Source organism: Cenococcum geophilum, assembly GCF_001692895.1.
Source record: "Cenococcum geophilum 1.58 unplaced genomic scaffold K441scaffold_59, whole genome shotgun sequence".
Taxonomy (NCBI): Eukaryota; Fungi; Ascomycota; class Dothideomycetes; order Gloniales; family Gloniaceae; genus Cenococcum; species Cenococcum geophilum.
In genome coordinates this window covers 587,912-660,000 of record NW_027137617.1, presented here as the reverse complement: position 1 = coordinate 660,000, position 72,089 = coordinate 587,912, and the positions used below count along the sequence as shown (strand labels likewise).

General features: G+C 34.6%; 6 protein-coding genes across 6 annotated transcripts; 3 read left to right on the top strand and 3 right to left on the bottom strand.

The window, feature by feature from the left end:
- Nucleotides 1–405: 405 nt before the first annotated feature.
- On the bottom strand, nt 406–1,663 carry K441DRAFT_668038 (uncharacterized protein). The gene is made up of 3 exons (XM_067649938.1): nt 1,084–1,663; nt 793–1,022; nt 406–575 (listed from the first exon to the last, which is right to left on the bottom strand). The coding sequence occupies exons 1-2, from the start codon at nt 1,348–1,350 to the stop codon at nt 879–881; spliced, it is 411 nt and encodes a 136-aa protein (XP_067498714.1). The 5' UTR covers nt 1,351–1,663; the 3' UTR covers nt 406–575; nt 793–878.
- A 27,567-nt stretch (nt 1,664–29,230) lies between these two features.
- On the top strand, nt 29,231–29,485 carry K441DRAFT_585325 (uncharacterized protein; the record flags this gene model as incomplete). The annotated part of the gene is made up of 2 exons (XM_067644571.1): nt 29,231–29,341; nt 29,375–29,485. Coding segments are annotated over 2 exons (222 nt in total), but the record flags the coding sequence as incomplete, so codon positions are not given.
- A 25,808-nt stretch (nt 29,486–55,293) lies between these two features.
- K441DRAFT_668034 (uncharacterized protein) lies at nt 55,294–55,672 on the top strand (the record flags this gene model as incomplete). Its single annotated transcript, XM_067649937.1, has 2 exons — nt 55,294–55,573; nt 55,646–55,672. A coding segment is annotated over one exon (189 nt), but the record flags the coding sequence as incomplete, so codon positions are not given.
- A 901-nt stretch (nt 55,673–56,573) lies between these two features.
- Nucleotides 56,574–58,091, bottom strand: K441DRAFT_668032 (multicopper oxidase). Its single transcript, XM_067649936.1, has one exon. The coding sequence runs from the start codon at nt 58,083–58,085 to the stop codon at nt 56,985–56,987; it is 1,101 nt and encodes a 366-aa protein (XP_067498711.1). The 5' UTR covers nt 58,086–58,091; the 3' UTR covers nt 56,574–56,984.
- Nucleotides 58,092–59,798: 1,707 nt separating this feature from the next.
- K441DRAFT_645449 (phosphoesterase-domain-containing protein) lies at nt 59,799–62,628 on the top strand. Its single transcript, XM_067646797.1, has 7 exons — nt 59,799–60,422; nt 60,498–60,702; nt 60,766–60,908; nt 60,955–61,068; nt 61,118–61,517; nt 61,569–61,879; nt 61,937–62,628. Exons 1-7 carry the CDS (start codon nt 60,210–60,212, stop codon nt 62,495–62,497), a joined length of 1,947 nt encoding a protein of 648 aa, XP_067498710.1. The 5' UTR covers nt 59,799–60,209; the 3' UTR covers nt 62,498–62,628.
- Nucleotides 62,629–63,293: 665 nt separating this feature from the next.
- On the bottom strand, nt 63,294–64,790 carry K441DRAFT_708443 (P-loop containing nucleoside triphosphate hydrolase protein; the record flags this gene model as incomplete). Its single annotated transcript, XM_067653776.1, has 7 exons — nt 63,294–63,852; nt 63,906–63,935; nt 63,988–64,065; nt 64,130–64,172; nt 64,220–64,298; nt 64,350–64,385; nt 64,702–64,790. 7 exons carry the CDS (start codon nt 64,788–64,790, stop codon nt 63,455–63,457), a joined length of 753 nt encoding a protein of 250 aa, XP_067498709.1. The 3' UTR covers nt 63,294–63,454.
- Between the last annotated feature and the right edge of the window lie 7,299 nt (nt 64,791–72,089).

The window sequence follows — 72,089 nt, the reverse complement described above, 5'->3', positions numbered from 1 at the left end:
AAAGTGATCCCGTTCAGCTTAATTGATTTCTTATCTACCTGTGGTAATGACTGGCTTTATATATCCGAGAGAATGATGTTGCCGTAGATGTTGTTGCCTGCAACTACGGAACTTTCCACGCGGTTGCCTGCATGGTTGTCCAATTCCAATAGGGCTTTTCCGCTAATTATACACTGCGTTACTATCAATGCGAGTAGCCTGAGGACAGCGAAGGAGACCAAGACTGCAACCGGTCCAGTAATTCGAAGAATTGAGCCACTCCTCACATGGAGACCAGCTCCAAGCACACCACTGATAGTTATCATCTGCTTGCCACGAATCAGACAGGTCTGAAGCTATTCAGGCATCGGAGAAGAAGGGCTTACGAAGATGTAAGATCCGCGGAGCTCGCGGCTACGAGAAACAACCGTCAGGTTGATAGCCTACCCAACACCCCCAAGGCTAACGAGTGCGGCCCGAGATGCCGGCTGAGAACATCTCCTGTGGATCTTGGCGAGGATGTCGCTATGGATAGTCCCCATCACGCCGAAATGGTACTGTGGAGGATGGGGTAGTTGTTTGTAGGGACGGTTGTGCTGGGAATAGAGCTCTGTTAGCTTTGCTGTCCGCGTGATACCGCTTGACATATAACTAAGGAGGTTTGAAGGTGCTGGTGATCCGGCTATAACTGTGGCCGACCCGAGAGTCATGATTGCCATCGCTTGAGAAGGATTGACTTGTATTTGTATCATAAACTCTCTGGGATCGCTCCTAATCGAAGTTGCTGGTGGATCTATGGCGAAAACTACGTACAAAAATGAGCAGACACTACTGGCGGTGCATCCCGCTCGAACTTCTTTAGCTTCTCTAGGGCGCTCCTGTATCCTGAAGCGTTCCGGTTACCAAACTTGACGATTTGGGAGTGGTCGGTGTGGAGGGGGGATTTTATCTTCAATATGGTCAGGAAGGTGTAGCAGAGCGGCGTTAGTATCCACAGCGGTGATAAAATGGCCTGTTCGTCTCCAGGATTGACTCTCCGCACTCTAGCATTTCAAGGTCAGATAATTTCCCATCGTCGTGCTCCATATCGCTGAGATTACTTACAAATTCCAGTCGTCTCGTTTGCTCAGTCTCGTAGAAACCCACAATCCTGCGATCCCGGATCAGGTTCTTGAAGTCGACCAGCTGAGAAGTCAGATCGGACTCGCGGTTGATTCGCTGGAGTAGCACATGCCGCGGATGATTATCTTGGCATGCAAGCATCATCCTGATGTCCTCTACTATCATGTCTTTGTGTGGCGTTGCGAAGAAAAGAATGCCGTACGTGGCCTTGTGGAGAGACGCTATTGTTGGGTGATCATCCTGATTCATCTGAACCGCCTTGATAAGGCACTATTCGTAACAGATCAGTTCGCAAGGCAATAGATGTGTGGACCAGTTTTGTGGAGCAACAGACTAAATTTGTGGGATCAATTAGGACAGGTAAGGCGCGGGCCCCGCGAGCCCCGCCGAGCGGAGACTTCCCCAGGCCATTGCTAGGCGTGGGCTGCCCCGCAGCCCCACTGGGCTCAAGCATCAAGATTAAGCCTCTGTAAGGATTTAAGTGCAATCTCAAGTCAGCAGGGAGGCCTGGATGGATGAAGACGTCGGTGATGATTGGTCTCAAGCAAAAGGTCAAGTCTAGATACAAGACGTAGCATGAGGAAAAGAGGAAAGAAAGGAAGACATGAGCGAGGGCCCGGAAAAGGGGCCTCGCGAGATTCACGAAATCACGTGAGCACCAAGAGTCACGTGCTTGGGTTATATCGTGACAGCCACCCTCAGGCAAAATAGTATGGACTCTCCCTTTTCCTTTTTTTTTTGTTGGGACTGTTCTGTATGTTTTGGAGATCCACACTAGTATACCCACTTTTTCTTTTAGAAAAAAAATTAAATTAAATTAAAAAAAAAGAAAGACCTTAAAGAAAGCGTCTTAGAAACGGCAGAGAGTATCATCCATATTTCGGTCACTTTCACCGACGCGCAAACTAGTTATTTTATTTTATCGAAGTTAAGATCCGTAACTCCATCTACCTTACCTTGAGCTTAAAATGCCACTTATACTAATTCTCAGCTCCCCCCAGTTCACAGAATTGAATGAACTTATCCGAGCCGAGCGGCTCTTTCTTCAACGTGTCCTCCTCCACAATCTTAAAAACATACCTTCTACCTAGATCCCGCTTATGTAGAATGTTGTCGATGGCTGTGGTAATTGATGCGCTGATAGCTTGAACCACCTCGCCACGCTTCTCGTCGAAAACATCTAAAAATGTGCTGAACACATCCGCCGGTAATCTTTCAATTCTTCACTTTATTAGTAACTTGTTTAGATGAATCCACCAGACCACTTACTCAAAATTGCTGATATTCTATGTGCCACTAGTAGGAACAAGACTGATGATTCCAAGTGAGAATCTTCGCTGTATTTTAAACCAGTTGCGCCCGTACAAAAGCCTGTTCTTGATAGCCTTGTGCCTTTGGCCGTACTCGGTGCTCGATGTCACGATGGGAAGTAGAAGAGGAGCAAGAGGGAAAGCTCTACTCAGAGAGTGGTTCTTAAAGTATGTCTGCTATGGGTAGTTTACGTTGCTGGAGCGTAGGAAGCAACTATATTTGTGGCGGAGTTTTTACTGAGCGGTCATACGTTATAATTTCTTGATGGTGTTGGACAAAACTTAACCCGTCAAATAAAAGTGATCGGGCCGTTTTGTGCGTATTGGGAAACGTTTTAGCGGTCATGTCACGGCAACTTAAATTGTGCCGTCGGGGCTCGCTCTTTCTCCCATTTCACTTTGGTTTTCACTTCGTTGTTACTACTTCTGATATATGCGCTTCCTGATAAGACCCCCGTATACTGATCGCAAACTTTTCCCAGATCCCCAAACCATTAGTCTAAAAGGGAAGCAGATCGTAACTTTTAGCTGAAAACAAGTCCTCCATATCCTGTTAAGATGAATGGCACCCATATAGCTGGGTGTTTGAAATCAATTTCGTGCTCTGGAAGTTTAAGCTGCTCGATCACCTTTAACAAGCCGCTGCGTGAATCCTGGAAACCCACCGCATCGTACCCTTTATCCTGGGCCGCACCCTGGGCTTTTAGCAGATGCTCTAGCAGCGTTATGGCTCTGGGAGTATCCAGCTCGTACAGCGCAACCTGCGCCTTCCGCCATATCTCCGCGACCGAGACATTCTCTTCGCGCTTGGACAACCCGCGGTAGAAGAAGATCGTCTAGAGCATCGAGGCAACATCATTCACTTTCCAGAGCCCATCGATGTACGCCAGAGCACCTGATTCCAAGACCGCGTGAGAAAAGCCCAGAACGTCGTTTCCTACAGTCGCGCTTCCCAGTCCACTCTAGCAGGCGCCGAAGAAGACTAAGGGGGCGCATTTTGTTAAGGCGGCGAGATCCAGGACGCGGAACTTGTCCTTGGCCTCGATGTAAGAATGCTAGGGCGATGAGAATATTGGCCTTCCGTGGGACCCGACGTACACAATGTCTGAATCCTCGAATACGGATTGGAGTTCCTGGACATCTAGTTCTTTAAAGTCTCTAGGGAGCATGTTAAAGAGTTGTAACACAACGACAGCTTCGATTCCAACCATTGGAATAGTTAACACCGCTTTGGAGTTAGCCAGGATAGCGGCCTTGGAAAGAGTGGCGTTCGTACCGCGCTGAGTTATTTGGCACAACACAGATAGGCTCGGAATCTGATATACGGCTTTCTGCAGGAACAGTGGCTGTCTATTTAGGACCAGTGCTGATCAAGGAAACATCTGCAGTGGGTGCGACGGAACGATGACTACATTGGCCTTGCTCCGAAGAACATCTTTAACTGGCTCCAAAATCTCCTTGGAAATGCTCTGGGTTATCTGCGCAAGCTTTTCCTTTGACCTGGGCACAAAGTCTTCGGGAAGATCGCCTGGGAGCATAGTGCGGTCCCTCATGGCTTTTATAAAGGTCAGGACCAGACTCCTGAGGTTAATATCCGTGAGGTTCCCTTGATGAGTGCTGACAATGCCGTCATGCACGACCGGCCGCTGAAGCGAAATGACGAAACAAGTCGCTGTGGATCTATGACAGAAGTTCCTCTGAGGCGCTGATGCTTCAGCGAGTCAGAGAGTGCAGAGAATATCGCCTTTAATAGAAGCTGGGTATTTCACTGCAAAACGCACAGCCCAGGAAATGTGGTATTTTCGGTGACATAAAGCGGGGCTGAGTTGCTGCCTAAATGTTCAGCACGTGTTCAGCCTGACGGGACAGCGCGACCATCTCTCAGCAATGTTATCTCAGTAAGCGACTCAGACGGCAAGGGCAAACTGAAGGCGCACTCACTAATACTAAAGTATTACTAGTCTCCGCCTAAATAAACGCCACTTTCTTTTAACCAATCAGCTATCTACCAACCTTAAGTTTACCCTGCCGTCTGAGGGCCTTTGGTGCGGAACTCTATAGTGCTTAACTTTAATTTTTGTAATTTTGTATAAGAGACACTTCCTCCTATATATTTGACTCCCTAATAATACCTTTTTAACCTAATAAGCTGATAAGTTAAGTTAGACCAGTCTCCTCCACAATTAATTACTTTTTTACAATAGGAATACCATTTTCTTACGAGTTACGCGCTTCTAGTATTTGGGTAGACACTGACGCGTCCCCAGCACTAATATACTAGGAAGTCTTATAATCGTCTCTACAAACGTCTGCACGAACATCTGCACGAACGTCTGCACAAACGCCTGTACAAAGCTCTATACAAAGCTCTGCGCGACGCTCTGCACAAAGCTCTACTTTAAGGCTCTACACAAGGCTCTGCTCGAAGCTCTATTAAAGCTCTGCTTAAAGCTTTATCGAAGCTCTGCTTAAAGCTCTATCAAAGCTCTACTCGGAGCTCTGCTCGAAGCTCTATCGAAGCTCTATGGAATCCGTCTGGTGCTTAACATTCTAGGGTTTGGGACCATCTAACGTGGCTCTGGAGCTGTGGGGTAGTTAGGGTTAGTATACGTTTTATTTAGGCAGTGTATAACTGGGTATTAGGGGAGGGGAGGGGGGGCAAGGGGGGGAGCATTAAGAGAGAATTTGCGCCGTAGTTGGACCATAAAGATACGTTAAAAATTTTCGACCTGTAATTTTAGAACTTTATATTAGCTAAAATACATAAATAAGTACATAGATAAATAAAGCGACCCTTAAAATATAATCAATTACCTTTTATAGTGGTTAACTAGTTAACTGGTAGAGATATATTACTCTTTAGTAGTATCACGTTCCCGTTAATAGTCGACCATTATACATTTTCGCACCAAAGGCCCTCAGACGGCAAACGAGATAGTAAGCCTAAATATAGGGGTTATATAACACTAGCAGGGGTTTTATAAAGCTAGTAGGGGTTATATACAAGCTATACTAGTTAAGTACTAGCGGGATTTACTGTCTCGTTTGCCGTCTGAGTCGCTTACTGAGATAACAGCAATGAGACTTCCACTCTTGAAAGCGAATCCAGCTCTTCACCAAAACAGTCAGCCGAAACTAGTGCCAAAAATGCCTAAGAAAGAAGAGTCAAATTTCTATCTCTATGCCCGCGGCTACTCCCCCGAAGAGCTCAATTTGGGACATGTAGTGTTTGGAAGCTACACTAGGCCTGACAAAGATCCACACTCTTCTATCGGCCAGTTAAGGTACGGTTTCTGGATCCCTCTTCGAGTGCACTGTGCAAGGTACTCGGTGTTCCGATGCGTAGCGATCTAGATCTTGGATAATGGGCGTATGTGCAAGAGTTGGTGGATTTCTGCATCACCACCACGGAGCTGTAGGGCCTCGAGATCGAAGCAAATGCTATCAAACTCGTCAATATTGGGAATGCCTTTGAAAGGTCAATGGGGAGGGCAGTTGCTGCTAAGCGATGCCGGCGTATCGCTCTTAAGGAGTTGAGTACCTTCTGATTGAAATCTCGTTAAAACCAGGCGATCAGTGCTAATCCTTTGGAAGTCCAGAGAAATTCCTTAACGAGAAAGTTCTAAGCATTGAGCCAACGCGAAGTAAAATCCAACGATGGCTTTCACTTAAGACAGGCAAATACCTCACCAAAACAATGCTACTCGGAGCGCCGAAGATCTGGATGTTGACTGGGTTATGAGTTCGTCGACGGCAAGAGCTTCGTGGGAGATGGGAACAGCGTCACCGCTGAGGCGGGCATCGCTGCAGAAATAATGGCTTTTTTTAACATCCCTATTGGCGGAGGAGGCAACATTATCCGCCAAAAGTCGACCATTGTCAGAGCGACCCTGCCGGGAAAGAGCGTGTGCGCCGCGCAATATCAGCTCCTGGATGCCAAGTACTTCCGAATAAGCTCGAAGAAAAGGGATCTACCCTTCCGCCTCTCTCTCTGCCGGTTCAGCTGAAGAATATTCGCAGCCCAGGCAATACGCGAGCCGAGGAGGAGGACAACCCTGATAATACTGTCAAACTCAACCTCTCCGGTGTTGGAGTTTCGGGGCACGAAGGTCCCGATGCGTACAATCAGCGTTTCTTGACAGAACTGGGAAAGCTTGGGAGGGATGGGGGGAGGACAAGCTTATAAATGATGTGTCAAGTGGAGAGGAGGCGGATGATGATGATGATGAAGAGTGGTGAGAAGGGTGGTGAGAAGAGTGGCGAGAATAGTCAGGATCAGAAGATAGCGATATTTTATATCAGGGGTTGTGTGAGACTGTTTGTTTATCCCTGCTAGGAGTATGCTGTTGAATGAGTATTAGTACTAGTTAATCTTACGCTTCCATAATGCGGCACACAACAACCGATTGCAGCCCTGACAAGACGAGGAACAATATTCTGTCGATAGGAGTGGTACCGCAGGCCCGTCACGTGCCTCCATCTACAAGTGGCAATATAGTTGTGAATGAGTTAATGGGTGGTAAAGGCCGCGTAATACTCTACTCCCCGACCTAAACAGCTATATATACCACCGCCGTTACAACTTAGATAGTTAAACAAGATAGAAGTAATCTATTATTCTAAGTCTAATTGTTCTAGCTTCTAATAGGTTATAAGCCTAAGTTTAGCGCTTCTACACTTAGAGTTATATTTAATAGGTTCTAAACTCTATTTAAGATTATCTATTATTACAAACCTAAGGCAGAAGAGTATAAATAATTAGATAAGGCGGTGACGGAAGCTAAAGGCGTAAGAGTTTAATTTGCTAGCTATAATATAAAGACATTCTACTAGGAGAAAAAGAGGTGGAATCTACACGGGATGTCACGGGACACCCCCGTGACACCTTATACACGTCCACCTGTTTCCACCGACTCAGCAACTAGAGACTGACCACGAGACGGCAATTTGCGGCAATCTGACGGCAATATGCCATATTCTGCCATATTCCGCCAAGTTCCAACAAATCCTGTCAAGTTCTGCCAGGACCACCACCTAAATCCTATTCTGCTCCGTGCACGTGTTGACTAAGCAACCAAGCTAACGATATATACCCTTTCTCCCCATTTTTCTACCTTCTCTCCTTACGCAACGTCTTAATCTTATTATATAGTTTATATACATAGCTTAATAATATCTACTTTGCTATATATTATTATTGCTTATCTTACTTCGTAATATAGGATAGATATTATTATTATTATATTAACTAAGTAGCAGTACTCTATATGCCAGAACTATAATAAATAGTAATAATAACTAATAAGATAATTCTAAGCAAATTAAAAAGTATATTGAATTTGTAAAAAGGGAAGCCCTAAAGCTTAAAAGTTAATTAAAAAGCTAAATAAAGACGTTCTACTATTAATATACCTATAGATTTAATTTATTAGTAACTTAGTCAATTAAGGCATAAGTATAGCAAGGAGGATATATACAGCCTATACGATTAAATTATCTATAAACGAGGATCTAAAGCTAGAGAAAAAAAAAGAAGAAGAAGAGCAGCGCCGGTTAAAGTGTTAGTGACTTAGTTAATTAAGGTATAATATAAACTTTACAGTATATATTTGTAACGGCTCGCATAAATACCTCTAAACTAAAGTTTATAGAATGCTATCTTACAAAGATACTAAGCTAAGGAGAAGGAAAGGGGGTCGCTAGGGCTAGTGTAAACAAATAAGTAGCGCGAGCCGCTAAGGCGCTAGTAGTAGGCGAGCTAACAGTAGAAAATAGTATAATAGGTAGCAGAATATAGTAGAACTTGGGTAGAATTTAGCAGGTAACGCGCTCTAGCGCCGTTATATCACCCCCCCCTTCTAAAAAAGCCTGCCCTTAGGCGTTATCTAAGCTCCCTATTATTGTTTAAATTATTATAGTTATCTAACCCTTCTTCCTAGCATTTAATCTAGTTATTTAATTTATATAGTAGTCTAGGGAGGTTAAAGTAGGCTATATAAAAGTCCTGTAGCTTATAGGGAGAGTACTTAAAATTAAATGCAGGGTACTATTTTAGGTCTTTATTATGGCCTACCTAGCTTATATAGTATTTTAAGACATTATAGTTCTTTTTAACTACTAGGATTTCTTTAACTTCTTATTCCTCGTCCTCTATAATCTAGATTAATAGTAGGGGGTTATTATACTGCCTAGGTAGTGGATTATCTATAACCTTTTATAGTCGGTCTAGGGAGAAAATAGGGTAGATCCTTATTAACTCTAGTAGCTTAACCTTAAAAGAGTATCCTACCCTCTAAAGAATCTTATATAGGCTAGCTATTTAGTAGTCTAGCTTATAGCTCGGCCTCTAGAATTTCTAGTTCTTTATTAATACCTATACTTTATCTCCTACTTAGAAGTCTATTTCGCAATAATATCGGTTTATATTGGACTTCTTCTTCTTTTACGCCTTTTTTTATAATTATTTAAGCAGTCTCCTAGGCTCTATATATTCTCTCAGCAAATACTTAAGCCTCTTTATAGCTAAGGCGTTCGCGGGCCGTAGTGGGTTTAGTAGGCCTATCCCAATTAAAGGACGTTTATAGTGCATACCCGTAGAGCAGTTTAAATAGTAATATCCCTATACTATTATAGGGGAGTATAAGCTACGCGTAGTCTATTATAGGCAGTAGTTCTAACCAGTTATTTTAATAGTAGTTTATAAAGGGATGTAGTTGCTAGTTAAGGTACTGGTTTATAATCTTGGTTTAACTATATTATAGAACGTGGGCAGTAGCTACAGAGTGTATGTATTCAAGGAGTCTATAAAACGTTACGCGATCAATCGTAAGGGTTAAGGGCGTAAGGAGGTAATATACCTACGCGTAGCTAACATAAGCTGTACGCGAGGTGTACGCGAGAGCACGGGGCTCTCCTATAGAGGCCCCTACGGTGGGGTTCTGTAATACTACCCCCCCTCTTATAGAGGCGGAGCTCCGGCGACGCTGTAGTTACTATATATATATAAAAGGGACACTTAAGGTATAGAAAAGAAGAAAGGGGGGTATTGCTAAAGGTTTAAAACAACGTTATATAATAAGGCTTGGCATCTAAGAATCTGACTAATTAGACAACTTTAACCGCTAGTTAAAGTTCCTAGATATCTTAACAATATTCCAGTTACGTGATCACACTTTACCACAATTTAATAGCAACTTGCCCTTATATAGTAATATATAACGGTTTAACTCTATAAGGGCTCCTATAAAGGATTAGGTATAAAATCTCTACTTAGGCCCAGTTTCTATAGGTTCGCGTAGTAAAAGTCGCTAATTAGATCCTTTGCATTTTCGAAGTCTTCCTATAGTTGCCATTCTGGCTAATTTATATCAAATCCTATATATATAGCTCTGTAGTAGAGCCATCGTCCTCTACCTTTGCCAAAGTATTTAGAGTTAGTAATTCGTTTAACGGTCCACTCTTTATAGTTCTTATCTTCGTTATTACGGACGCTTTAAGTACAATGTTACGACTACTTAGAGAAGAGTCGGAAGAAGCTAGTTGGTTAATATAGGCACGGACTAGGATAGAACCCGTAGAACTATACGACGAGGAATAGTAAGCGAATCACATAATGGTTAAACGTGTTGGCTGCATTAAACGTAAGGGACGTCACGTTTAATACAGATAAGACGTACATTACGTATAAGAAGGATTTCATAGGAGTACGGTTATGTATTTAAGGACCCTCAATCCCTACCTAGATAGTTCCTTCCTTATAGTAATTCTTAGAATATAATTAAAGTTAATCTATTAGGCAACCACTCTACCAGTTATTATTACGTTGTTAACTACTATCTTTACATTTTCTATACACCTAGCCCATTAACAGAACCTATTATAGTCCCTGCTATAAGGTTCCGTTATATAATTACTACCTAGTTACAGTATTAAATACAAAAAGTTAAACAATATACTACCAAAAGCAGCCACTATAACGCTATTGACGATGGCAACTACTTTAAGGTCAGGGGGTAACACTAGTATAGCGGATACTAACTTGCAATAACCTATAACGGTAAGACAATTATAGGAAATAGTGGATTAATTAATAGAAAATAATACGGTACTTAAAAACAGACTTAATGGAATTAGAGTAGTAAAGGTTAAGTTACTATTAATTAAATAATTCTTAGGAGAAAGATCGAAGCTTAAAGGATTTCTAACGCAAATACATTTTAAGGTTATATAAGAAGGGGCTAAGTTAGCCATAATAATAGACTAGATAGCCTATGCAGGACTATTCCTAATAGGTTAGGCACTTAAATGGTTTAAACCCTACTTAATAGAAATATAGACTAACGGAATAACTACTGCCAATTAAGAGGTACGATTTGTGTTTTCTAGCTAGGTAGGATTCGCGAAACGATTAATACAGATATTTGGGGACCTGGAAGCAACGACTATAGTAAAAAAAAAGCTTTAGAACCTAATATAGCGAACTTTAGTAATTAAGTATATAATATAGTTTTAAATACTTANNATATAGGTNAAATNGAANAATAANGCGCTTATNGNATAGTATAAANANGGACTTAAGGCTAAAGTCTAGGACGTAATTATTCTAATAGAAGATGCGGACACCCTAAGGGAATTAATAGATTAAGCGATTAAGATTAATAATAGGATCTTCCAAAGGGAACAGGCTAAGAAAGGCTAAGATAGAGTTCTATAGTTATATAAGACGTAAAGTACGCAATAACTAAAGCTAAGTTAGAAACTATGGTATAGCGCAGAGCTAATAGACCTAAGCGGTACTAAAGAAGCCTATAAGAGATAAAGCAAGAAACTATAGAAACCTAAAGGTTAAGGATCTAGTAATTATAGGACTAAGGAGTAGAGGCTAAACTAGGGATCTTAATAGTAGAAGATATTTAGGCGGACTCTATAATAAAGTCAATAGTTTAAAAACGGAGCTTACATAAATTGCGGAAAATAGGGTTACTTCGTAAAGGATTACAAAGATGTTTAGAGTTACTATATAATAAAGGGAACTAGACTAGTAGCACGTAATACACACGTATAGAGGGATAATAGTATACTGTGAGGAATAAAGGAATGTTCAATTAAAAGTTTTGCGTTTTATTATAATAATATATGCTAAATTTATAAAGATGCCAAGTATGGCGCAAGCTATTGGCCATAAGAGCTAGAGTTAAAAGGACTTAAAGGAACTAAAGAGTTAGATAAAGAATAAGATTGACTCTACGAGCTAGATTAAGATATTACAGTAATATACAGATAATGATTAGCAATAATAACAATAGAGTTAAAATACTTATTAATTAACAGCGATAAGGACAGTAAAGGAACTAACTAGGGGTATCTAAACCTTAATAATATAATAGAAGTAGAGACTAAGACCGCTATAAAGCAAGGTTTAGTAACGGGTATTATAACACCGTTAAATATAATATCCATCGCTTTATAAGACAGAAGAAGTAATATCTAAGGACGATTAAGCAAGCAGATAACTACTAGTGCTAGCTTACCACTTAATAAAGGCAAAAGGCCAAAGGCTTAAGATTCTTATAAGGAGATAAAAGATAACTAAGATTCTTAAGATAAGATAAGGTAAGCTTAAAGACCTATAATAGACAGAAACCAATAGAGTAGAGTAGTAGCTTAGTTTAAAGATATATAAATAAGCTCGGGATAAGAATTCCTAATAGCATAAGACTTTTAAGACGAGATAAGTAAGATTTAGGACTCTTAAGACGAGATAAGGACACTAGTAAAGCCTAGTTAGACTAAGGCTAAAGCTAAGCTTAAGTTAGAAGCAAACTCAGGATTAAAAAATCCAAAGGGTTAAGAATTTGGGGCATAAATTAGGACACCCATAAGCAAGAGGTAAGAAGCTTCTTTATAGATTAGAGAATCTGCAGTATAAATAGTAATTAGACTAGGAGATAGATATATAGACCTAGAAGACTTACTAGGGGAATATAGTGTTTAGCCTAAAGATTAAAAAGTTAATACTAAGATTAAGAAGCACGAAGACTTTAAGAATTTACTTATAAGACGTAATATAAAGGAAACTATAGAGGAATTCAGGGTAAAAATTACTTCATGGCAAGAACAGAAACTAGATAAGAGGTCTAGTACATTAGGACATATAAGGGACAGAGCGCTAGTATAAAGGATTACTAATAGGCCTAGAGCAGGCATACTAAGAGCTAAGTAGCTTACCAAACTGGAATAAGAAGAGAATTTAGGGATTCCTACTAGGTTCGAAGAACGATATACTAAAGGCTGTTATAACGTAGTAATAAAGAGATATTTCCTTACGGACGAGCCGTATATACTTAAGTAATTATACTAAAAGTGGTATAGACAACGACATAATAATAAGTAGGAGGATTTCTATATATAGTTAGACGAAAAAGTTATCTAAAACCACCCAATTACAGAAAAGGCTATAACTTATATTAAGGGGGCCTTAATTATAATATTAAAGGATCTAAAGGAGCAATTAGAGGACTAGAGAAGTAAAAGATAAATTTTAGTACCCGCGAACAAAGTCGCAACGCTTAGATTAATATAAGAGAGGTTTAAACTTAAGAACAAAGACAAGCCGAGAGTTAACTTAAGATATTAAGTATATTACATATTATCGTAGATAATATACGTAGATAATACGTGTAATATATATAGAGCACTAAAGGATAAAAATCAAAAGTATTTAATAAGGATGTATTAGATAATAGATAAGGTAAAGTATCGAAACGCTAAGTATATGCATAGTTAGCACCTAGTAGAAGTTTAAGAATAAGGGGACTTAATACTATAACTAGGAAAATTCCTTACGGAAGAATGCCTAGATGGATAACAATAGTGGGAATATCTAGAGAATACCTATTTATGGTATATTAAAGACAAAAAATAAACTAAGTATTAGCCTAAGTTAAACTAAGTATAAATAAGATCTAGCAGCTAATAGTTAGGAAAAGTAGAGGCCTACGGAAGGACGAGTAGTAAAGAGAGATAATAATAGTAATATAAAAGATAAATAAGAGTTTAAGAAAATCCTTAATGTAGATAATAAAGACCCCTAAGGCCTAATTTATAAGATTAAATAAAAATATTATAAGGATATAACCTAGCAGCTAAAAGAAGACCTAAAGGGTTGCAAATAAGCTATATAGCGCTTTTATAAGTAATACCCTAAGAAACTAAAACCCCTAGACTAGGTATAATATAAGGAAAAGCTATGCTAAGGTTATAGCCGACCACAGTGTTAAAATTTATAGTAGTTAAGATGTTATAGAACTTTAACCGGCGGTTAAATTTATTTAATTAGCTAGATTCTTGCCAAGAAACGCTACGCGGATTAATTTAGGTAGCAGTATAGAGTTTTACTAACCTTACTTACTAAACTAACTAATTAGGATTTCTATGCCCGGTACGGAAAATCGCTATTAATTTAGTTAAGGGCAGTAAGTGGAACTAATATCTTTATAGTAAAAAATAGGCAACCCTATACACTGCCTATTTTAGAGTTATTTATTTAATTTAGGGACTAAACTATTTAGGGGAGAGGAGTATTATTACGGCACTAACCTAATACATACTGTTTTATACTGTCTTATACTATTTCTTACTATTAGCTAGCCTATTACTAGTGCCTTAGCGGCCGGCACTACTATTTATATATAATACCCCCCTTCTACCTTCTTCTCCTCTTTATACTATAACGTAGTTATTTAGTCTACTTTATTATAGCGCTGTAATATTACTGCTACCTATATCTTAGGAGTCCATTTGAGGTAAGAATACGCCTATTTTAGCCTCGCCTTTTATTGCTTAGGTATAATAAGAGGCTTCTCTATTATAATGCGGCGAAAATATTACTTTTTTTAAAGGCTTTATATAGAGATCGCTTGTAGGTAGAGACGCCCTCTAGGAATACAATCTCTTTAAATAGCTTTTGTTGGTGGAAACGATTAAGCTTAATACGCGCAATAAGGCGCTCTTTTATTAGAGTATTAATATTTAGCTTTCTTCCTCTCTGCTTTTAAGGGGTCTAGGTATCCTTTTAAAGGGAGGTAGAGATTACACTGTAAATGATACTAAGAGAGCTGCCGATCTTCTTATAAGCTTAATTAGCATAGCAATTAAGAGAATATATAATATTACGCTCGCGTAAAAAGAGCCGAGTTTCTATATTTCAAAGAACTAAATAGCTAATTAGAGGTAAATAGTGGCCACGTTTATAACGTATAAGATTTAGCATTTTAAGATGTATATTAAGATGTATATTAAGATATATATTATATCTCGCATTTTAATTACTTTATATTACCTCTAGGTTATACTCTTATAGCTTCTTTAGCTGCTTATAAATTATTAGATTACTATAAGAGCTATACTTTATATAGCTAATACCGCACGAACGCTAGTAGGGAGGGCAGCTAGCCCGCTTATGTTACCCCCTTATAACAACCCCTGCTAGCCTTATTAAACCCCTACTAGCGTTATATAACCCCTATTAGGCTTATTATCTTATCTGCTATTTAAGGATCTCTAGTACGAAAATATAGGAGGGTTGACTTATTAATAGAACGCGACACTGCTAAAGAGTAATATATCTCTACTAATTAACTAGTTAACTACTATAAGAGGTAATTAATTATATTTTAAAGGCCACTTTATTTATCTTTATACTTATTTATATATTTTAGCTAATAACGTACTCTATAGGTAAGCGGCCTACCTTAAAACCTTACCAAAAATTGGAAAAACTGCACCTTAATATCTTAACAACCACTTAATAATAAATTCTAAAAATTTGGGTTTAGACTTTTATATATACTCTATAGCTTTTATTAAGGTTGCATCGTAAATAGATTAGTGGTTTTTAAAATATAGTAATTTAGCCTTATTTTGGCCCCTAAGTTATAATATCTTAAAAACTACTAACCTATTTACGATGCAACTTTAATAAAAGTTATAAAGTATATATAAAAGTCTAAATCTAAAGTATTAGAATTTATTATAAAGTGGTTGTTAAGATATTAAGGTGTAATTTTTCTAATTTTTAAGGTGGGCCGCTTACCTATATAGGCCGCTTACCTATAGAGTATGTTATAAAGTTCTAAGATTATATATTAAAATTTCTTAACGCATTAAGTATTAAAAACGGGGCTTTCCTTATCTATACCTACTACTTTTTCTATATCCGTATAACTGTAATAGGCTGCTAAACCTAGCTATTTTTAACTATTTTATATCCGTGGAGCTTTTATAGCTAGAGGACGATTTTACTAGTTATCTTACTAAGATTATAAAGTCAATGATAGTTTACGGCCCTTACGGCTCCTAGAATCTATAAGCCCGCTATATAATTACACTAGGGCTAAGCCTTTTATTAACTTACTTAAAGTAATTGTGTAATAAAGCCTTATAGGAAATATTACGGTAAACTTATTAATGGGCTAGGTATATAGGTATAGAATAGTTAATAACGTAAATATAACTAGTAGAGTAGTTACCTAATAGATTAACTCTAATTATATTTTAAGATTTACTATAAAGAAGAGAACTATCTAAGTAGGGACTATGGTCCTTTAAATATATAATACTATGCCTAAGAAATATACTAAGTACGTTGGGATATTAGTACATTAGTATATTATATTCCTATATTTCCACGTTCTTATATTCTAAACTTATAACGTAACTAGCTATATAACTTAGCTACCCTATTTCCTATAGCTTAACTAATTCTAGCACCTCCCGTACTATCTTAAATAACCTATTTATATCTTTTCTTAGTAGTCGTACTACTGCTAATATAAGGTCCGTAATACTATTCCCCTCCTCTTTATCTTTATTCTTAAAGATACCTTCTATTTCTAAGTTGTTTATTAGAGGTATAGTATTCTTATCTTTAATTTAATAACCTTTATTATTCTTAATGCCTCCTATTAGATCCTCTATGTTTAATTATTATAATTAACTAGTAATATTTATCCGTTTACTTAATAAAGCTATACTATCCTATTCTTATTATATAGAGAAAAAGTTAATATATATTATAATCGCGGCTCTATCTAGTTGCTAACTTTCTTTTTATACTAAGTATACGTAAGCGAATATATAATTATTCTATAACGTTTAATCTATCTCTAATGCTAAATATACGCGTTTTATTAATCTTTATAACCGTCTAGTTCCTTATCTAATTTATCTTAGGGTCTTATATATTAGTAGTGGCTAAAAGACTAAAGAGTAAGCTAGTTAAGGCCCTTATTAAGGGTTATTATTATTTTAATAAGGCGTTTTAAGCTCTAAAAGTTTAACTAAATACTTATACTCGCCTAAGCCGTCTAATAAAGGTCTATAAAAAGGTACGCTTAAAGGAGTTGCATTTAGTAGAGTAAGGTCTGTCTAGGCTTAAGGCTAAAAAGACTAAAAAGGATTTAAATTAAGAAGAGGCGGAAATAGTTTATATGCTAATAGTAGATCCCTTAGATAACCTGGCTAGTTTATTATCTTTAACTAATCCTTTTATCTTTAGCTCCTTTTTAATATTACCTAACCTATTTTCTTTTAATACTCTTATACCTTTTCTATAGTGTTCTTTAAATTCTATAGTATAAAGTATGCGGTACTAGCGCGTCCGTAGGCTTATTACGGCAGTAGTAGTTCCTAAGGAGGTTAAAAAGTAAGGTAGTAGGAGCACTACAGGTAACTTGTAGGCGCCTCGTAGGCGCCTTATAAGCGAGTCCTAAAAGGTAAGGAGATGGATTATAGGGTTTTCTCAAGTTGAGTCTTTCTAAAGTTGAGTTTTCTCCCTATATATAAATAAGGAGTAGTCCGTGTGGGCCCAATAGGGATCCGAATCGGACGTTAAGCAATGAATTATTATTAAATTCTATAGTAGTTTTTAGGTAGTCTCGTTATAGCTTATCCATTTTACCTTATACTATATTTTATTATTAATGTCCTTATAACTAATAATCTTTAAAACTTACTATTTATCTTCTTTTTACCCTCTATATATATCTGCTTTATAAATTAGTGGCTTAATATTCCTATATACTAGCTATAGCATTATAATATATTATATAGGGTAGATCTTTATCTTAGCTAGTAAGTTTAGTTTAAATATAACTAATAAAACCCTTTATATAATTTTAAAAGGTTCTAGTCTAATATAGTTTAAATTTTTACTTGGTTATTAACACTTAAAATTTTTATATAGTAGCTATACTTTATCCCCCTCCTTAAGATCTAGTCCCTTAGATCTTTTAGTATTATAGTACTTTTTTATCTTTTCTTATACTATCTTTAATAATTCTATAAGGTCTACGTAAAGATTTATTAGTATCTTAATTTTTTTCTTTACTTATTATAATAATAACGATATCCTTAGCTTATATCTATAATTTGCTTTAAATAGTAATATACCTATTCCCTTCTATAGTGTTATATATAAACTATATAACTAGTAATAGCAATACCTAATTGTTTTATGCGTAATTAATATAATGTCTTAATTACTGCTCTAGTGTCTAATTTAATCTTTCTATTTATTTATTTGTCTATAAATAATATACGGTAAAAGTTACTACCCTAACTCCTTATTCCGCTAAGAATACCTCTTAAAATACTACTATAAATCTTAAATCTCTATCTAATATAATTTTGCTTAGTACTTTATATCTTATAAATACTTCTTTAATATAGATTTTAGCAACGTCTTCTACTAAGATTTCTTCTATATATGCTATAAAGTAGCCCTATTTAGTTAACTTGTCTACTATTACTAAGATTATATTATACTCTTATCTAGTAATAGGATCTCTTAATTTTAGTAACTTAATAATAAAGTCCTATAATATAACCTTCTATAGTCTTTCTAGTATTTTAATAGGTTATAGCCCTCTATATAGCTTATACCTTATTAGTTTATTTCTTTAGCAATTTAAATACTCTTTTATTACTTTTCTAGCTATGCCCTAAATTCCGTTAATAATATATTTTTCTTAAAGTCTTAACACTAAGCATATTACTCTATTATGTCCCTAAGTTATTTCCTTATAAAAATCTTTTATAAAATACTCTGCTATACTCTTTAGGATATACTTTACTTCTTAATTTTTGTATATATCTATTTATAAATCCTCTAGTTATACTTTTAGAATTCTTTATACCTAAAAGCTCTTTAGTATCTTATAGACTCTTCCTAGTTTATTATCCTCTTAAGTTATTACTAGCTTAAGGTAATTATATCTAATTAATCCGTCCTTATTTTTACGTAGTATTACTTTTAATAGTTTCTTATTATTTTATAATTTAGCCTCTCTACTAAGTATATCTACTCTTATATTTTTAGTTCCCTTAATATACTAAATCTTAAAATAGTATTCTATAAGCATCTTTATCTATCTAACTTATCTCTAATTAAGTTCTTTTATTAATAGGAACCCCGTTAGGTTTTTATAATCCATCTTAACTATAAATTTTTTTTTTACGCCTTATAAGAATACTCTCTATTTTTTAGTGCTATAACTATGCCTAATAACTCCTTATTATAAATGTTATAGTTTAGTTCCAGTAGTGTTATCTTTTAATTATAGTATGCTACTAAATTCTATACATTTCTATACTTCTAGAGTATATATACTCCTAGTATAAAGTTTAACACGTCCGTTTTTATAACCGTGTCTAGTACTAGTTAATAGATCTTAAGGATTAGCTCCTAGGTAAATAGCTCTTTAAGTTTTTTAAACAGCTTCCTCTGCTCGTCCCCCTATACCTATAGTTTTTCTTTCTTTTTAAGTCTAGTAAATAGTTTAATATTCTTTAACTATTTTGCTATAAACCTTCTATAGTAATTACAACCCCTTAAAAATAACCTTAACTATATTACATTTTCTAATTCTTGCCAATTTACTATAGCTTTATTTTTCTTTAGGTCTATACTAATATAACCTAATTTAACAACAAATTTAATAAAATCGGTCTTTTTAGTAAAGAACTCGCATTTCTTAATTACTACTAGCGTCTATTTTTTTATAGTCTCTTTAAGACCTATTTAATATATTCCCTATATTCTTCCTTAGTTATTAAGTAAATAATAATAATAGTAAGATATACTATAATAAACTTATTAAGGTGTTCTCCTAATATACTATTAATTCTCTTTTAAAATATCGCTGGTGCATTTATTAACCTAAATTATATAACTAATAGTTTATATAGTCCTTTTTTTTAACCTAAAGGCTGCCTTTTATTTATTGCCTTCCTTAATTCTAATCTAATAGTACGCCTATCTTAGATCTATCTTTATAAAGATTTATATATTACTTATCCTATCTTATATTTTGCTAATTAAGGATAAAGAATACCTATCCTTTTAAGTAATGTTGTTTAACTATTTATAGTTAATATATAACCTAAATTTCCCATTTTTCTTTAGTACGAATAGTACTAGATATCCCGCTAATAACTATAATAGTTTAATATATCCCTTTCGTAAGTTCTCCTAGATAAACTCTTTAAGTGCTTTAACTCCTCTTAAGTAAGCTTATAGGTTAGGAAAAACCTTAGACTTATTTCTAGTTTTAATTCTATTTTATAGTTCTATACTATATAATCTACTAGCTTTTTACTTTTTAGGCTCTATAGTTTCTTACTATATTTATAATATCTCTTTAGTATATAACTTAAGCCTTGCTTAGTCTCTTTATATATTACTTCTACTTAGTACTATATTAACTTAATCTATTATTATATTTTATAGTATTAAGTATTTTTAATATTAACCTAACCTATAACCTAATTAATCTTTAGATTATATTTCTATAACTAAGGCATACCTAATACTACCTTATCCCGTCCTAATGGTAGGATATTAAAAGATATCTTAATTTATCTCCCTTTAATAGTTATCTAAATAGGTCCTATTTTAAGGTTAATAATACCTCCTCTATAGGCTATTAAATCTCCTAAAATTATAACTAGTAAGTAAGGGTACTCCTTCTATTTATAAGGTAGTCCTATTTATTTTACTGCTGTTAATAAGATATAGTTCCTTATTACTCCACTATCTATTAATACTTTAAACTATTAATTTTACCAGTTAACTTATAAATTTAGGTATTATCCTTAAATTCCTTTAAGGGTTTAAGGCTTTACTACTAGCTTCCTTTAGTTTTATAAGCCTCTACTTTTCCTAACTATTAGTTACTTAATTCTATTATACTTAGCTTACTCTTTAGCTAATACCTAGTTTGCTTTTTATCCTCTATATACTATAGATATATATTTTCTAGGTACTCCTACTACTATTATCTATTTAAGCATTCTTCCGTAAGGAATCTTTTTAGTTAAAATATTAAGTCTTCTAACTTCTAAACTTTTATTAGATGCCATCTATATATATACTTAGTATTTTTATACTATTGCTTATTTAGTGCCTAATATATCCTTATAAGATACTTCTAATTCTTTTTCTTTGGATTTTTATATATATTATATATATTATCTATATATATAATCTATAATAGCGTATAATATACTAGGTGTTTTAGGTTAACTCTTAACTTATCTTTATTTCTTAAGTTTAAACCTCTATTATATTAATCTAAACGTTATAACTTTATTTATAGGTACTAAAATTTGCCTTTCGCTTTTCTAGTCCTCTAATTATTTCTTTAGATCCTTTAATATTATAATTAAGGCTCCCTTAATATAACTTATAGCTTTTTCCATAATAGGGTAGTCCTAAATAACTTGCTTATTTAACTATATATAAAAATCTTCCTACTTATTATTATATTGCTATCTATACCACTTTTAGTATAGTTATTAGAGTATATACGGCTTATCCGTAAGAAAGTATCTTCTTATTACTATATTATAATAGCCCTTTATATACCGTTCTTTAAACCTAGTAGGGATTTCTAGATCCTCTTCTTGTTCTAGTTTAGTAAGCCACTTTACTCTTAGCGTGCCTATTTTAGGCCTATTAGTTATTCTTTATATAGGTGCTCTATTCCTTATACGGCCTAGTATACTAGTTCTTTGGTCTAGTTTTTATTCTTACTATATAAGGATTCTCTACCTAAATTCCTCTATAGTTTTCTTTATTTTTCGCCTTATAAGTAAATCCTTAAAGTCTTTTTACTTTTTAATCTTATTGTTAATTTTCTTATTTATATATTAAAATCTTAGTTCCATAGAATTCTTAATCCTAAGCTTACTTCCTTCTTAAGCTTAGCTCTAGCCTTAGTCTAACTCAGCTTTTACAGTATTCTTATCTTATCGTAAGAGTTTTAAATCTTACTTATCTTATCTTAAGAATCTTATACCTTTAGGAAACTTCGTCCTAAGCTTATTTATATATTACTAAACTAAGCCATTACTCTGTTCTATTAGTTATTATCTATTATAGGTCCTTAAGCATATTCTATCTCTTCTTAAGAATCTTTAGTATATGGCCTTTTACCTTTATTAAGTGGTAAGTTAGCACTAGCAGTTATCTGCTTACTTAATCCATTTTCTTAAATATTTCTCCTTCCGTCTTATAAAGCGATGGATGCCGTATCTAATAGTATTATAATTTCTATTACTAACCCTTACTTTATAGTAGTCTTAGTCTCTACTTCTAGTATAATATTTCTAGGGTTTATATACTTTTAGTAAGCTACCTTTGTTACCTTATTGTTACTAAATACTTCGCCTATATTAAATTTATCGTACTTAATATCCAATCTGCGAGATAGTTCGTTAGTTTCTTTAAACTCTAATAATTTTGGCTCTTATGGCTTATAGCTTACGCCGTACTTAGTGTCCTTATAAATTTAGTATACGTTATTATAACAAAACGTAAAACTCTTAATTAAACACTCTTTAGCTCCTTATAGTATACTATTGCCCCTTTATTTATATATATTGTCTACTAGTCTTATTCCTTTTACCATATAGTGCCCTTAACTATCTTTATAGTCTCTAATAAAGTAACCTTATTTTCCGTAATTTATATAAGCTCCTTCTTTAAACTATTTTTCCTACTATAGAGTCCACCTAAACGTCTTCTACTACTACTAAGATCCCTAGTTTAGCCTCTACTCCTTAAACCTTTAATTATTTAAACCTTATCCTTTAGGTTTTTATAGTTTCTTATTCTATTTTCCATTTTCTTCAGTACCGCTTAGGTTCATTGGCTCTACGCTATACTATAGTTTCTAGTTTTAACTTTATTATTGCGTATTCTGCGCCTTATATAACTATAGAACTCTATCCTAACCCTTTTTAGTCTATTTTCTTTAGTAGATCCTATTATTAATCTTAATTACTTAATTAATTAATTCCCTAAGAGTATCTGCATTTTCTATTACGATAATTACATCTTAGACTTTTACTTTAAGTCCCTGTTTATACTATACTATAAGCGCCTTATTATTCTATTTAACTTATATAACTAATATCTAAAACTACATTATATATTTAATTGCTAAGGTTTGTTATACTAGGTTTTAAAGCTTTTTTTCTACTATAGTAGTTGCCTCTAGGTCTCTAAATATTTATATTAATTATTCCGCGAACCTACTCTAACTAGTAAATATATATTATACTTCTTAGTTAATAGTTACTATACCGCTCTCTTATATCTTCGTAAGGTAAGGCTTAAACTACTTTAGTACCCTTCCTATTAAAAATAGTCCTATATAAGCTATTTAGTTTATAGATGTTATTAGCTTTACTCTCTATTAGGAATATAGGCAAGTTAATATCACGTAAGGCAAGTTGCCGTTACGTAAGGTAAGCTGCTATTACGTGTCGCCGCGGCACTAGCGTAGCAAGGAGCCTTAAGCTCCTCGCCCTTTCTTAAGCAAGAAGAACACAGAATAATAATAATTATACTACCTACAACTTATAGATATGTAATATCACCTTATATTACTAATACTAATTAGTAGTTAACTTTACTATTATACTATAAAATAGCTAGGTATTCTACTAAAAAGAGATAAGCTACTGTACTAGTACTACTCGTGCTAGAGGAAGCTGTTTTTTAAGGTTAGAACTGGTCCTAAACCTTAAATAAAACTCTTTTATAAATCTAAGGATTTAAAAGGCTAAAACTGGTCTTAAGCCTCTCCTAGATTACAGATTCTTGCGTTTATTATATAAAATAACACGCTTTATAAGTCTTTGCAATTTAAGGCTAGAACTAGTCCTAAGCCTAATAATTATAGATTCTCGTTACGAACGCGTACTAAATGATAATCCCTATACCAATAATATTTCCCTTCCTCTAAAAACATAGCTACTCTAAATAACTAGAAAGACTCCTTACTACTAAGGGTAGCTATATACGCAAAACTTATTAATAAAAATTGGGATAAATTTACCATTAATATAATAACTTATACCGTAAAATAAGTTAATAGCTTTCTTCTATACTATATTCTATTCTACTAAGATAGCTACTATACCGATTTATAGCTATAGGAATATTTTAGGGAGGATTTTATAGGATAGACCGCTGACACCTAGGCACTTAGAAATGTTAATATTGTTTAGGATTTTTAAGACTTCCTCCGTAGGAATAGGGTATATATTACTAAGAATAGTAACCCAATTACTAGTAATATTTAGGCTGTTATTCTTAGTATAGAAAAACTAGTATAGATAGAAGCTAAGATTATCCGTTAACTATAGAAACCTAAAACTAACCTATATTCTTTAAAAGGCAACTTTAATTTAGAACGAAACCCCTAGAACGCTACTCTCCTACCTAAAGGTACTCTTTCTTTACCTTCTCCGCCGCCTTTAACTCCTCTATTTTAACTAACTGGTAAATCTCTATTATAAGAAGTTACGAATCTAATAAAGGTATATTTGGATAAAGAGAAGAAGTTTAAAGGAGAACTATATAATATACTTAGAGTAAAACTATAGGTCTTTTATAACTGTTGTAATAAGGTTAAAATTTAATACTACTAGTACTATTAAGTTCTATTATAAGTTAAGCTTCCTTATAGTGCGTAGTTGGTGTTTAATCTCTTATAGAGTCTATTTATACTCTTCTTTTACGTTAATAACCTGCTCCTAAATATTGTCTCTAATAGTACCCCTATCTATAGGTATAAACACTCTATACTTCTATAAGAAGTTATAGAAGTTTTATATAATATCCTTCTTTATAGGAGTCTATGTTCCCTTTATCTATTTAATAAAGTCCTCCCTTATATAGTACCATAATATAGTGTTATTATATTCGCTGTCTTTATAGTATACTATACGGTGTAATAAAAATCCGTTTAAGTCTTGCTAGTTCGCATCTTTAAGGTTAGTTATATCGGTATTCTATATCTCTAGGTTAATATCGTCCTTATACTTTTTTAGGTAGGTTAACGCCATAATAGCGGACATTTGTAGGTGGATTTAAGTATTAATTATAATTTTAAGATCTGCGAAGGTACACGGAGGGTGTTAAGGTAATTATTTAACGCGTTTTAGACGTTGACTTAGGACCCTAGGTTTAGTAATACTTCTAACCTAAAGTACTTAACTAAATCTTTATAAACGTGGTTATTTTATATAATAGACGCAACTTAGTATCTCCTAGTACTTAGTAACACTTTTATTACTAGTTTTCCGCAAGTCTAAGGTAGTATAGTATCGCCAGGATCTATTCTATATAAGCGTATATAGCACCCCTATATAAGACTGTCTCTTCTATTTAAAAACCTAGCTGCTCTATAGTTAACTATATATTTAATTACTAATNAGTGTTAGTTATATAGGGTGACTTACTAATAATAACTACTTAAGTAGGTTATAGTAATATTAGTTAATAAAGCTTATTAATTGGAATAAGGAAGGGCGAGGAGCTTAAGACTCCTCGTTACGCTAGTGCCGTGGCGTTACGTAATAACCACTTGCCTTATTCCCAACAAAAAGATAACCGCCTATAGTTTAGTCTTAGTAGCCCTTTAGCTAATTAGGCCGTAGGCCTTAATTATATTTTATTTAAAAGAGAGGGTAGTAGCTATAGCTTTAATAACTAGCCGTTAGTTCTTTAAATAGTTATTAAAGAGCAATTAAATAGCCTCTAGGGTAGCTATATCTTTTTAAGGGCGTTTAACCTTTTAAGCTCTATTAGTAGGACCTCTATTATAAGTAAACTATAGTTTAGCCTATAAAGTATTTTATAAGCTTTAAGGCTAGCCTTTAGCTAACCCTTAGTACCTTTTTATAAGCTCCCTTTATTACAAACCTTATATTAGCAGTAGTACGACTACTAAGAAGAGATATAAATAGGTTAATTAAGATAGTATAATAGGCACTAAAACCAATTAAGCTATAAAATAAGAAGTAGCTAAGTTATATAGTTAGTTACGTTATAAGTTTGGAATGTAGAAATATAGGAATATAGGAATGTAATGTATTAACGTACTAATATACTAATATACTTAGTATACTTTATAGGCGCAGTATTATATATTTAAAGGACTACAGTACCTACCTAGATAGTTCTCTTCTTTATAGTAAATCTTAGAATATAATTAGAGTTAATCTATTAGGTAACTACTCTACTAGTTATTATTATCTATATACCTAGCCTATTAATATATTTACAGTAGTATCTCCTACAAGGCTTCGTTATATATTTACTACTAAAGTTACGGTATTAATAAGTTAAATAATATACCACTAAAAGCAGTAGCTATAACGCCGTTAACGGTAGTAACTACTTTAAGATTAGGTAATAATACTAGTATAATAAACACTAACTTATAGCTAGTTACCGTTGGACAGCTATAGAAAATAGTTAATTAATTAATAGATAATAACAAGATACTTAAAGAAAGGATTAACAAGATTAGAGTAGCTAAAGTTAAGCTACTATTAATTAAGCTATTTTTAGGAGAGAAGTTAAAACTTAAAGGATTCCTTATATAAATGCACTTTAAGGTTATATAGGAAGAAGGAAGGTTAGTAATAGCTATAGACTAAGTAGTTTACGTAGGACTATTCCTAACAATAAGGGTACTTAAGTGGTTTAAATTTTAGCTTATAGAAGTATAGAAACACAGTATAGTAACTACTAATTAAGGAGTATAATATATATTCGCTAGCTAAAATAGGTTTACAAAACGGTTAATACAGATATTTAAAAACTTAAAAGTAACTACTATAATGGAATGGAAGCTTTAGAACCTAATCTAACAAACCTTAACAATTAAATATATAACGTAGTTTTAAATATTAGCTATATAGGTAAAATATAATAATAAGGCGCTTATAGTATAGTATAAATAAGGACTTAAAGTAAAAGTCTAGGACGTAATTATCGTAATAGAAGATACGGATACCCTAAAAGAACTAATTAGTTAAGCGATTAAGATTAATAATAAAATATACTAAAGAGAATAAACTAAAAAGGGTTAGAATAGAGTTATATAGTTATATAGGGCGTAAAATACGCAGTAATAAAGTAAAAAACTATAGTATAGCGTAAAGCTAATAGACTTAAGCGGTACTAAGACAACCTATAAAAGATAAATAAAATAACTATAGAAACCTAGAGAATAAGAATTAAATAATTAAAGGTCTAAAAAGCAGAGGCTAAACTAGGGATCTTAGTAGCAGAAGATGTTTAGGCAGACTTTATAGCAAGAAAAATAGTTTAAAGAGGAAGCTTATATAAATTGCGGAAAATAGGGTTATTTCGCTAGAGACTATAAGGATAGTTAGAGTAACTATACGGTAAAGGGAACTAGGCTAGTAGATAACATATATATATAAAGGGATAATAGTGTATTATAAGGAATAAAAGAATGTTTAATTAAAAGTTTTGCGTTTTATTATAATAATATATACCAAATTTATAAGGACGCTAAGTATAGCGTAAGCTATTGGCTATAGGAGCTAAAATTATTAGAGTTTAAAGGAACTAATAAACTATTATATAAATTGGATATTAAAGATAATAAATTTAATATAAGCGAAATATTTACTAATAATAAAGTAATAAAGGCAGCTTACTAAAAGCGTATAGACCTTAGAATAGTTATATTAAAAGTAGAGACTAAAACCTTTATAAAATAAGGATTAGTAATAGAAATTATAATACTATTAAATACAGTATCTATCGCTTTATAAAATAGGCTTAAAGACCGCTCTTAACGCTAGTTAGGAAAGTTATATATATAGAGAGGTACTAGAAGGTTCCTACTATATTAAGGTCCTTAAAGTACTCTAGGCTACTCCTAACTGCCTAGGCAATATAGGTATAGAAGGTATTAAAAAGGTAGGCAAGTGCTTTGCGTATATTTGTTAATAGGGTATTATCTATATTATAGTTGCCTATTTTAAAGGATCTGTATAAGGTAATTAAAGTCTATAAGGCTAGCTATAGTACTAAGATTATTTATAACTATACTGGTTATCTAGGACTTATAGTATAGTATTATCGGTTACGCTAGGTCGCAATTATACTAGGAAAATAGAAATAATAGACTAGGAAAAAACAAAGGTTGTAATAGGGCGCAATTAGGGATACCATAAACTGTTATAGTGCTATAATAGAGTAGACTAAATAACTACGTTATAGTATAAAGAGGAGAAGAAGGTAAAAGGGGGTATTATATATAAATAGTAGGGCTAGCCGCTAAGGCGCTAATGGTGGGCTAGCTAATAGTAGGAAATAGTATAAGATAGTATAAAACAGTATAAAATAGTATACGTTAGGTTAGTGCCGTAACACCTAGATTAATACTATCTACTAGGCTAATACTATACGTAGAGACTAGGCCTTTAAGAAGGATATACAGCTTAACCCGTAACGGATTTATATACTACGCCGCCCCTAGACTACCTATATTACGCCACCCACACTATAGACTTAGGAAGTCGGTAGTAACTTACCTAAGTCCCTAGTAGAGGACCTAGGTCCTATACAGCTATAATAAAAGGCTAGGAATATTAAATAATATACTAAACTAATAAACCGGAAGGATAACTTACGGAAAATAGAATATAAGCTAAGGAAGACTATAAACCCTATACCGTAAAATACGGCCTAAAGAATACCTGTAAAGAAACCTATAGACCTCCCACCAGTTAGTATCTGCTATATTAGCGCTATAGGATTCTACTAAAACCTAGTTTAGCCTAATACCATTACTTTTAATACTAGCTTATACAAAATTAATTATATAATTAAGGAAAAAGAAAGCGAGCTTAGTAAATAGGAAGGCGAGCTTATAAACGAGAAGCTAGTAGAATAGAAACTACCCTATTAGTACTAAAAGTTTAAGGATATATTCTCTAAGGTAGTATTTAATATGCTTTTACCTTACTAACTATATAACTATAAGATTAAGATTAAGCCAGATAAGGAAAACATCCTTAGCTATACCCCCCTCTATAAATAGTCTATTGCTAAACTATAAGCTACTAAGTAGTACCTTATTAACAACTTAGTAAAGGGGTTTATTAAGCCTAGCTAGGCCCCTTTCGCCTCCCCTATTCTCTTTACTAAAAAGCTAAATAAAGGACTTTGTTTCTATATTAACTACTATAAACTTAATAATATAACCTATCAAGACTGTTATCCGCTACCCCTACTTAATAAAACACTGGCTTAAATAAATAGAGCTAAGATATTTACTAAGCTTAATATCCATTAGGCTTTTTACTAAATTAAAATAAACCTTAGATCTATAAATCTTACTACCTTTTAGACTTAATACGGATTATATAAGTATAAAGTACTTCTATTTAGACTAACTAATAAACTAGCTACGTACTAATAATATATAAATGATATTCTCTTTAACTACCTTAATAACTTCTATACGGCCTATCTAGATAATATTATAATTTACTTTAAAAATAAGCTAGAATACGAGGAGCACGTTTATAAGGTCCTATAACGGCTCTATAAGGCTAGTCTCTAGGCTAATATTAAGAAGTTAGAATTTAGCGTAAAGTATATAAAGTACTTAGGGTGTATTATTAGTATAGACAGAATTGAGGCAGACTTAGAAAAGACGGCCGTAATTAATTAATGGGAACTACTATAGACCGTAAAAGGGATATAGTCATTCTTAGGCTTCTATAACTTCAATTAACGCTTTATTAAAAACTATAGTAAGATTACTTAGCCCCTTAGCCGCCTTACTATAAAGGGCTGGCCTTTTTACTTTAACACCGTATATAGGCAGGCTTTTAATAAACTTAAAAAACGGCTAGTCTCCGCTCCTTTACTCGCCTACTTTAACCTAAAATGGCCCTTAATACTAGAAACGGATACCTTAGATAGTGTTGTTGCTAGTGTTTATTCCCAGAAACAGATAGACGGAAAATAGCACCCTATTACTTACTACTTAATAACTATAGTAGATACTAAGCTAAACTACCCGATTTATGACAAAGAAATATTAGCTATTATTTACAGCTTTCGGCACTGACGAGTATAGCTAAAAGGGACCCCTAAACCTATTTAAGTAGTTTTAGATTATAAAGCCTTAGAATATTTTATAATAATAAAAGCCCTTATAGCCCGGCAGGCGCGCTAGGTAGATATCCTATCTTAGTTTAACTTCCTAATTATATATAGGCTAGGCGCTACTAACCGTGCAGATGCTTTTATAAGACGTAAATAGGACCTAAATAACTAGATAGCCACGAAGATCTTATTACGGACCTAGACGCTACTATAACTAGAGTACCTTAACCCTTAGATACGAGAAGAACTAAGTACTAAATCTTTAAGCGCCGAGATATGTCCTATTAACCCTATGGAATTTAACCTTATTAATAAACTACTGTAAGTAAACCGTACGGACTCTTCTCTACAAGAGTACCGCGAAAAGGTAAAGGATATTACTAGTCTATAGTCCCTTAAAAATAAACTGCTTAAGTACTGGGAATAGCTAGTAGTAATAAAAGAATAGAACTTACAAACTTAGCTTATTACCGAAGTATATACCTAGGTCTCTACAGCCTACCCTAGAAAAAATAAGACCCGTAAGATTATTAGTGACCGTTACTACTACCCCGGAATAGTTATAAATATTAACTGTTATATACAGAACTGCAATAACTGCCGTAGGTCTACGATTCTACAAGATAAGACCCTAGGACTATTAAAGCCACTCCTAATACTAGAGCGCCCCTAGTAGTATATCTTTATAGACTTTTATAAACTACTAGTGGATCGTAACGGGTACGATATAGTTATAATCTTAGTTAACTATTTTGGCAAACGCCCTTTCTTAATCCCCTATTATAAGAATATTAATACTAAAAAAGCGGCCTAACTATATATCTATTATATCTACTAAATTTACGGACTACTAGATACTATTATATTAGACTATAAACCGTAGTTTATATTAGCTTTCTAAAATAAGTTTACTTAGATCCTAGGAATTAGGCTAAAGCTTTCTACAGCGTACTACCCCTAGATAGACGGTTAGACGGAGATTATAAATTAATACTTAGACTAGAGACTCCGGCCCTTTATTAACTACTTCTAAGATAACTAGGGCGAACTACTACCTTTAATGGACTACGCCCAGGCGACTTTACCCTATAACTTTATAGGATTTACACCTATCTAACTAGAAATAGGGTATTTACTATAAATAAGCTTTGACTAGGATAGATTAGAAGGATTATAGACTGTACGCGAGAAACTGTCTTATGAGGAAGCCTAGTAGTACGCTAAGCGCTTAGAGGAAGCCTAAATGGTAGCCTATACAAATCTAGAAAAGGCTTAAAAATTAATAAAATAGTAGGCAAATAAGTATAGGCGCGAGCCTAACTTTACCGTAGGTAATATAGTTTGGGTTATAATAAAGAACTAGAAGACGGAACGGCCTAGTTATAAGCTTAATTATTAGATAGTAGGACCGTATAAGGTTCTTAAGAAAATAGGCAACTTATATAAAGTAGAGCTCCTAGATTTAATTAAGGTTTACCTTATTTTTTGCCAGATAAGCTACGGAAGGCTATAAACGACTTATACCTAGACAAAAGAATAACCCCCCCCCCTACCAATTTAAGTTAATGACGACAACGAATGGGAAATTGAAGAGATACTAGCCTATAAGCTAGTAAGGAAAACGCTAAAGTACCACATTAGTTGGAAAGGCTATAACCTAGATCCTACCTAGTACCCTATATAGAACTTTATTAGCAGTCCCTATAAGCTTTAAAAATTCTATAGCTATTACCCTAATAAACCGGGACCGCTAAAGTACCTAGATAAATAGATAAAATGCTAGTATAATAAAGATAATAAGCTACCGGAAGAGTATAAAGATAAGAACGCCTTATAGGCATAATATGGATATATAAAGCCTAAGGGTAGGCTTTTATAGAGGGGGGGGTTATATTACAGCACTGGCAGAAAGCGGTAGCTATAGTAGACGTTATAAGTATTAGAAGAAAATAGGTTAAGTAATATTAAGAAGGAGCTAAAGATAAAGGGATTAGTTAAGGGTAATAGACAAGCCGGATTATCTAAGGGATCTACCGCTAGTATATTAGTTATTTCCGCCTTATCTTAATTAAAATCCTTTTTAGCCTTCTTAGCCTTAAGTTTAAATAAACCTTACTCTACTAGACGTAGCTCTTTTAAGCGTACCTTTTTATAAACCTTTACTAGATAGCTTAGGCAAGTATAAATATCTAGTTAAGCTTTTAAAGCCTAAGATACCTTATTAAAATAACGCTAAACCTTAATAAGGGCCTCAGCTAGCTTACTCTTTAGTTTTTTAGCTACTACTAATACACGTAACCTTAGGGTAGATTAAATATAAAATTAGACGGTTATAAAGAATAATAAGATATATATACTTAGCGTTAGAGACGGATTAAATATTATAGGATAACTATATATTTACTTGCGTATACTTAGTATAGAAAGAAAGTTAGTAACTAAATAGAGCCACGATTATAATATATATTAACTTCTTCTCTATATAATAACAATATAATAGTATAACTTTACTAAGTAAAAGAATAAACGTTACTAGCTAGTTATAATAATTAAATGTAGAAGATTTAATAAGAGGTATTAGGAATAATAAAGGTTATTAAATTAAAGAAGGGAATACTATACTTCTAGTAGACAACTTAAAGATAGGAGATATCCTTAAGAATAAAGATAAAGAGAAGGGGGATAGTGTTACGGACCTTATATTAATAGTAGTACAACTACTAAAAAGGGATATAAATAGGTTAGTTAAAATAGTATAAGAGGCGCTAGAACTAATTAAGCTATAAAATAAAAGGTAGCTAAGTTATATAGCTAGTTATATTATAAGCTTGGTATAACGGAACCTTATAGCAAGAACTTCAATAGGCTTGTTATTAGGCTAGGTGTATAGGTAATATAAATTAAAGTTAACAACGTAATAATAACTAGTAGAGTAGTTGCCTAATAAATTAACTTTAATTATATTCTAAAAATTACTATAAGGAAGGAACTATCTAGGTAGGGATTAAAGGTCCTTAAATACATAACTATACTCCTAAGAATTCCTTTTTATACGTAATATATGTCTTATATATAAGATATATAAGTTCTTTTTATACCTCTTATTTAATATATAGTATGTTATATAACCTTAGTTACTATTCCTTGTTATATAGTTCTATCGGCTTTATTCTAAACCGTGCCTAAATTAACTAACTAGCTTCTTCCGATTCTTCTCTAAGTAGTTATAATATTATACTTAAAGCGTCTATAACACTATCTCCCTCCTCTTTATCTTTGTCCTTAAAGATTTAAAATATCTTTAAGTCGCTTACTAAAGGTATAATATCCGTTTAATTAATTTAGTTAATATTATTGCTTATTATACCTAAAGCAATTTCTTCTTTATACGCCCAACGTCGTGCCCGCACTATTGCTGCGATATTATCTCTTAGTAAGATTATACCGTCTCTATATTCTTGCTATTTAAAAAAGGGGTTAGTTTATATTATATTAGTAAACCTATCTTTATAATAACTATCCTCTTACTTAAAGTATACTAAAGCGAATATTCGTTTGTTCTATAACGTTCGCTTTACTTTTAATACTAAATATACATAATCTATTACTCTTAATAGTCGTCTAGTTCCCTAATTAATTTGTCTTAGGGTCTTGTATTTAATCTACTACTACGCGGCTAGATAGTAAACTATCTTAAGCCCTAGCTAAGTTAAAACGTTCTTAAGATGCGGAATAGAAGGCCCTAGATACTTATATTGCGGCGTCTACTTATTTGCTCCGTCTTAAAAAGGTTTATAAGAAGGTCCGTTTTAAGGAGTAGAAACTTATAGAATAGGGTCTATAGAAACTTAGTAATAAAATAACGGATTCTCTCCTAATGGAGAAGGAAATAGATCTAAATAGCTTAGTAACTGCTCTTCTTAGGTCCCCCTTAGGTAACTTATTCTTTAGTAATTCTTCTTTATTAATACTACTTAACCTAATTTCTTTTAATACTCCTATACCTTTCCTATAGCGTTCTTTAAATTCTTTAGTAGTTCCTAGGTAGTCTTATTATAGCCTATTTACTTTACCTTATACTATATTTTATTATTAATATCCTTATAATTAATAATCTTCGAAACTTGCTATTTATCTTTATCCTATCCTCTATACGTATCTGCTTTATAAATTAGTGGCTTAATATTTCTATATACTAGCTCTAGTATTATAATATACTATATAGGGTAGATCTTTATTTTAGCTAGTAGGTTTAACTTAAATATAACTAGTAAAATCCTTTACTTAATTTTAAAAGGTCCTAGTCTAATATAGTTTAACTTTTTACTTAATCGTCAACTCTTAAAATTTTTATATAGTAGCTATACTTTATCTTCCTCCTTAAGATCTAGTCCCTTAGATCTCTTAGCATTATAGTACCTTTTTATTCTTTGCTATACCGTCTTTATTATTTCCATAAGGTTCTTATAAAGATTTATTAATATCTCTATTCTTTACTTAGCTATACTACTTATCTTCTTTACTTAATATAGCAATAATAATATTCTTAGCTCGTATCTATAATTCGCCTTAAATAGTAATATACCTATTCCTTCTTATAGTGTTATATTATATGCAAACTATATAATTAGTAACAGTAATACCTAATTATTCTATACGTAATTAATATAGTGTTTTAGATACTATTCTAGTATCTAATTTAGTCTCTCCGTTTAACCGTCTGTCTATAGATAATATACGGTAAAAGTTACTACTCTAATCCCTTACTCCGCTAAGAATACCTCCTAGAATACTACTATAAATCTTAAATCTCTATCTAATATAATCTTATTTAGTGCTCTATATTTTATAAACACTTCCTTAATATAGATTTTAGTAATATCTTTTACTAATATTTCTTCTATATATGCTATAAAGTATCCCCACTTTATAAGCTTATCTACTATTACTAAGATTATATTATAATCTTATCCGGTAATAGGATCTCTTAACTTTAGTAACTTAATAATAAAGTCCTATAATATAACTTTCTATAGTCTCTCTAGTATTTTAATAGGTTATAGCCCTCTATATAGCTTATGCCTTATTAGTTTATTTCTTTAGCAATTTAGACATTTTTTAGTAACTTTTTACGCTAAGCCCTGGATTTTATTAATAATATACTCCTCTTAGAGTCTTAATACTAAGCCTATAGCTCCGTTATATCCTTAAGTTATTTCCTTATAGAAATCTTCTATAAATTATTCTGCTATGCTCTTTAGGATATACGCTACTTCTTAATTCTTATATATATCTATCTATAGATCTTCTAATTATACTTCTAGAATTCTTTATACCTAAAGGTTCTTTAGTAACTTATAAACTCTATCTAGTTCTTCTTAAGTTACTATAATTTTTAGATAATTATACCTAATTAATCCGTCTATATCTTTTCGCAGTAAAGCCCCTAATGGCTTTTTATTATTTTATAGTTTAGCCTTTTAACTTAGAGCATCCGCTTATATATTATCTATACCCTTAATATACTAAATTTTAAAATAGTATTTTATAAGCATCTCTACCTATCTAACCTATCTTTAGTTAAGTTCCTTTATTATTAGGAATCCTATTAGGTTCTTATAATCTATCTTAACTATAAATAGCTTCTCTATACCTTATAAGAATGCTCTTTATTTCTTTAGTACTATAACTATACCTAATAACTCCTTATTATAAATGTTATAGTTTAACTCTAGTAGTATTATCTTCCAACTATAATATGCTACTAGGTGCTATCTATTTTAATATTTCTATATAAAGTATACCCCTAGTATATAGTCTAATATATCTATTTCTATAACCGTCTCTAAACCTAGTTAATAGATCTTAAAAACTAGCTCCTAGGTAAATAACTCTTTAACTTTTTTAAAGAGTTCCCGCTGTTCCTTTCCCTATACCTATAGTTCTTCTTTCTTTATTAATTATATAAATAGCTTAATATTTTTTAATTATTGCGCTATAAACCTTCTATAGTAATTGTAAAACCCTAAAAACAATCTTAACTATATAATGTTCTCTAGTTCTTACCAATTTACTATAGCTTTAATTTTCTTTAGATCTATACTAAGTTGGCCTAGTTTAATAATAAATCTAATAAAATTGGTCTTCCTAGTAAAGAACTCGCATTTTTTAATTACTACTAGCATCTATTCTTCCTATAGTCTTTTTAAGACCTATTTAACATATTCCCCGTATTCTTTCTTAGTTATTAAGTAGATAATAATATTATTAAGGTATACTATAACAAATTTATCTAAGTGTTCTTCTAATATATTATTAATATACTTCTAAAACGTTACTAGTACGTTTATAAGCCTAAATTATATAACTAATAGTTTATATAGTCCTTCTTTTAACCTAAAGGCTGCCTTTTATTTATTGCCTTCCTTAATCCTAATCTAATAGTACGCCTATCTTAGATCTATCTTTATAAAGATTTATACGTTACCTATCCTATCTTAAATTTCGCTAATTAAAGGTAAAAGATACCTATCCTTTCTAGTAATGCTATTTAACTGTTTATAGTTAATATATAGCCTTAGCTTACCGTTTTTCTTTAGTATAAATAGTACTAGATAACCTGCTAATAACTACGATAGTCTAATATATCCTTTTTATAGATTTTCCTAAATAAACTCTTTTAATACTCTACCCCCCCTTTTAGTAAGCTTATAAATTAGAAAGAACCTTAAACTTATTCCTAGTTTTAATTCTATTTTATAGTCCTATACTATATACTTTAACAGCTTCTTACTTTTTAGTAACTATAGTTTCTTACCATACTTATAGTATCTCTTTAGTATATAACTTAGTCCTTTTTCTATTTCTTTATAGGTCGCTCCTACTTAGTACTATACTATCTTAGCTTATTATTATATCTTATATTATTAAGTATCTCTAATATTAACCTAACCTATAACCTAATTAATCTTTAGATTATATTCCTATAACTAAGGCATTCCTAGTACTGCCTTATTATTTCCTAATAGTAATATATTAAAAGATATCTTAATTTATCTTCCTTTAATGGTTAACTAAATAGGTCCTGTTTTAAGATTAATAATACCTCCTCTATAGGCTATTAGATCTCCTAAAATTGTTACTAATAGGTAAGATTCCTCCTTTTACCTATAAGGTAATCCTATTCTCTTAACTACTGCTAGTAAGATATAGTTTCTTATTACTTTACTATCTATTAGCGCTTTAAACTGTTAATCTTACTATTTAACTTATAAATTTAGGTATTATCCTTAAATTCCTTTAAGGGTCTAAGGCTTTACTACTAGCTTCCTCTAGTTTTATAGGCCTCCACTTTTCCTAACTATTAGCTGCTTAATCCTACTTATACTTAGTCTAACTTTAGTTAATACTTAGTTCGCTTTTTGTCTTTAATATACTATAAACATATATTCTCTAGGCATTCTTCTATAAGGAATCTTCCTAGTTAAAATATTAAGTCTTTTAACTTCTAAACTTCTACTAGATGCTAGCTATATATATACTTAGCATTCCTATATTTTTACTCCTTTATTATCTAATATATTCTTATAGGATACTTATAGTGCTTGTCCTTTAGTGCTCTATATATATTATACGTATTATCTATATATATAATCTATAATAGCGTATAATATACTTAGTGTCTTAGGTTAACTCTTAGCTCGTCTTTATTCTTAAGTTTAAACCTTTATTATATTAATCTAAACGTTATAACTTTATTTACAAGTATTAAAATACGCCTCTTACTTCTCTAGTCCTCTAAGCATTTCTTTAGATCTTTTAATATTATAATTAAGGCTCCTTTAATATAATTTATAGCCTTTTCTATAATTAGGTAGTCTTAAATAACTTTTTTATCTAGCTATATATAGAAATCTTCCTACTCGTTATTATGCCTTTACCTATACTACCTTTAGTATAGCTACTAGAGTATATACAGCTCGTCTATAAGGAAGTATCTTCTTATTACTACATTATAATAACCTTTAGTATATTATTCCTTAAACCTAGTTAAAATCCCTAGATCCTCTTTATTTCCTAGTTTAGTAAGCCACTTAGCTCTTAGTATGCCTACTCTAAGCCTATTAGTAATTCTTTATACTAGCGCTCTATCCTTTATACGTCCTAATATACTAGATCTCTTATCTAGTTTCTATTCTTACTATATAATAATTCTTTATCTAAATTCTTCTATAGTTTCTTTTAGTTTACGTCTTACGCTTAGATCCTTAAAGTCTTCTTACTTCTTAATCTTAGTATTAGTCTTCTAATCCTTAGGCTAAACACTATATTCTCCTAGTAAGTCCTCTAGGTCTATATATCTATCTCCTAGTCTAGTTGCTATTTATATTATAGATTCTCTAATCTTATTAATAATCCTTATCCGTGTCTTAAAATCCTAGTTTTATAGGATTTTTAATCCTAAGCTTACTTCTAACTTAAGCTTTACTCCTACCTTAGTCTAACTAAGCTTAGGTATTCTTATCTTATCTTAAGAGTTTTAAATCTTACTTATCTTATCTTAAGAGTTTTAAATCTTACTTATCTTATCTTAAGAGTCTTATACCTATAGGAAACTCTATCCTAAGCTTATTTATATATCTTTAAACTAAGCTATTACTCTACTCTATTAGTTATCGTCTATTATAGGTCCTTAAGCTTACCTTATCTTATCTTAAGAATCTTAATTATCTCTTATCTCTTCTTAAGAATCTTAAGCCTTTAGCCTTTTACCTTTATTAAGTGCCAAAGTAGTTTACTATCCTACTTCTTTTATATCTCGCAAAGTGATAAACATTATATCTAGTAGGGTCTTAATCCCTACTAATATTACCTATTCTATAGTGGAATTATCCTCTACCTTTAGTATAATATCTTTAAGGTTTACATACTCCTAATAAGCTGCTCTTATTACCTTATTATTATAAAATATTTCGCCTTTATTAAATTTATTATCCTTAATATCCAATCTATAAACTAGTTTATTAGTTCCTCTATATTCTATAAATTTTAACTCCTATAGCTAATAGCTTATACCATACTTAGCGTCTTTATAAATTTAGTATATATTATTATAATAAAATATAAGACTTCTAATTAAACATTCTTTTATTCCTTATAGTACACTATTATCCCTTTATATATATATATCTTCTACCGCTAGTCTAGTTCCCTTTATTATATAGTAACTCTAACTATCTTTATAATCCCTTATAAAGTAACCTTATTTTCTATAATTTATATAAGCTCCGTCTCTAAACTATTAACTTTACTATAGAGTCCACCTAAATATCTTCTACTACTAAGATCCCTAATTTAGCCTCTGCTCCTTAGTCCTATAATTACTAAATCCTTAACCTCTAGGTTTTTATAGTTTCTTACTCTATCTCTTATAGGCTTCTTTAGTACTACTTAGGTCTATTAGCTCTACGCTATACTATAGTTTCTAACTTAGCTTTAGTTATTATATACTCTATATCTTATATAACTATAGAACTCTATCTTAACCCTTTTTAGCCTATTCCCTTTAGTAGATCTAATTATTAATCTTAATTACTTAATCTATTAAATCCCTTAGGGTATCCGTATCTTCTATTAGAATAATTATATCCTAAACTTTAGCCTTAAGTCCTTATTTATACTATACTATAAGCGCCTTATTATTTTACTTAACTTATATCACTAGCGTCTAAAACTATATTATATATTTAATTACTAAGGTTCGTTATATAATATCTTAAAGTTTTCTTTCCGCTATAGTTACTACCTTTAGGTCTCTAAATATTTATATAAGTTACTCTGCAAACCCTTTCTAGCTTAAGAATATAAATCGCATATCTTAATTAATAGTTATTATTCCATTTACCTATATCTCTATAAAGTAAGACTTAAACTACTTAAGTGCCCTTCCTAATAAGAATAGTCCTATATAGGCTATTTAATCCATAGGTATTAGTAGCTTAGCTCCTTCTTACGCTACTTTAAAGTACATTTACGTAAGGAATCCCTTAAGCTTTAATCTCTCTCCTAAGAATCTCTTAATTAATAGTAACTTAACTTTTACCGCTCTAATCCCATTAACCCTTTCTTCCAACACTATATTATTAGCTATTAACTAGTTAATTACCTCTTATAGTTATTTAACCGTTATAGGTTGCTATAAGTTAGTATCTACTATACTAGTATTACCTGACCTTAAAGTAGTTGCCGCCGTTAATAGCATCGTAGTAGCTGCTTTTAGTAGCATATTATTTAACTTTCTATATTTAATACTATAACTAGGTAGTGATTATATAACAGAACCTTATAGCAAAAACTATAATAGGCTTGTTATTAGGCTAGGTGTATAGGTAATACAAATTAAAGTTAACTATTATGGACGCTTTAAGTACAATATTACAACTACTTGGGGAAGAGTTAGAAGAAGCTAGTTAGTTAATTTAGGCATGGTCTAAGATGGAACTAATAGAACTATATAATGAGGAATAGTAACTAAGGTTATATAATATACTACGTATTAAATAAGAGGTATAAAGGGAACTTACGTACCTCGCGTATAAGACGTATATTATATATAAAAAGGATTTTATAGGAGTACGGTTATATATTTAAGGACCCTTAGTCCCTACCTAGATAATTCCTTCCTTATAGTAATTCTTAGAATATAATTAGAGTTAATCTATTAGGCAACTACTCCACTAGTTATTATTACTTTGTTTAACTTTAATTTATATTACCTATATACCTAGCCTAATAATAAGCCTATTATAGTTCTTGCTATAAGGTTCCGTTATATAATTACTACCTAATTATAGTATTAAATATAAAAAGTTAAATAATATACTACTAAAAGTAGCCACTACAACGCCATTAACGGCGGCAACTACTTTAAGATTAGGAAATAATACTAGTATAGCAGACACTAACTTATAGCAACCTATAACGGTTAGACAACTATAAAAGGTAATTAACTAGTTAATAGCTAATAATGCAGTATTAGAGGAAAGGGTTAATAGGATTAGAGCGGTAAAGGTTAAGTTACTATTAATTAAAAGGTACTTAGGAGAGAGATTAAAGCTTAAGGGGTTTCTTACCTAAATGCACTTTAAGGTTGTATAGGGGGGGTAGAGCTACTAATACCTATAGATCGAATAGCTTATGCGGGGTTATTTCTATTAGGAAGAGTACTTAAGTAGTTTAAGCCTTACCTTATAGAAATATAGATAAACGGAATAATAACTACTAATTAGAAGGTACGGTTTATATTATTAAGCTAGGAAGGATTTATAGAATAACTTATATAAATATTTAGAGACCTAGAGGCAGTAACTATAGCGGAAAGAAAATGTTGGACTTATAAGGTGATATTACGTATCTATAAGTTATAGGTAGTATGATGGTTGTTGTTGTATATATTCTTCCAAGAAAGGGGAAAGGTAAGGAACTTAAGGTTCCTTACCACGCTAGTGCCGCGGCAATACATGGCGGCAACTTGCCTTATATAATAGCACTTTGCCGCATATGGCGGCAATTTGCCCTATTCCCAACACTAGCAACTCTTCTTTTTGTAGTTGCCATCTATAAACACCTATAGATTGCTACTATATAAAAGTATAAAGCTAAGGGGAAGAAGGAAAAGAAGAAGGGTGTTAGGGGGTTAACGCGAAGATATCAGTTCCGCTTACCGCTCTTAGCCAAGCTAATAGCGATTTTCCGTCCCAGGGATAAAAAATCCTAATTAGCTAGCTTAACAAATAGCGTTAGCAGAACTCTACACCACTACCCAAATTAATTAGGCGCGGCGCTCTTGGCAAGAATCTAACTAATTAGACAACTTTAACCGGCGGTTAAAGTTCTATAAGATCTTAACTTCTTTAAATTTCCCTCTTAACCTAACCTTTAACTTGTATATATAGAGTATTTATATTAACAAATGTCTCTAGTGCCTTATTTAGGTTTACCTTCGTCATTACATCTGCTGGGTTATCTTAGCTATTAATCTATTAAATCTTAAAGAGTTCTTAACGCTTATAGGATTGCTAAAGTGCTATAATATCAATTATAAGACGCTTCTCCTTTATAGTGCTAAGCTTGACTAAATACTTATAGAGGGAGTATAAGTTGGTGTATACGATTATAGGAATAGCGGGAATTTTAAGTTGATCCGTAATTATCTTAAGGGTAGTTCTAATTGCAATTGCTATATTAACTCCGCTAATTATTCCGTATATCTCTAACGCTAGAACGCTTTAAGTAATATATTTGCTCTTAGTTAAGCTCTAATAAATAAGGTTGCCGTAGATTATAAAGTTATTCTCTCTAGTAGATTTGTTTGTGATAATAATCTTATATCCTAACTAGGAGCTAAAATCTTTGTTATTAGCGAACGATCTATTAATAAACACAAAGAGTTTAGTAGTAGGAAGGTTAATAGGCACATAGAGTAGTCCCCGATTGAGGTGGTTTATTTGCCAAAAAAGGCGCTTATTTAGGGCAATAACATCATCCTTAGTTAGTTCCTGGTGTTAAGCGGCAACAGAGAGATTAAATAAAGCCTTAGGTTAATAGATAGAAGCGACGTAAGCCCTATAAGCGCGTTGCTCTACGTATCCTTGCTTTAGAGAATTAATATTAATAATATTAATCTTTTTGCCTTAACCCTTCTAGTATAAAGCAATAGAATTCTCATTTAGGGAGAGGATACATCTATTAAAAAGTAGTAGTGTTGTTAAATTAAGCTTTTCCTTTAGCTTTGCTATAAGATTTGCCTTTACTAGCTCAGCTTCTTTAAGAGCTGAGAATTGGTCGTCTCCTAAGATAATTGTATTGTTAGTTTGTATACCAACAATTTCGAATGGAGTTCCTGTAGTTATAATAAGGAAGCATAGGTTGAATATAGAAGTAGTTATTAAAAGCTTCTCTTTATAGTGCTTGCTGTAAGTAGTTTACTAATAAGTTCCTGCCTCTGCGATTCCGTATAATGGCTTAAGGATAACTATGATTGTATCTTTGGGATATTGGTGGCGAATTTGCTTTAGAAGATATGCGAGTATTAAGCGCTAAAGGCACGTCTCTAATTAGGTATAGGCCTAAGTAATATCTTACAAATAAGCTGCCATTCTGTTCTTTATTAAGGAGGGAGCTAGTATAATAATAACTCGCTAACTAGCTTGTTAAATTGTAGGAGATTGTGTAAGGATTATTTCCTTACTATTATTGTTATAACCTTAAATAATAAGCCTTAATTTCTCAAATGGGGCGTTAGTAGCCTTACCCTTAATCTTATTGATTATTTTTAACTTAAAGATGCAAATTCTATTAAACTTAGTAGGGTCATACTTCTTGAATTTAAAAACTCCTCTTATAATAAGACTGTCGATCTCCCGCTTGTTGGATGCTTAGAAGGGGGCTTTTGGAGTTATAATACGACCTTCCTTTTAGAGCTGTTTTGCGAGCTTAAAGTCAGCCTTCTCTTTAGCTGTTATAAAGGCTATTAACAGCTCGGCTCTACTCTTAATAGCGGCAATAAATTGCTCTTCGAAATTAATAAGATGTTGGCGATTTTGTAATCCCTTTGGGCGGCCTCTACCGCGTCGTGGTTGCGGTATATTTGCTACGATTATATTAGGATCGTAGTTGCCTTCTAGGGCACGCTAATCGTAGTTCTCCTCTGGGGCATCTTCTGGGGTATCTTCTGGGGTATCTTTTAGGGCATCCTATAGAGGCTTAGAACTGTTATCTTTATAGTAGGGCTTAATAACAGTTAAACGGAATTAGGTGGGTCTGTAAGGCATCTAAATAGTATAAGTTTGACTATTAATTATAATGAGTTTATATAGGCCTAACTATCCTCCCTTTTCGCGCTATACGCGTACCTTAGATTAGAGCGGCAGATTAAGCGTAGTTAAGGTGTTTAGGCTATTTCTTATTCCTAGTATATTATTAACCTGGCGCGTAGCGTAGAGACGTTATACCTCTTTTATTGCTTTGCGAATAGCCTTAGCTTATTATATAATGGAGGGAAATAGTGGAGAATTGTTAGTTATTTAAGGGTAGGCGCTAAAGACTAGTAACGTAGGTATAAGCCTATCTAGACTAGCGGAGTTATTAATAGCCTTAATAGCCATCTGTAAGATAAGCTCTTTGCTAGCATCCTTTAATTCTAAAGAAATAATCTTATACGCTCGGTGTAGTGGCGTATAATATTATTCTACTTTTTTAATACTATTATATGCCTTAACAGGGACTTCCTTAACCTCAATTGCCATTACTTTTACTTATTGCCGAAACTCTGTAGATAAGAAGTTCCTTTCTATATTATAAATAACTTAATCTGGGGGTCCTAGGTAGATATTAATCTAGCATAATTAGAGAGTATCCTATACATTCCTAGCTAACATATTCTTTAGGAAGCGTGCGGCTTAAAAGGAGGTTAAGAAGTCAATAACTTAAAGTACTGGCTTGCCGCTAAAATATATAATATTAATAATAATACAGAAGTTAAAGTTATAGTCATCTTTAAGGGTGAACTTAAATTGGCTAGGGGACTTCTAGTTTATTTGGCAGTGATGGTAGTACTTTATAAAATACTTAATCGTCTTAACCTTAACTTTATAACCTGCTCGCTGAAGAACCCTAAGCAGTCGGTAAACGGATGGGTGGCTAAAACGACGGTGTAGTTAACGTAGCTCTAGCTTGGTTAAGTGACTCTAAGTAACGCTTCTTTCTAGCTATTAAAGGAGCAACTAAGGGTGACCCTACTTACGTATAATGGGCACCTAATTATCTCCCTAAACGAGTATATTCTTAAGGTTGTTAAGCTTAACGCCTAATCTATCTATATCTTGGATATAGAATAGAAATAGGGTGTTCGCGGGGATAATATAGAAAGTGATACATCCTAACGGGGTTTAGACCTTAATTGTGCTGAAAGAGATTACAGTACCCTTACCGAAGCGAATTGTATATTGGCCTGCCGTTAATTAGTCGATTTAAACAGAGCTATTAAGCTACTAAAGAGCTTAAACTTAAGGTTCTCCTACTATGGATACTCCTGCGGCTTTAGTGTCTGGTATAATACTATAGAAGATATTCGCCGAGTATCTATTATTAAAGGAGAATGCGGAACTTTCCTTTAGCTTATTAAAGATATCTAACTTTATAATAGAATGGAACGTAGATTAGTCATTAAGGATAGCGATAATTTATATACCATTTACCTTACTATACTTAGTGAAGTATTGGTTGGGAGAGTAGTCCTTAATGTCTATATCTATAAGGAGCTATTTAGCCTTATTAACCTTATCCTTAAGGTCTTTTATGCCTTTATATTAGACTAGAAAGCTTTAAAAGTAGGCTATAGTAACCTTATAATTTCCGACGTTTCTTATACTTTGTCGGAACTTATTATATGCCTCCTTTCGCTTATTAAGAGAGTATCTATTTAACTAGCAATTTAGCTTCTTATAAACGTAGTATTTTTTCTAATAGTCATTCCGAAATAAACCTCTATAAGGACCTCCACGATTGCTTCATAGTTGACGTTAATTATACCCTCTACCGTATCCCCTACTCCGGCCGCCATATATTTAATTAGTTTAGTTATAATTATATTAGTCTGGAATCCCGGTTTAAATAGGGTTTTTAGTATAAAATTATTGGGGTTCTTATATTTGCATTACAGTGCCTATAGTAGAGCGTAGTTTGGCATATACTCCTTTAAATATATTTATAAGTTTATATAGCGCTAAGTTGCACTTAGGAACGCCACGGCATGCTGAGATAACCTAGTCCCTTAGACTGTTCTTATTTTAGTAGGTTTTAATAAAACCACGTTAAATTTTCTAGAGTTTATTAAAGAGTAGTTAAAGATACTCTAGGCAAGTCGTTGTCGGGTTAGAAGCGATAACTCTCTAGAATATAGTCTCCCGCTATTCAGATATATAGAGTTAGCGGTTCTTGTCAGTTTTAAAGTAGGCTCTAGTAAGCTAAAGCATTATATTAAAGCTATAGTTTTTACCTACGATATAGTCGTAATAGAATGTTGCCGCCCGTCCCTTTAATATGACAGAGAAAGTATGATGGAACTAGTAGCGTTAAATTCCAACCTTATTACAGCAGTTATAAAAGACCTGTAGTTTTACTCCAAACATATTATACAATTCTCCTCTAAACTTCTTCTCTTTGTCTAAATATACCTTTATTAGATTTGTGACTTCTTAAAATAGAGGCTTATCGGTTAGCTGGGATAGAGGAGTTAAAGGTAGTAGAGGTAGAGGAAGAGCATCTCTAGGTAGGAGAGCACCTTTAGGTGGAAGAGTAGCGTTCTAGGGGTTTTATTCCAAATTAAAGTTGCCTTCCAAAGAATATAGGTTAGTTTTAAGTTTCCATAGTTAACGTATAATCTCAGCTTCTATCTATACTGGTTCTTCTATACTAGTAAGAACGGCGTAAATATTACTGGTAATTAGGTTACCATCCTTAGCAACATATACCCTATTCCTTTAGAGGGAGTCTTAAAAATCCTAAATAATATTAACATTACCAAGTGCCTAGGTGTCGGCGGTCCATCCTATAAAATCCTCCCTAAAGTATTCCCATAACTATAAATTGGTATAGTGGCTATCTTAATAGAATAGAATATGGTGTAGAAGAAAGCTATTAACTTATTTTGCGGTATAGGTTATTATATTAAAGGTAAATGCGTCCTAATCTTTATTAATAAGTTTCGCGTATATAGCTACCCCTAGTAGTAAGAAGTCTCTCTAGTTATTTGGAGTGGCCATAGTTATATCTTTAGAGGAAGGGAATATTGGTAGTATAAGGATTGTCGTTTAGTACGCGTTTGTCGTTTAGTACGCGTTTATCATTTAGTACGTGTTTATAACGTGTATTTGCGGTTATAGAGCTTAGGACTAGTTCTAGCCTTAAATCGCAAAGACTTATAAAGCGTATTGTTCTACATAATGGACATAAGAATCTATAATCTAGGGAAGGCTTAGGACCAGTTCTAGCCTTTAGATCCTTAGATTTATGGAAGAGTTCTATTTAAGGTTTAGGACCAGTTTTAACCTTAAAAGATAGCTTCCCTTAGCATAAGTAGCACTGGTATAGTGGCTTATCTCTTCTTAGTAATACCTAGCTGTTCTATAGTATAACAGTAAAGTTAACCACTAATTAGTGTTGGACTTATAAGGTGATATTACGTATCTACAAGTTATAGGTAGTATAATGGTTGTTGTTGTATATATTCTTCTAAGAAAGGGGAAGAGTAAGGAACTTAAGGTTCCTTACTACGCTAGTGCCGCGGCAACACGTGGCGGCAACTTGCCTTATGTGATGGCACTTTACCGTATATGGCGGCAATTTGCCCTATTCCTAATAGAAAACTTTAAGATATTATATAATAAACCTTAGTAATTAAGTATATAATATAATTCTAAACGTTAGTAATATAAGTAGAGTAAAATAATAAGGCGCTTATGGCATAGTATAAATAGGGACTTAAGGCTAAAGTCTAGGACGTAATTATTCTAATAGAAGATATAGATACCCTATAGGATTTAATAGATTAGGCGATTAAAATTAATAATTAGATTTACTAAAGGGAATAGGCTAAAAAAGGTTAGGATAAAGTTCTATAATTATATAAGATATAAAGTACGCAATAACTAAAGCTAAATTAGAAAATATAGTATAGCGTAGAGCTAATAGACCTAAGTAGTACTAAAGAAGCCTATAAGAGATAGAGTAAAAAACTATAGAAACTTAGAGGTTAAGGATTTAGTAATTACAGGACTAAGGAGCAGAGGCTAAATTAGGGATCTTAGTAGTAGAAGACGTTTAGGCGGACTCTATAGTAAAGTTAATAGTTTAAAGATAGAGCTTATATAAATTACGGAAAATAAGGTTACTTTATAAGGGATTATAAGGATAGTTAAAGTTATTATATAATAAAGAGAACTAGACTAGTAGTAGAAGATATATATATATAGAGGGATAATAGTATACTATAAGGAACAAAAGAATGTTTAATTAGAAGTTTTGCATTTTATTATAATAATATATACCAAGTTTATAAAGACGCTAAATATAGCGTAAGCTATTAGCTATAGGAGCTAAACCCTATAGAGTATAGAGGAACTAATAAACTAGTTTGTAAATCGGATATTAAGAATAACAAATTTAATAAAGGCGAAATATTTCATAATAATAAGGCAATAAAGGCGGCTTACTAGGAGTATATAGACCTTAGAGATATTATACTAGAGGTAGAGGATAATTCCACTATAGAATAGGGAACATTAATAGGGATTAAGACCCTACTAGATACGATATCTATTACTTCGCGAGATATAAGAGAAGTAGGATAGTAAACTACTTTAGTACTTAATAAAGGCAAAAGGCTAAAGGCTTAAGATTCTTAAGACGAGATAAGGTAAGCTTAAGGACCTATAACGGATAATAACTAATAAAGTAGAGCTATAGCTTAGTTTAAGAATATACGAATAAGCTCGGGATAGAGTTTCCTATAGGCTTAAGACTCTTAAGACGAGATAAGCAAGATTTAAGACTCTTAAGATAAGATAAGAACACTAAATAAGCCTAGTTAGACTAAGGTAGGAGTAAAGCTTAAGCTAGAGGCAAGCTTAGGATTAAGAATTCTATAGAACCAAAACTTTAAGATATAAATAAGGACTATTAATAAAATTAGAGAATTTGTAGTAGAAATAGTAACTAGACTAGAAGACAGATATATAGACCTAGAAGGCTTACTAGTAGAATATAGTATTTAGCCTAAAGATTGAAAAGCTAATACTAAAATTAAAAAGTAAGATGACTTTAAGGATTTAAGCGCAAGGCGTAAACCAAAAGAAACTATAAAAGAATTTAGATAAAGAATTATTATATAGTAAGAACAGAAACTAGATAAAAGATCTAGTATATTAGGACGTATAAGGGATAAAGCACTAGTATAAAGAATTACTAATAGGCCTAGAGTAGGTATACTAAAAGCTAAGTAGCTTACCAAACTAGAAAATAAAGAGGATTTAGGGATTCTAACTAGGTTTAAAGAATAATATACTAAAGGTTATTATAATGCAGTAATAAAAAGATACTTTCTTATAGATAAGCTGTATATACTCTAGTAGCTATACTAAAGGTAGTATAGGTAAAGGCATAATAATAAGTAGGAAGATTTCTATATATAGCTAGATAAAAAAGTTATCCAAGACTACCCGATTATAGAAAAGGCTATAAATTATATTAAAGGAGCCTTAATTATAATATTAAAGGATCTAAAGGAACGGTTAGAGGACTAGAAAAGCAAAAGGTATATCTTAGTACCTATAAATAAAGTTATAATGTTTAGATTAATACAATAAAGATTTAAACTTAAGGATAAAGATAAGCTAAGAGTTAAGCTAAAATACCAAGCATATTATACGCTATTATAGATTATATATATAGATAATGCGTATAACATATATAAAGCACCAAAAAATAAGCACTATAAGTATCCTATAAGAATATATTAGATAATAAAGGAGTAAAAATATAGGAATGCCAAGTATATATATAGCTAGCATTTAGTAGAAGTTTAGGAGTTAGGAGACTTAATACTTTAATTAGAAAGATTCCTTACGGAAAAATACCTAGACGGATAATAGTAGTAAAAATACCTAGAAAATACATATCTATAGTATATTAAAGATAAAAAGCAAACTAAGTATTAGCTAAAAGTAGACTAAGTATAAATAGGATTAAGCAGCTAATAGTTAGGAAAAGTAGAGGCCTATAGGACTAAAGGGAGCTAGTAGTAGAGCCTTAAACCCTTAAAGGAATTTAAGGTTAACACCTAAATTTATAAGTTAAATAGCAAGATTAGTAGTTTAAAGCGCTAATAGATAGTAGAGTAATAAGGAACTATATCTTACTAATAGCGGTTAAGAGAATAGGATTACCTTATAGATAAAAGGAGGAGCCTTACCTATTAGTAATAATTTTAGGAGATCCGATAGCCTATAAAGGAGGTATTATTAATCTTAAAATAGGACCTATTTAGTTAATTATTAAAGGAAGACAAATCAAAGTGTCTTTTAATATATTACTATTAGGAAATAATAAGGCAGTACTAGGAATACCTTAGTTACAGGAATATAATCTAAAGATTAATTAGATTATAGGTTAGATCGATATTAAAAATACTTAATAACATAAGATATAATAGTAAGCTAAGATAGTATAGTACTAAGTAGGAGCGACCTATAAAGAAATAGAAAAAGGGCTAAGCCACGTACCAAAAAGATAACATAAGTATAGTAAGAAACTATAGTTACCAGAAAGTAAAAAGTTGTTAAAATATATAGTATAGGACTATAAAATAGAATTAGAACTAGGAATAAGTTTAAGGTTCTTTCCAATCTATAAGCTTACTAAAAAAAAGGTAGAGCATTAAAAGAGTTTATCTAGGAAAATCTACGAAAAGGATATATTAGACTATCGCAGTTATTAGTAGGTTATCTAGTACTATTTATACTAAAGAAAAATAGCAAGCTAAGGCTATGTATTAACTACTAATAGTTAAACAGTATTACTAGGAAGGATAGGTATCCTTTACCCGTAATTAATAAAATTTAAGATAAAATAGGCAATATATAAATTTTTATAAAGATAGATCTAAAATAGGAATACTATTAGATTAGAATTAAGGAAGGCAATAAATAGAAGGCAGCCTTTAGGTTAAAGAAAGGACTATATAAACCACTAGTTATATAATTTAGGCTTATAAACACACTAATAACGTTTTAGAAGCGTATTAACAATATATTAAAAGAATACTTAGATAAATTTATTATAGTATACCTTAATAATATTATTATCTACTTAATAACTAAAGAAAAATACGGGGAATATATTAAATAGGTTTTAAGGAGACTATAGGAAGAATAGATGCTAGTAGTAATTAAAAAATGCGAGTTCTTTACTAGGAAGACCAATTTTATTAGATTTATTATTAAACTAGGCCAACTTAGCATAGATCTAAAGAAAATTAAGGCTATAGTAAATTGGTAAGAACTAGAGAACGTTATATAGTTAAGATTGTTTCTAGGGTTTTATAATTACTATAGAAGGTTTATAGCGCAATAATTAAAAAATATTAAGCTATTTATATAATTAATAAAGAAAGAAGAACTATAGGTATAGGGAAAGGAACAGCGGGAACTCTTTAAAAAAAGTTAAAGAGTTATTTACCTAGGAGCTAGTTCTTAAAATCTATTAACTAGGTCTAGAGACAGTTATAAAAATTAATGCATTAAACTATATACTAGGGGCGTACTTTATATAGAAATATTAAGATAGATAGCACCCAGTAGTATACTATAGTTGAAAAATAATACTACTAAAGTTAAACTACGACATCTATAATAAGGAGTTATTAGGTATAATTACAGTACTAAAGAAATAGAGAGCATTCTTATAAGGTATAGAGAAACTATTTATAGTTAAAACGGATTATAAAAACCTAATAGGGTTCCTAATAATAAAAGAACTTAACTAAAGATAAATTAAATAGGCAGAAATGCTTATAAAATACTATTTTAAAATTTAGTATACTAAGGGTACAGATAATATATAAGCAGATACTCTAAGTTAAAAAGCTAAACTATAAAATAACAATAAGCTATTAGGGGCTTTACTATAAAAAGACATAGATAGATTAATTAGGTATAATTATTTAAAAATTATAATAACTTAGGAAGAACTAGATAGAGTTTATAAGTTACTAGAAAGCTTTTAGGTATAAAAAATTCTAAAAGTATAACTAGAGAATCTATAGATAGATATATATAAGAATTAAAAAGTAACGTATATCCTAAAAAGTATAGCAAAGTAATTTATAGAAAATTTCTATAAGGGAATAACTTAAGGACATAATGGAGCTATAGGCTTAGTATTAAGACTCTAGGAGGAGTATATTATTAATAGAATCTAGGGCTTAGCGCGAAAAGTTACTAAAGAATATTTAGATTATTAAAGGAATAAACTAATAAGGTATAAGCTATATAGAGGGCTATAACCTATTAAAACACTAGAGAAACCATAGGAGGTTATATTATAGGACTTTATTATTAAGTTATTAAAGTTAAAAAATCCTATTACCGAATAAGATTATAACGCGATCTTAGTAATAGTAGATAAGCTTATAAAGTAGGGATACTTTATAGCATATATAGAAGANATNTTAGCNGAAGATNTNACTAGAATNTATATTAAAGAAGTATTNNNAAGATATAGAGNACTAAGNAANATTATATTAGATAGGGATCTAAGATTTATAATAGTATTCTAAAAGGTATTCTTAGCGGAATAAGGAGTTAAAGCAGTAACTTCTACTATATATTATCCGCAGATAGATAGTTAAATAGAAAGACTAAATTAGACACTAGAATAGTATCTAAGGTACTATATTAATTACATATAGAATAATTAGGTATTATTGCTACTAATTATATAGTTTATATATAATATAACACTATAAAAAAAATAGGTATATTACTATTTAAGGCGAATTACGGGTATAAGCTAAGAATATCGTTGTTACTATAATAAGCGAAGAAAATAAGTAGTACAGCTAAAGAAAGGATAAAGATATTAATAAATCTTTATATAAACCTTATAGAATTAGTAAAGAAAGTATAAGAAAAAATAAAAAAGTACTACAATAATAAGAGATCTAAGAGACTAGATCTTAAGAAGGGAGATAAAGTATAGCTACTATATAAAAATTTTAAGAGTTAACAACTAAGTAAGAAGTTAGACTATATTAGACTAAAACCTTTTAAAATTAAGTAAAGGATTTCACTAGTTATATTTAAGTTAAACCTACTAGCCAAAATAAAGATCTACCCTATATAGTATATTATAATGCTAGAGCTAGTATACAGAAATATTAAGCTACTAATTTATAAAGTAAATATATATAGAGGACTAGAAGAAGATAAATAGTAAGTTTTAAAGATTATTAATTATAAGGACATTAATAATAAAATATAATATAAAGTAAAGTAGATAGGCTACACTAAGACTACCTAGGAGCTACTAGAAAATTTAAAGAATGCTATAGAAAAGGTATAGAAGTATTAGAAGAGATTAGGTTAGGTAGTATTAATAAAAAAGGATTACTAAAAAATAAGTCACCTAAGGGGGACCTAAGAAGAGCAGTTACCGAACTACTTAAATCTATTTCCTTCTTAGTTAGAAAAGAATCTATTCTTTTATTACTAAGTTCCTATAGACCCTATTCTATAAGCTTCTACTCCTTAAAATAAACCTTTTTATAACCCTTCTTAAGACGGAGTAACTAAGCAGATGCCGCGATACGGGCTTTAAGAGCCTTTTACTCTATATTATAAGAACGTTCTAGCTTAATAAGGGCCTAAGATAGCTTACTATCTAGCCGCGTAATAGTAGATTAAATATAAGACCCTAAGATAAATTAATTAGGGAACTAAACGACTGTTAAGAGTAATAAGTTACGTATATTTAGCATTAGAGGAGAAGCGAATATTATAGGACAAACGAATATTTGCTTTAGTGCACTCTAAATAAGAGAACGGTTATTATAAAGATAGGTTTGCTAATATAATATAAACTAATTCCTCTTTTAAGCAATAAGAATATAGAGACGGTATAATCTTATTAAGAGATAATATTACAGCAATAGTGCGAGCACAACGTTAGGCATATAAGGAAGAAATTGCTTTAGATATAATAAGCAATAATATTAACTAAATTAATTAAACGGATATTATACCTCTAGTAAATAACTTAGAGATATTTTATATCTTTAAGGACAAAGATAAAGAGGAAGGAGATAGTATTACGGACGCTTTAAGTATAATATTATAACTACTTAGGGAAGAGTTAAAAGAAGCTAGTTAGTTAATTTAGGCATAGTTTAGAATAGAACTAGTAGAACTATATAACGAGGAATAGTAACTAAGGTTATATAATATGCTATATATTAAATAAGAGGTATAAAGGGAACTTATATACCTTATATATAAGACGTATATTATATATAAGAAGGATTTTATAGAAGTATGGTTGTGTATTTAAGGACCCTTAATCCCTACCTAGATAGTTCCTTCTTTATAGTAATTCTCAGAATATAATTAGAGTTAATCTATTAGGTAACCACTCTACTAGTTATTATTACTTTATTTAACTTTAATTTATATTACCTATATACCTAGCCTAATAATAAGCCTATTATAGTTCTTACTATAAGGTTCCGTTATATTAACAATATAATAATAACTAGTAGAGTGGTTGCCTAATAGATTAACTTTAATTATATTCTAAGAATTACTATAAGGAAGGAACTATTTAGGTAGGGACTAAGGGTCCTTAAATACACAACTATACTCCTAAGAATTCCTTCTTATATGTAATATACGTCTTATATATAAGGTATATAAGTTCTTTTTATACCTTTTATTTAATATATAGCATATTATATAACCTTAGTTACTATTCCTTGTTATATAGTTCTATTAGCTCTATTTTAGACCGTGCCCGAATTAACTAACTAGCTTCTTCCGACTCTTCTCTAAGTAGTCGTAACATCGTACTTAAAGCGTCCGTAATACTTTAAATGTAGGAATATAGGAATATAGGAATATAATGTACCAATATACTAACGTACTCAGGCTTGCAAATCATTCAACGAGGCTTCAATATTGAATTGAATTGAATGCCAAGACTCAATCAATTCAATCAACTGAGAGCTCGCGGTCTTGGCAACGCATTCAATCTGGAGGTCCTGATTGAATTGAGTTGATTGAAAAATATTGAAGCTTTTGATATTATATAGAAATATACTGAAATTCATATGCAGTAATGCCCTAAACCTTATTTTTGTTAGTGTTCCTCACCAAAAAAAGTTTATCCGAGCATTACCCGTTATTTACACCATCATATCGGCGCCAAAGTCTTGTAGGTAAGCAGAGTTTTACTACCAGATTCGCCCTATGGCTTCTAACGCGTCAGATGATTGCCAAATAAGCACCTTAACCCTTCCTACTAATTGTTCTAATCCTACCGCACCTATACACCTCCAATGCGCCTCAGATCATAGCTTAGATGGTAATACCGACGCGTCTACTACTAATTTCCAGCCAGATGATTACGCAGATGTTGACTGGAAACGCCTTCTTAGCTACCACCTTCCCCATTTAACGTCAGGCAGACGTCGCGGGGTACGACAATTGGCTTGCACGAGCAGGTCACCCTAAGGACGTTCACTGTACCGATCCGATTGCCTATTGGCAAGCTAGACTGAAAGGAACTCACTATTAACGACTCGCTCGCATGGCTCTCGATTTACTGACGATTCCGCCAATGTCGGCAGACCCGAACGTATATTTAGCCTCACGGGCTTGCTCCTCACTGCTAATCGCGCACGACTACGACCCGACATAATTGGAGCTTCAATGGCGGTAGGATCGTGGGACAAGGAAGGCATAATTGATATAGTAGATGGGCAGTTGAAGCGCCCGCAGAAGGAAGGTGACTCAACGCCATGCCAAGACTCGCGATAGGCTATATTGATGGCTGGGGCGAAAGGAACGCCGGTGGAAAACGACCTAGGTGTCGCGAGGTAGGTCCTCCTGCATCAACACCATGCCAAGACTCGTGATAGTTACTAACTACTACACTAGTTGGATTTAGTTGTAACCGTTGCAATATTGATTCAATCAATTCAATCAATTGAGGTCTCCGCTTACAAAGCTTTCAATTCAACCAACTCGAGGTGTCAATTGAGTTGGGTTGAATGATTTGCAAGCCTGAACGTACTAATGTACTAAACGCTTTACTATAGGGAGAAGTTATATATTTAAAGACATACGGTCTCTATAGATGGTTTCTCTTCTTTATAGTAAATCTTAGAATATAATTAGAGTAAATCTATTAGATAATTACTCCACTAGTTATATTATATGTTGTTAACTTATTCTATACCTATATACCCAGCCTATTAATAAGTCTACCGTAGTATTTCCTACAAGGCTTCGTTACAGTAAGAAATCTAATTAGATTACTTTAACTATATAGTTAAAGTTTTAGGATATTTAAAGATCTTATATAACGCTTAAATTTAGGTAACTATATTATAATAAGCTCCGTTTTTGCCTATATCAGCGCCCTAGGGGCTTATTATTCCTATACTTTTCTAATATCTTATTATCTTTACTATATTAGTATTCTATTTATTTATCTAAGTACTTTAGGGGTCTAGGCGTGTTAGGGTATTAGTTATAGAACACTTTAAGCTTCTAGGAGTAGCCTGTAAAATTCTAAATAAAGTACTAAGTTAAGTTTAAGTCGTAGCCTTTCTAACTAATATAGTACTTTCACCTTCCTTTTATAAGTTTATAGGCTAGTATTTTTAACTTCCTACTTATCTTTGCCGTTAACCTAGATTAGTAATAGGGGCTAGTTAATCTATCCCGGTAGAGGGTCTATAGCGGCCTTCTATAGCTTATCTAGTAAAAAGATAGGATAGACTTTAATTGAGTCTAGGAGCTTGACCTTATATAAGTTGCCAATCTTCAATTATCTCATTGCCCTAACTGGGTCCACCTGCTTTGCACCACTCGCACTGACGCTTCCAGACTAGCTGTGGCTGCATGATCATGGGGTCTGGGGGAGAGGAAGTCTGGCGAAGCAGATTGCATATTGGTTACACTGGGGAGTGATTCTTCTGGGAGCGTTTGTGTGTGTGGATAGGTCATACGGTGTGGTGACAAAGATTAAGGAGGTGTATGCAAGCGGACTAATCCATCGGTTCATTTTCTCCTTGCCTACCTTTACCGTTCAGCTGGCCATGCGCGATCCTAACTGACACACTGCAGGCTCAGCTTTCTCGTGCGCAGATAACTCGAACTCGACGTCTTAGATGTCTATAATTATTACTAATATATCCCCTGACCAAATCGATACAAGCTTGGATGTCAATTGCTGCCTCGGCATAGTTGACTCGCCCTCTGCCTTCTCCCTTCATCATCAGGAAATGCCCACGTCTCATCACTCCCGATATGCAGTCCCATGGCCATCCCGCTCGCCTGGTGCCAGAGTAGGTGACAATGCAACATCCAGATCCCCGGATTATCTGCTAAAAATCGAAGTACTGCGTAGCCGTGTCGAGGGATGAAGACCGTGTCTTTCTTGACCGGGTTGGCCAGGTTAAATTCCCCGCCTGGTGGAGGAGCTGAAGAGAAAGGGTTGTAGGATCCCCACCCGAAGTCGGCAGCATAGATTGCTAGAACATAGAAGTCGTAGCCATGAAGGTGGAAAGGATGGCCCCCATCGTCGAGGTTATTAATTACGATATCAACCCATACAGGATCAGCTGATGTTAAGATGTATGGTATGAATTGATTGCCATCCCATGCTCCTCGCGGAAGCGATATTACAGGCTGCGGCGGGTTGGACTGAGGCTTGTAAGATGTGTGGTTCATAAACCCGTGGGGAATGTTGGAGAGACGCGCGAGTTTCAAGGTTGTTGTGTAAATCACAAGGGTGTTGTTAGCAGTAAGCGGGAGGTGTTGGTGTCCTGATGATACTTCTGGAAGTGCTCGCTGGATATCTATTGAGGCTTGGATACTCGGTGGAGCTGGTTCGGCAGGCTTAGAAGATGGCGGGGACGGCGTGACTAGCGTGACGGGAAATGCTTGTGTTTTGGAAAGTGCTGAATTAGGGTAGCGAAAACTTTCATCGTCGAGAACAATTTGTAGCATGGCAAGCTGATTCCGAGAAGATAGCCAGGTCACCACTGTATCAATTCTCTCTCCAGGATGAAGAACTCCAACGGCGCGAGCAGTGCTAGTTTTGACTGAATGGCCTCCATCAACTTCAATTGCAGTCTGAGCTGCTTCGTCAATTCGTACCGTGACCCCAGAAAGCGAACCGGTATTGATGATGCGGTAACGGTACCGTCTGGTTGGATCGATTAAGGTGCCCGGAGTTTGTTCTGAATCAAGCTGAAGACAATCAACAGGCCTCGCAGGAACTGCAAGAGAACAATTATAAGAACCCAAGCCGTTGATAACCATTGAGTCTGGTACGGGCTCCATGCCAAAGGAGCCAGCTCGCATATACCACTTGAGAACGTCGTCGGCCGGGCGATGATACCAGTCACCAATCAGAAGCAGGCGCTCTTCATCATATTCAATTCTATGGCTATTGGCAGCATCCTGAGATACAGGGTTATGTACAATCAAGCCTCCGTACAGGCCATCCGCTCTTTGAACTTGTTGGTGAGCATGGTACCAGAAGGTGCCATGCTGTTCCTCGGAAATGGTGATTTGATATGTGAAGGACGTGCCAGGAGCAATTGGACATTGGGTCAATCCGTCGGCACCATCAAACTCATTCTGGTCTCTCATGTGCAAGCCATGCCAGTGTATTGAGAGTCCTTCATCTTCCAAGGCATTCTCGACACGGATGATGAGTGTATCGCCCGAACGCGCCTCAAGGGTAGGACCGGGGAACTGGTCGTTGATGAGATAAACGCGTTTGGCGACGCCATCTGGACGCCTGAGGGCAGCGGTGATGATCCAGTCATGATGGAATGTGTTTGGTGGGCGAGAGTTATGGTCTTGCGGGTTTAAAATGATATCCAGCCCGCGGCGCATCTCGGCAGGGAGCTGGGTTGGAGTAGATTTGGAGAGCGGTAAGGGAGAGTTAAGGGAGCCATGGCGAAGGTAAAAGAGGGAAGCAGCAGAAGATAGTACAAGGGCAACAATAAGGAGGAAGAGGGCATTCACGGGTTTACGAAGACGATGAGGTGTGAAAGGTGATGGTGTTGATGGCGTGTAAGCTTCCGAGATAGTGCCGGTGAGCACTGGTTGGCTAGTCCTCCTTCTCAACTCAATTAGGCCATCCATGTTGGTAGGAGCTCTGTGGATGGCAGCGTGTATTCATACTCGTTCGTGTTTTTTCCCATAATGGTTGTGCACTCAATAGGCATAGGTAAAGGCGAATGGCTAGATTAGAGCGACATGAGCGTTGAGCAAGATGCAGTGGTAAGTAGGTACGCTGCCAAGGACTGCGAGGGCCACGGGGGGTTGGCGGGCGCCGCTATTTGATAAGGTCAAGCACGTCCACGGCTTACGGTGTACCGCTAATCATAGTATCCGAGCCANCATGTGGTACGTACGACGTTGTACAATAGTATCGGCAGTCCTCGGTCCGGACCCGCAGCAACTCGCAACAACGACAGAACAGGGACACAAAGAGGCGATGCCTCGTCACCGTTCTTCCTACAGGTATCCGACCTCCGGTGTCCCCCCCCTGTGTGCGCGCGCAACACACAGCAATTTTGGTAATCACTAGTCAAGTGCACCATCCAGCGTAGATACTGTGCGCTTGCCAAAAGAGCTGTGCACCCGCAAGAGGGTAAAGCTTTAATTTTTAAGCTTAATCACAAGAGTTAAACTTGAAATTCTCTAGCGCGTACGAAGCGAAATTGCTGTGTGTTGCGCGCGCATATAGGGGGGGGACACCGGAGGTCGGATACCCTGTAACGTATGTGATGGGGTTTTGACCGACACCCTAGTTTTGACCGAGCTAGCGTACCGCCTGCTATTTTAAGTAAAGTTTTATTGTTCTGCCAAAATTAGAGTAACACATATATTTAAAAGGCGGTGTATCGTGCTAACGCTTACCTAGGCGTGATAGATACAACTTAGGTAAAATTTTGATGTTCCTTTCGGTCAAAACTAGGGTGTCGGTCAAAACCCCATCACATACGTTATCGGTGCCCTGTCTCCCCTTCCTGCCTTCCTTCCTGCCTTCCTTCCTTCCCCCTTCCTCCCCTCCTTCTTTTCCTAGCCCTCCTTCCCTTTCCGCCAGGCAAACCTTGAAGCTGCAGGTGCTGCTCAGGTGTTCAAGTGCCCGGGTAAGGTGCCGAAGTGCCAGGTGCACCAATCCTTCCCCCAACGTGCGAAAGCCACAACTCCCATCCACTACCCACACACTATCCACCTCCCGTTTCTCGTCTACCCCTCCTGTCCCCCACCCCCCTCCCCCTTCCCCTTCATCCGCCCGCCATTCAACTCTCTTCCCGCCCGCTATAGAGCTTCTATTCTCTATCCAGAAGGTCCACTGCGTTAATTTGGTAGCTCGATTGATTACCTTTCCTAGCCCTAAAATACATTCACCTTCATGTATTCAAAATGAACCCCTCCACCACCCGGAGGGCAATTATTCTGCTGCTCCTTGCATCTTTCTTGACGCTGGCCATCTTCGCCGCTATGCTGCTCAAGCACTCGCTATTCGCCTCGTCCCTCGGCGTCCTACTTTCTTTAACTCCCCACACTACTGCCGGCTCAATAAAAGATATCAATCATGTCGTGTTGTTCATGCAGGAAAATAGAGCTTTCGATCATGTTTGTAACAATCTTTTCTTTTCCCACCCGTCGTCTCCGCACTTTGTCTTCCTAACTCCAGCTTTATCCCTTCAGTATTTTGGCACCATGGCTGGAATTCGCGGCTTCTCCGACCCCAATGTGCAAATCAACCCCGGCAATCTTCCTGTTTGGTATCAGCCTGTCAACTCATCAATCACCAATGCCACCGACTATCTTCTTCCCTGGTACTTGAACTATCTTGGCGGAAACTGGTCTGCCGCTACTCAATGCATGGTTGCCGGGGACAATGGATGGAATGGTGAGCCGTCGCACCCTTCAGATCCGAGAAACTCACCTGAATCTGACCATCATTTCTCAAAAGACAACCATGCTGCCCTAAATGGAGATTTGAACAATAAATGGGCGCTGAATAACACGCCTTGGAGTTGGGGTCATTTTAGTCGCCAAGAACTCCCTGTTCATTTCGGAATCGCAGAAGGCTGGACCATTGGTGATATGTATCAAGTAGGTCCAAACCCACGTCAGCATATCAAACGCCTAAACTATTCAGGAATCCGTCATTGCCTCAACAAACCCAAATCGAGTGTCCTGGGCAAGTGGCTCTATCAATGCACCAGGCTCTCCTCAGTCGCCTGATGAGGGTGGAATAACTATTGACAATAACGCAAGTGCCACGTCCGAGTTGTGTTTCGCGAATATTAACTCTCTAATAGGAAGTCCCGGGCTGTGAGGCCGATCATTTAAACTGCTACCCACTCAAATGGAAGACTACACCTGAATTTTATCAAGAAGCTGGTGTCACGTGGCAAGTATACCAGAACCTGGACAATTTTGATGATAACCCCTTAGCATGGTTTTCCCAATACCAGACAGCACTGCCGTGGACCCCCTTGGCCACCCGTGGAGTCTCCTTCCTGAAAAGCTTGGATACTTTCTACGCAGATGCAATTGCTGGCTCATTACCTCAAATATCGTACATCATTGGTCCGGCTGAGCTGAGTGAACACCCACCTTACCAACCAAAGGATGGCGCATGGCTTCAACAACAGGTTGTAAATGCAGTCACCATGGGGAAATCATATAAAGATACCGTTCTCATTATCAGCTATGACGGTTTGTCAGCCAACAGACACTCTCCTATTGATAACTGACATGAAAATCCAGAAACCGGTGGCTTCGGAGACCATGTCACGCCGTATCATTCCCCGCAAGGCACTGCCGGCGAGTGGATGCAAGATTCTTACGGCAAGTTTGGCCAAGTCTACACCGGACCTGGATTTCGACTTCCCTTTTACATCGTATCGCCGTGGACTCGGGGCGGCAACGTATTTACCGAGCATGCTGACCACATCTCTCAAATCAAATTCATCGAGCAATGGCTTGGCGCGAAAGGCTACAATGTTACAACCGATCAAATCCCGTCATGGAGAAGAGCACACATGTCAGACCTAGTGAAAGCCTTCGATTTCTCCACCGTAAGCTCGTTTAATCAATTTTCCCAAATTATCCTTCGCCTGACAAACTTGGTATAGCCTGATTTTTCTCTTCCCAAGGTCCCTGCCGCCGAGACCCCAAGTCAGATATTAGGCACCCACAATGGATACGCCGTATGCGAAGCCACGTACCCCACGCAACGGCCTCCGCCTCCCTATGGCAACCAAACCCCGGCTAATTCTCTAATTTCCGAAGAAGGATTCAAAGCCGTACGCGGCCAGCTTACTGAGGGCCGCTACCTCGTTTTCGAGGCGTTCGGCTTCGCCCTAACGAATAACGATGGCGTGTTAGGCGCCTCCAAAGCGTCACCCCGCCATGATGCTAAAGCACAAAGATGGGTAATCCATGAAAAGGAGGCCGGAGGTGATAGCTTTACTGTGAGCAGCGCTATTGATGGAAAATTTATTGGGGCGGGCTTGAAGTTGGTTAGTGGAGGTGATGGTGTGCAGGCGCTCAAATTTACCGATATGAGTAATGGGAAGGGTTACAGTGTGAAAACTACTGATGGCAAATATGTTGGACTTGGTATGGACGGAAAGGTTGGGGTAGGTGGGAGTCGGATTGGGTTCTCAATATTCAGTGTGACCTATAATAACTGAGGAGCTGGATAGAAATTAAGCAGCCCGTCTCAACTCAACGTCTTCCTGAAATTTTACAATATGAGAGGGTGTTGCAAAACAAACCCCGGCATGCCGAGCGTACCTAACGTCGGTACAGCGAATAAACTGTCCCGAATCAGCTCCAATGTCTCAAGTCCTAGAGCGTTGAAAATAGCTTTCGGTTTAAGTAAATAAGATTTTATAGCTACTATATTCCTTTTTACTAAATCTATATACTAATGTAGCTATAAATATAGTAAAATATAATATATAGCGTATACTTAGGGGGGAGATATTAAAGTCTATATAGGCTATATAGGTATAGATAAAGTTAAAAAAGAAGTAGATAATAAAGAAAAAACGTAATAAAAGAGTGGCCTAATTAAAAAAGTAAATTTAAATAAATAGTTCTTAAGCTTTAATATTTTTTTTTCTATTTTATTTTATACTTCTTTTTTAACTTTACCTATATCCCTACTAGTATCTCTGCCCGCGTCTTTACCTACGTCTCTACTTATATATCTTTTATATAGAGAGATATATACAAAGTATTAGAGAGGGTAGGGGTAATGGTGAAAATATACGTAGTAGGGTCAAATTTAACCAGGTGGAGGAGGCTAAAATAGGTTCTAGGTAGTGCCTTAGCCTCCGTTGCCACCTGCTAGGCCACTAGCTTGGCAGAAGATTCGGACAGTAATGCTACTGCCAAGAGTTACTATCCGGACCCTGACTGTAAGAAATCGTGACGATTCGTCGGCCAGGCTCTGCGTATTAAGGGTTTCACCTTTGCAGACTCCTAGACAGCACAAGAACAGGATTTACAGGGAACGTGCGATATTTCTATGCCCTCTCTGCTTGGGTAAGTCTCACCACCCCGAACGCATCAATCCAGTCGTCTGCGATTCAAGCGTACAGCTTGTACAGCTGTTCCCTCATATAGCCTTTAATCACTCCGCATTACCTAAGTTGATTCTCCCTAGCCAATTCCTCGTCTGTTAATCCTTCATTCACGTTCTTTAGGTATTGGTCGAAGCGTCCTGAAACATTAATAACATGCTTTAGTATCGAGTAATCCAATGCCTTGTTCTTGAACATTGCGAGCTGTCTAGCAGTTGTAATCGCATTACGGATCTGCCTTCCATTCATATCAAACGTAGACAATTCTTCCAAATGTTTGTGTAGATCCTCGGTATCGATATTGTCAGTAGTAAAGGTCTTGAGTCGGTTAATAAAGTTTTCCCATATGCACTTGCGTTGCCATTTGGTCAGTTTTTCGTAGTGAAGTGCGAGTTGAATGCGGGATTTGAAGGCTTCATCAAAGGTGGCAACGCGGTTAGTTGTTAAAATAAGAATCCCTAAGTAGGAGTTTAACATCCTGTGCGTAGGAGTTTCTTCAGGAAGAGCTTACCCTCATAGTATTCAAGAACACGTAGAAATACTGTTAATATAAGCAAGCGTTCGTTTGGCCTCAGGAGCTGGTAACAGCTCACCGGATACTATTGCATTTCTTTGGAGATCTTGAAGGTTTCGTTCTTGTAGGAAAACCTCCGCTTCATCCAAAAGTACCACTTCAAGAATGTCGGCGTTAGCGTTGCTTATGCTAGCTGTTCATATCATGGTCTATAAACTTACCACAACCCCAGGTCTTGCCTAGGGTAGAAACGACAGTAAGGTACTAGGCCATAAATTAGTAAGTACCAAAATATTAACCCTCAGATTTACCTTTTCAACCTCTTCTGGTCTGGTTCCAATGTCGCCACAGGTAACTCGGTAAAGAGGCTTTTTAGCATATTCGGCTACACTAAGGTGGGATGAGCCTATTCTGCGAAATCTGAGAATAGTTTGGTAATACCTTTCAGCTGTCAATGTCTTGCCTGTCCCTGGACCTCTTATCAAACATTCAGCAGATGGCCCTCTAGATATAGCGTGAATGTTGAACGGACGATCAGGAATGAGAACTCTGTTTTATTAAAGAGGGCTCTAGAAGCTCTCTTATATACATCAGGTAGGTCCCAAATACAATGACGACGACGTCGTCATGTAGTAGGTCATAGTTAAGAGAAACAGGTAATGAGACGTTCGATGAGACATACGAGCTCAAGATACGAGACAACTGAGACATAGTTCGTATAGACGATCTAGGTCGTCAGACAGTATTACGATGGTAGTAAGGAACTTCGATTCAGGTCGACAGTGAATCATACCCATGCAAAAGGATAATTAACCCGTTGCCTTTACCACTCATCAGGTCCGTCGATTTGTTAGGATTGATGCTTTTCGTAACAAGAGCCATGATCAGCTCCTTAGTCTCATCATCGACCACCAGCAGTGTGGGTAACAGTCAGCGTCGCTGGCAGCGTCGCTGACAGCTAGCTGCTGATGTAAGCAGTCAGTCAGCGTATGGAGTTATTTATCCCAGTAAGCGACTCAGACGGCAAGGGCAGACTGAAGGCGCACTCACTAATACTAAAGTATCACTAGTCTCCATCTAAGAAAACGCCACTTTTTTTAACCAATCAGCTATCTACCGACCTTAAGTCTGCCCTGCCGTCTAAGGACCTTTAGTGCGAGTTTTAGTGAGGCTCAACTTAAATTTTTATAATTTTGTATAAGAGACACTCTCTCCATATATTTAACCCCCTAACAATACCTATTTAACCTAATAACCTAACAAGTTAAGTTAGACCAGTCTCCTCTATAATTAATTACTTTTTAATAATAGGAATACTACTTCCTTACAAGTTACGCGCTTCTAGTATTTAGGTAAACACCAACGTGTCCTTATCCTCCCTACTCTCTAATATTAACTCCCTTTCCCCCTTATTACCGTCCTTTATATCTCCGTCGCCTTAAAGGTAAGTAACTATATCCCTTACTAGTTACTAAGGGCGAATTAGAAAATAGCGAAGCCCTTTTTCCCAGCGCCAAAAGCTACGGGCGATATAAATACTATAATAGCAAAACAACTTTAATATTAAATAATTCCTTAAGGCATGGGTTATAGAGGGTGTTAATAATAGATCGGGTAGCCTCTATATTAGTTAGCGAATCTTATTATTACGTTCTACTTTAGAATAAGCGGAGGTTTATACAGCCCTTTAATTAACTAGTTACGTATTAGTAGGGGATATTTCCTTAACAGAACTTATCTAAGAACTTGATGCACTACTTAGGCAGCTATATTTTAATAAGTTTAACTACTCTACCTATATAGAGAAGGTTAACTTCTCTTAAATATTAGAAAAAATTAAATTAACTACTCCTATATAGACTGCTCTGCTTAAAAAGCTTATAAGTAATTAACGCTAGGGTTAGAGCAGTTATAAAGGGTTAGGAAATTCTAAGATAGTCTAGCAGTAGTTATATTTAATTACTTCTATTATCTATAGGAGTTGTACACGGTTTACTACCAATTTCTTTATAAAAATGTTAGGAATCTACCTACTTAGAAGTGGTATTAAGCGTTAAGTTATTAAGGTATTAGCTGGGCTAGGTCTCTATAATGGTTATAAATATATTAATTAATACCTTATAGATATTGCTAATAATATAAAGGAAGGTTCGACCCCCTAGCTTATATTTTATATAGCTAACTAATAAAAAAAATAAGCTACTTAGCCTTACAGTTAATCCTTAAGCGCTACTAGTCTACAATAACTTTAATTTTAAGGACGACGTTATAGATTAAGTACTTAGGTCTTCTAGAATAAGAATATGTAATATAACTACTACGCTTCTTATCCTTTGTCCTAAGATTCTAACTACTAGCCTTAAGTAGTTAATATTTAACCCATTACAACTACTTCTTTTTAATAATAATATTTTATCTTTAGGTCTTTAACGGGATTATATCTTATAGCAGTTATTAATATACTTTATTACTACTACTATCCGCAAGCTTTATTTATAAGCAGTTAAATATATTTTTAGTAGTAAGCTAGGTCTTTTTCCTATAGTACCAAAGCTTAACCTACTATCTCCTTAAAAGACTGCTCTATAATAGCTAGGTGCGATTTTTTATAATAAGGGTATAATTAAAGGTATATATAGTGTTTATTAGGATATCTAGATCCATAAACTTAGCCTTAAAGAGGATAATAAGTCGGGCCATTTTACCTAGCGCCTTTAGCTCGCCTAGGGCGATTAGAAAACTATTTAATATATTAGGAGCATAAAAACTAAGTAGTCTCTTACTAGTTAAGCTTTTAACCATTAGGACTAGTTACTTAAGCTACCCGCATTCTTTTATATCCTTTAAAGTTTCCTTTACCTTATAGTTCGCACTTACTTAAAGGCTATACTCCTTTATAATATTAGCTACTAAAACCAGTATAGAATCTTATAAGAGAATGCTAAATTCCATTTTATTAAGCTATTAATTATATAAGGCTAGACAGCTTAAGTAGTTGCATTCTAGTATAACATACTTAGTACTAATAGATGGTTCCAAGGGGTTAATAGCAAGGAAAATTATAGGAAAGAGTTCTATAATGATGCTATTATACAGCTAACTCTATCTTAATTTCTTAAGTTAATTAAGCGTGTATAACAACGGGCATTTACCTACTCCGCTTAGACCGGTTAAGGGCATAATAATAAAGAGTTTCTTAGTATGTGTTGGTATCTCTAATAGGTTAAAGCTTTTATAGTCCTACGGTATACTATCTATTATAGCAATATTAGTCTAATCCACTAACTTATTAATCTACTCTCTATTTAGTTCTATAGGGCTAAGCAGTTATAGTACGGGTATAAAATGCTTTATCTTTAATAGCTTCTTATAGATTAGATCGCAACTACTAAGCTTTAATAATTAATTCTTACGTTAAGTCTGGTAAATCTAGCGGGTTAACTAAATACCTTTAAAGCAATTAATCTTGCCCTAGAGTATATTAACTACTACTATACCGTTAATATAAAACTATATAAGAACTTTACTTACGATGTTAAAAAGATATTTAAATAGGTTGCGCTTGCTAGTTCGTATATTTCTTAACTATGTACTATATGTGACGGTTCGTCTACATAGCTACTATTAAGGCGTCGTCGGTTACGGATCAACGTTGCCCTAACGTTGCCCCGACGACCGAATATATACATAGTCGTCTACCGCGCCCCTTTCTTCGAGCCCTTACCTTAGTCTATTCATAATATAGCCCCTTATTGTTGCTTAATCTATTAGACTACTCCTACGGGAAGCTAGCCGTGATATTAGACTAAGGTTAACCCTAATTGGCCTATAGAGGCGATATAATACTAGGTCCAACGGTTAAACGCGTAGCTAGTTCTACTACCACAACTATAAACCAACCGACCCTCTAAGCCCTGCTTAAGGCAGGCAATTGCGACAGTAGATTAAGCAGCTAAAAGAAGAAACTGCGGTAATTAGATTAAAAGGATCACCCTAATTACAATCTTAGTAGTAAGAGGACTTGCCTAAGGAAGCAAAGAGATACTATGGCAAGAAAGAGCGCATTAAGGCCTAGTGCACTAGAGATAGCTATTGACCTAGCGCTAGCAGGTTGCGAGGAACCTGTAGATGCAATACTTAAGCCGCCAGAGCTCTAACCGTACTATGGTAAGATAGAGCTTTCAGACGATATAAAGAGTAAATAGGACCGTCTTATAGCACAATCGAAAGACGGTAAGAACCCTATATACTTTAAGATAGAGACTAAAAGGGAGTTTACAGCCGCGACTACCTAAAGCCTAGCCAAGATACCTATAACCGAACTTGTGGAGGAGCTAAGGCTCTAGGGAATATAAAGGAAGGCGTTGGAACAGTAGATTGCTATACTATAGCGTCTTATAAATAACCACGCGTATAAGGCTATTAATACAAAAGAGGAGGCCGAGGTAAAGATAGCGGAGCTTAAGGAGCACCTAGATAATAGGACTAACAAGCTCCGCAAGGCCAATTGGAAGATATTAAGGATAGGCCGTAAGGTTACTATATAAGCCCCAGATCGGGAAAACAGTAAGTAAGAAAGCATACCGTTACGGACGATTTAAGAAGGGACACCACTCTCTTAGATGAGCAGTGTTATGGGCTTAGGACGCATAGCAAAGTTCCTAAATCTACCTATGCTTATAGATAGAAAAGAACCTACCTATTAGGCCTAGAGCGGCCACGTATAAAATAAGCTTTAATCTAATGTAGACTAGTTTTACCGGGACGACCTAGGCCAAGAAGAAGATATAAAAGTAGCGTATATTAAGACGCGTGTAGGAGGCAAAGCTTATAACCACCTCTTACCTTATCTAGAGGCAGAGCGCGACGCGGAACGCAACCCTACTAGTAAAGAGGTACTTAAGTTCCTAGAGAACGTCTTTAAGGACCTAAATTGCCGCATTAAGGCCTAGCAGGAACTTAAAGGCCTTAAGATGCCGTACCTAGGAGACTTTAACAATTTCTAATCTAACTTTATACGGCTAGCAAATATCTTAAGGATGCCATAAGATTAATAGAAAGAGGAGCTTTATAATAAGCTTTACGATAGCCTACGCGTCTAAATAGAAGTTAAGGTGGTAGACGAAGACTGTAGCTTCCACGCTTATTATAAGACTACTTAACAGTACGCCTAAGGTCTAAAGCAGATAGGTAAGAAACAAAGTAACCATAGAGCAGCCTAGGCTACGAAGAGAGCATCTACTAGGGGCGCTAAAGAGACTAAGGGTCCCCTCCCTTCCTAGTAGTCTCCGACTTTAGTACCAGCCGCAAGAGCGCCAGTTACCTACTTTAACTATAGCAAGTAAGGATACTATTCTAAGGATTATATAGCGCCGAAGAAGATAGAAGCTAAAGCAATTAACTAAAGCAAAGAGTATAAGATAGTTACTAACTTGGCGGAATTAGAAAATAAGCAGCTTTAGGAGAAGTCTCCTGCCTAGAGTAGACCAAAGCAATTAACACAGCGCCCGTACAGCTAAAGGAGATCTTAGGAGGCGTAGCCCTTATAATGCTATATAGGATCACGCTAGGTGGCGTAGCTCTTAATATAGTAAGCCTGCTCAACTCTAGTGCGGGTAGAAAGGCCTTTATACACTATAAGCTACTACTAATTATTAAGTAATAACTATAACTAAAGCTCTATAAGATTAAAGGACAAGGAGTTACCGTGTCTAGCTATAATAATTAGCAGATAGACATAATTAGATAGCTCTTTAAGGCGAACCTAGTTATAGACGGTTAATAAGCCCCTATATAGTTCCTATTCTGCAATATAGGCCACCACGATCTTCTTATTAGCTATAGGTGGTTTAAGAAAACTAGGGCCCTTATTAACTGCAAACACCAGGCCTTAGTATGGCCAACTAAGAGGAACTACTATAGCAGGTAGGACGTAATTATACCAAGAAAGGAGCTCTTTCCCCCGCCAATTAATAAGGATCACTAGAAAGATGCAGATTAAAGAGACGCACTGCTAGATCAAGAGCCTGTGCCTACGCCCCAACGTATTCTTAAACGTACAGCCGCAATTAAAAAGCTTTAAGAGAAAAAGCCTCCTACTAAAATTACATCAAAACGAGCCCTATACGACTATAAGTATACCTAGAGGATTGATACCTAAGACGCAATAAGGAAGATGCAAAACCAGCTCTACCCTAAGCTAGCCTTACTACTAAAGCCGAGAGTAAGGCAGTTCTCGCCTATCGCGGATATTAGAGCTGCGGATATCGCGTTACTTAAGGCTAGGAGATTCTTATATAGAGCAAAGCATAAAGGCGTAGTAATTAGATCTACTAGCCTCTATAAGATTGACCGGCTAATAGAAGATAGAAAGGGACAGGACACGCTACCAGATAATAAGGAAGAACTCCGCCAGCTTATCTACGAAAAGCTACTATAGCCCTATTAAGAGTACGCTAACGGTTTCTTAAAAGCTACCTCCAATATGCTATCACTATATCGCGAGGGGGTAGACTATAATATTGTTCTTAAAAGCAGTAGTAGAGAACTAGCCCCTAGCCCGCTATATAATATGTTATTAAAACAGCTAGAGCTAGTTAAGGCCTACCTATAGGAGCACCTACAAAAGGGGTTTATTATACTAAACGATGCACCCTTTATAGCTCTAGTCCTATTTACTAAAAAGCCAAAAGGGGGGTGGCGATTCTACGTTGACTTTCAAAAGCTTAATACAATTACTAAAAAGGACCGCTACCCGCTGCTATTAATTAAGGAGACATTAACTAGGCTATTAAGAGCTAAGATCTTTACTAAGCTAGACGTTTGGTAGGCCTTCTACCGTATATAGCTAAAGGAAGAGGTAGAGGAGTTAACCACCTTTCGTATAAGATACGGATTATATAAGTACTATATCGTACCCTTTAGACTATATAACGGCCCTACGTCCTTCTAGAGATTTATTAATAATGTCCTTTTCGACTACCTAGACGATTTCTATACAGCCTATATAGACGACATCCTAATCTACTTAGACAACCTACTAGAGCACGAAGTCTATATTAAGAAGGTCCTGTAAAAGCTTTAAGAGGCAGGCTTATAAGCGGATATTAAAAAGAGTAAGTTTAACGTTACTAAGACAAAGTTCCTAGGCTTTGTTATTGGTACTAACGGGGTTACTATAGACACCAATAAGCTATCTATAATTAAGGATTAGGAACCCCCTACCTCCGTAAAAGGGATATAATCCTTCCTAGAATTCTATAACTTCTACTAGGCCTTCTTAAAGGATTACGGCTGAGTTATATAACCGCTTAGTAAGCTTATAAAGAAGGGAGCATAGCACCCGCTAGGGGAGGAAGAGCTTAAAGCCTTTAAGCGAGTTAAGGCCCTTATGCTATCTAGCAGTATAATTAAGCACTACTTACCGTTCTGAAACACCTATATAGAGATAGACGCGAGTGACGGAGTAGTAGCTGGGGTACTAAACTAGCTGCAAGACAATAGGACCTAGAAGCTAGTAGCCTTCTTCTTAAAGATAATATCTCCTACGGAGATGCGGTACAAGATCCACGATAAAGAGATGCTAGCGGTGATAAGAGGCCTACAGGAATGGCGAGGTCACCTTATCGGCCTCCAATATACACCCTTTGTGGTAATTACAGATTATTAAGCCCTTAAGTACTTTACAACCAAGAGGCTGCTAAGTCTACAGTAAGCCCGCTAGGTAGACCTGCTAGCTGATTTCTATATGCAGATTATATATAGGCCAGGCACGGCAAATATAGTAGCTAATACCCTATTATAAAAGTAAGAGGACCTAAAGACGTAAAAAGAGAAGAATATAGCCGCACGCACTATATACCTAATTAACCCCGCCCTTATAATTACTACACTAGAGTTAACCTCTAAGGACCCCCTAGTCGCAGTAAGTTACAAATAGGAACCGTATAAGCTGGTTAATTAGATCCTCTAGGCCAATTAAACTAGCGAGTCGCTAGTAGGGCTATATTAACTAGCCAAGCAAGACCAAAAGGGCTAGAAACTTTAAGGAGGACTACTAACCCGCTTTAGCAAGCTAATAGTCCCTAATACTAATTACCTCCATACCTACCTTATTGTAGAGGTATACTCCTACTAGGTAACCGCTTACCCAGGTAAGACGAAGACTAGGAAACTTATAGC

Coding starts and splice junctions, on each gene's coding strand:
- K441DRAFT_645449 (XM_067646797.1), top strand. CDS start 60,210: ATGAACCCCTCCACCACCCGGAGGGCAATTATTCTGCTGCTCCTTGCA. Junction 61,518..61,568: donor TCTCATTATCAGCTATGACG/GTTTGTCAGCCA, acceptor ATGAAAATCCAG/AAACCGGTGGCTTCGGAGAC. Junction 61,880..61,936: donor AAGCCTTCGATTTCTCCACC/GTAAGCTCGTTT, acceptor AACTTGGTATAG/CCTGATTTTTCTCTTCCCAA.
- K441DRAFT_668032 (XM_067649936.1), bottom strand. CDS start 58,085: ATGGTTATCAACGGCTTGGGTTCTTATAATTGTTCTCTTGCAGTTCCT.
- K441DRAFT_668038 (XM_067649938.1), bottom strand. CDS start 1,350: ATGAATCAGGATGATCACCCAACAATAGCGTCTCTCCACAAGGCCACG. Junction 1,023..1,083: donor AAACGAGACGACTGGAATTT/GTAAGTAATCTC, acceptor TTGAAATGCTAG/AGTGCGGAGAGTCAATCCTG.